This window comes from Ochotona princeps, chromosome 10 (genome assembly GCF_030435755.1).
Source record: "Ochotona princeps isolate mOchPri1 chromosome 10, mOchPri1.hap1, whole genome shotgun sequence".
Taxonomy (NCBI): Eukaryota; Metazoa; Chordata; class Mammalia; order Lagomorpha; family Ochotonidae; genus Ochotona; species Ochotona princeps.
Window position 1 is genome coordinate 6,607,281 of NC_080841.1, and position 72,089 is coordinate 6,679,369.

The window sequence follows — 72,089 nt, forward strand, 5'->3', positions numbered from 1 at the left end:
GCAGCAGGGAACAAGTCCCTGCCACCATGTGAGAGACGCAGGCTGAACTCTCGGCCACTGCTTCTGGTCCTGGACCAGTCCAGACTGTGGGCATTTGGGGAGTGAATTAGCAGATAGGAGGGTTCTATGTATGTATGTATGCATGCATCTCTCTCTCTCTCTCTCTCTCTGTCTGTCTTTTGGTGTCCCTACCTCTCAAGTCAATACATTTTCAAAATTATTTTACAAAAGAATCTTCCACAACGGCTACTGTCTGAGGGCTGACAGTGACGCTTACTGTCAAAATCGTAGGAATTCCTGTCAGGCTGAAGAAAAGGACACTGCTCTACATGATGGATACAAATGATGGTCCTGAAAACGTACAGCTTGTGTAATAATCACTACATCTTTTCCTCAATTCCGCAGAAACACAGCCAGCGAGGTACTAACGTACTCAGAGAAGAAGAGAAGCGAGACAAAGATGTCTGGGTTATGACCCCGTAACATCTGCAGAGGACCTGACATTTCAGCAGTTACATGTGTATCTTAAGGGTAATGTTTCACCAAAACAGTAATAGGGTAAAATAACACAAGTCAAAATAAAACAGTAGAAATATTGAAAGCCTTTTTTCTCATAATCATTGCAAAAAGTTTTGTCCTTATGAACATAGAGGCCAACCAGAGCATTCACTCATTTATTAATATTTTTCAAAACCTTGAAAATTCTAGGAATGATATCAAACACTGAATGTATACCAATGATTATACAAAGACTCTCCCTAGATGGAAATAACATATCGTAAATAAGTGTGTGTGTGTGTGTGTGTGTGTGTGTGAGAGAGAGAGAGAGAGAGAGAGAGAGAGAGAGAGTCAGCGTGTGTGTTTATCAAATTTACAACTCTTCGGGGTGCTCTGACAGACCTGTGTGGGAGGATATTGCATTTAAAGGGTTTAGAGAAGGAAGATATTTAGGTCTAAATGTGAAGGATGGGAAAAAATGAATCAAGCTAGTGTGGGTGGAGGTGAAACTGTGGGTGAATGTGTGAATGGGGACTTTGCATGGAGGAACATTTTGAATTTTGCCACTTAAGAAGCCATATTCAAAACAGGAGAAACCAAGAGAACCAGCAGTCATGAAAAAAGCCAAACAAACAAACAAACAAAAATAAACCACACTCTCGAGTTTTCTTTGCTCTTTACTTACTCCTTAAGCAACATGATCATTCAGCATGTGATTTCTGAACTCTGGTTACTGATTCTAGTACTTTCCAAAGTACTGCTCAAATCCCGAGACAACAGTTTTAAAATGTGACTGTTTCACAGTCAGCCATTATGGTGTCGTGGGTAATGCTGCCGCCTACAAGGCCAGCATCCCTCATGAGCACCAGGGCATACCTGGCTGCTCTGCTCTGACCCAGACCTGTGCTGATGGCTGGGAAAGCTGCCGAAAAGCACCCATTGCCGGGGCTCCTGCTACTGACCCAGAGGACTGCAAGAAGCTCCTCGATCCTGGCCTCAGCTCTAGCTGCTGTGACTGTCTGGACAAAAGTCTCTCTCTCTCTTTTCTGTAACTCCACTTTCAAATAAACAAATAAATAAATCTTTAAGAGAGAGTTCCAAGCCCAGCATGGCGGCACAGCAGCCTGTTCCTCGAGCTGGAAGCACCAGCATCCCACATGGGTAGCTGCGTGTGTCCTGGCTGCCCCACTTCTGATCCAGCTGCCTGCTTACAGCCTGGGAAAGCAGTGAAACATGGCCCAAATTCTTGGTCCTATCCACCCATGTGAGAGACCTGGAAGAATCTGCTGGTTCCTGGCTTTGGATCAGCTCAGCACTGGCTGTTGTGGTCCTTTGTGGCGTGAAGCAGTAAATGCAAGGCCTTTTCTCTATTTCCCCTTCTCTCTGTAAAATATGCCTATCAAATGAAAATAAATAAACCTTTAAAATATATATCTTAAGAAAGAATCATGGAATGAGCTCTATATCATACTTCTCGGGCAATTTTTTAAATATTTTTTATTTTTTATTATTATTATCATTTTAAGATACAGTTCCACAGACTCCTGGGATTTCCCTTGTCCCCTCCCCAACTCCCCACCACCTAGTTCCTCTATATCATTACTAAAGTATAGTTCTTCATACACAGTCATATGTCCTTCATTGCGGGCATGGACAATGGCAGAGAGTCCAGAATCCTATTGTCAAGATATAGTAAACAGTTTCATTGCAAGTCCATCTTTGTCTGGAAGTAGAGATGCATACTACATTGTACCCTCACATCTGGATATGTTAGTCTCCATTTCAGTTACTGTACATCCCCTTAAATGAAAAGTCACAATACAAAATTAACAATATGAAGAAAAATAGAAATTTACAACACCATGAAGTTAAATAACATGTTGCTAGATATGATAGTCTCCATTACACGGTTACTGTACATCCCCTTAAATGAGAAGCCACAAAACAAAATCAACAACAGGAATAAGAAAGAAATTAACAACACCATGAAGTTAAATAACATGCTACTGAATGATTAATGTGTCGCTAAAGAAATGAAAAAGAGAATTAAGAACCTTCCTGAAGAAAATGATGCTACTGCACGATCTATGACTCACTGAAGAATTTAATCAGAAGAAACTGCTTTGAAGAGCTGAAACTAACAAAAACAAACACAAAAAAACCAAAATCCATGAGATATAGCTTCCGCTGATTTTTGTTGGTGAAATGTATCTCCTGTAGCAACAAATAAATGGGTTTTGCTTTTTAATCCAGTCTACTAATCTATGAGGTTTGATTGAGCTTAAGCCATTTACACTCAGGGTTAAAATGTATGGGTGGTACAAGCCTGCAGTCCCACCAGCAGTGGAGTAGGGTTCCCTTTTTCCCACAGCCTCGCCAGCAAGTGTTGGTGGTGGTTTTTCATATGTGGGCCATACTTACTGGCGTTAGGTGGTACCTCATTGATGTCTTAATTTGGATTTCCCTTATTGCCAGGAAACTTGAGCATTTTTTCATATGTTTGTTTGCCATTTGGGTTTGTTCCTTTGTGAAATGTCTGCCCATTTCCCGTGCCAATTTCTTGAGTAGTTTGTTTGTTTTGGTGTTTTGGTTGTTCTGGAGGTCTTTGTATATTCTAGAGATTAGCCCCCTATTTTCTATGTATTGTGCAAAGATCTTCTCCCACTCTGTTAGGCTTGTACAGCCTCTATGAAAATCAATATGGAGAACACTTAAACAATTGAAAATCTGCATATCATATGATTCAGCAATAGCACTCCTAGGAATATATCCAAAACACCTGTTACATGAGAAACCAACATGCACCCCTATGTTCATAGCAGCACAATCAATAATTGCAAAAACATGGAAGCAACCAAAATGCCCATCAACTGAAGACTAGGTAAGAAAGCTATGGTTCATTTACTCCACGGAATACTACTCAGCTATTAAAAAAAAAATGCAATATTTTGTGGCCAAATGGGCCCAACTGGAAACCATCATGTTAAGGGAAATGAGCCAACCCCAAAAGGTTAAATACCACATGTTTGCCTTAATTTAAGATGAAATGATGTCAATCCGAAAAACAGTACCTGTAAACTGTAATATTATTCCAACCCAAAACAGCCTGTATCTCAGGCAGTAAGAAATTCTGATGTAACCAATGAACGTACAATCAATGTGAGTCATAAGCATATGATCTACATCAAAGAATTGTAAAGCCTAATATACTTTTAAGACCCTAAGCTACTCGGAAACAGGGGCAGGAGAGCAGAGAAATCTTCCATCTCCTTTGAAAGTGTGAGGAAGACGTGAAGTATAACCTCTCAGGAACATAACTGGTAACTCACAGACAACAGACTCGAATCAGCATTAGACAATAGTAAAACTACAAAAACATATGAGGGGAATCAGGAGCGATCCTGACAACCTCTTAACAAAAGGCCATACGCACAAAGCAGGGAGGGCGGACCCAAGAGTGGAGCAGGTGGACAGGAGGAGGCTTGTATCCCATCCCTGAAGACTCCAAGATCCTCACCAAGGACTATCAGTATGGGCACCAAGGACTGCATCCCAACTGCCAAGGAGACCATGGGGAATTGGAGTGCCTTCAGAGGCCAAGAACTCTGAGGTCACCCACCCCCATCTGGATCTCCCACAAGGGATAGAAGAAGCCCAAATCCTTCCTTGCAGGATCCAAGGTCATCGGAACAACAGCCAGGAGCCCTGAGCGGTCCGCAGAAACAGAAGAACAGTAAACTTCCTTTGGGACTAGGGAGAGGAGCTTTCTCTGGTCCTTTCTCTGGTTCCAACATTGGGTCCCCACCCTCTCTTGCAATGATCATCAGAATCGCTCCAGAACGCCCTCAAAACAAACAAACAAAAACTAGAATAGATAGACGGACAACAAGAAAAACTTAAAATCAGACAGGAAACGGTCAGCATGGATTCACATATACTTAACTAGGTAGGACACAAAAGATTAGTTACTCCTCACTAGGGTATTGAAGATTTCTCTGCACACCCCTCCTAAAACTGTTCTGCAACTCAACTGTTGACATATGCCTTGTTAGAGTTACAAGACAGTTTAGACCACCCCAAAAACTGCCAGCCTCAACAAAATTATACTTCAACACTATAAACTGCTAAATACTAAAATGAAAATAGACACGAGACAGCTGAATAGTACCCTATTGCCACTTAAAGGTGTATAGAAGCTGTTGTATATAAAGTAAAACTGAAATGTCAATGAAGTAGTCACAGGACGTGGTTAAGAACTTGCATCTTTTTAACATACTGGTTACTCAATACCATGTCAACTAATACCATAATGTTGTAAATTGTTGTTGATATTATGTTGGGACTTTTAATTGATAAGGATGATATTTTGCCAGCTCTACCTTCAGACCAGAGATGGTCTCCCCAAGAAACTGATGAATTTATCTGGACAATGAGATGCTGGACTCTATGTTTGGTATATGCTTGCAATGTAAGAGAGGCTTGACGGAATATGAACTACAATACTGCAACAAGGTGGAGGAATCCACTATGGGGGGAGGGCACGGGGAAGGGATGGGGGAAACCCAGAGCCTATGAAACTGTGTCACATAATGCAATGTAATTAATGAAAAAAATGTATGGATGGTAATTTTGACCTGTCATTCTAGGAATGGGTTGTTAATTGATTTAGTCTTCTGTTGTTATTTTGCTGGGATATTCTTCACATTTGCCTTTGGTTTTGTTGGGTTACATTCCTTTCCCCAATCAAGAAAACATCTTGAAGTATCCTTTGCAGGGCAGGTTTGGAAGAAGCACATTCTTTTAACTTTTCTTTACTGTGGAAGAATTTTATTTCATTTTCAAAGACAAAAGAAAGCTTTGCTGGCTATGCCACCCTGGCCGACAATTTTTTTCATTTAGAATCTGGAATATGTAGCTCCATTCTCTTCTTGCCTATAGAGTTTCCTGTGAGAGATCTCCTGTGAGTCTAATTGGCATTCCTTTATATGTCAGTTGATTGTTTTCACGTGCACTTTTAAGGATCTTTTCCTTATGTTCCATTGAAGAGAGCTTGATGATCATGTGTCTTGGTGAAGATCTCTTTTGGTCAAGCCTGTTGGGAGTTCTGTGCCCCTCCTGGATCTTGTTTCCCAATTCTTTCTCTAGATTAGGGAAAATTTCCTTTATTATTTCATTAAATATATTTGTAAACTCAGCTTCTCTTTCTGCACCTTCTGGGACTCCCATAACTTTTATATTTGGCCTCTTAATAGTGTCTTTCAATTCTTGAATACTTTTTGGCCTGATCCAGCTCTGCTTCCAGCTTTTTGTTTGCTTCCCCCTGGTGATAGGAAATATCTTCCAATTCTGAGATTCTTTCTTCCACTTGCTTCAATCTGTTTTGGAGACTCTCCACTGTACTTTTAATTTGTTCTACTGTGTTCTTAATTTCTGTTATATCAGCCTTGATTTGCTTTCTTGCTGCTATTTCCTGTTTAACATATTCCTTAAATTCTTTGAACTCTTGTATGTGCTTCTCATTATTGATCAGAAGCTTTATAATAGGTTTTCTGAATGCTGTGTCCCCCATTTTCTTGATGTCTTCCTCAGTTAACTCTGAAGTTGGCATAGGGTTTTGCTCCTTTACAGGGGAGTTTTCAGTAATATTCATTTTGCCTGTGTGTCTTCCTTTGCTCTTGGTCATTGTACTTCTAGTTATCAGATTCTTCTGCTTGGGGCAGGTTTCTAAGCTGTGTCACCCACAGGTCTACAGCTCGATTTTACTTATTACCATTGGTATCCAGCTCTTTGCTTGCAGCCAATTGTGCCACTCCCTCCAGCAAGTTCCAGGTCTGGGTTCTTATGTTAGATTTCTACCATGGTCTCCATAGCCCCAGCTCCTGGCTCACCAATCTCCACCCCCTGTGATATCGTGCTGAGTTTGCACTGTTGTCTCTGCAACCTTTTTCCCACTTCCAGTTAGAGCAGGTTCCAGCATGAGGGGGACACTAGGTGTCGTATATAGCTGGGTTGTTGGTGGTGATCTTGCCAGAACCTGTTGGCTGTTAAGTCTAACAGCCATATAAAACTATTTCGACCTGTAGGATGCCATAGTTGGTATTATTTTCCTGTGGGACCAGTGCAATCAACTGAACTCAAAATGGCACCTCACGTGCCACTACTAGAGTTCTTGATCTGCTAGCTGTCAAGTCTGAGGGCTACCCAGACCTGTCTTGGGTGGAACCTGTAGATAGGCACATCACTGCAGTTCACTGAGTCACAAATGAGTTCACTCCCAGCTCAGCGTATGCTCAATCCTTTCCCTTGTCTTTGCCTCCTTATGCAAAATGACACCCAATTCGGCTCTAGGGGGCTGACTGGGCTGTGAAATTCACCCTATTCTCACACAACCACACTATCTGTCTGGAATCTGCTGCTCTGTCTCTGCTCCTGGTCAAATCAGACAGACCAGCAGGACAGACAATTCTTTGTCTGGGTTCACCGCCCAAGCTCCCAGTGAAAGTCCCTTCCCACCTGGTTGCTGGTGGAGTTCTGGCTGCTGGTAGAGTTCAGACCGCTGCTAGCTGAATGCTGGAGTATCAGTCACCGCAACACCACACCATTGTTTTTGCTGCTTTCCTGTGTCTGTCAGTCTCCAGGTACCCCTCTGCTGTTGTTCTGTCCTCTCCTATTTCCTGGAATGTGTCCTCTCTGCTTCATCCTGATTAAGTTTTTCTCTATTTAAATGTGTCCTTACCCTATTCTGGCATCTTGATTCTCCTCTCAGGCAATGTGAGGGACGAAAAGGAGAGAAGTGTCTGATTATCCACTAAACTAGATATTGTCTTTTAAACAAAAGGGCACATCCATTCCCTAACTAAAAAGAACCCAAGTAACAAGGCAGACATACTTTTAACAAAATACCATGTTAGGACTAGGGCCAAAGCACATATAACTCACGCATTCAGGATGTTGGAGAGCAAGAGAAACGCCTGTGGCTTCCTTGAGCAAGCTGCCCTCTGTGGTCCACCATCATGCAGGAAGGAGATCCCTGCAGAGCCTGAGAGACTCCTCCAGGAGCATCAGTGAGCACATAGCTCAGAGACCAAGCGATGTTTCAGGGATTCTAATCTACGGGAAATATTACATGTCAGAGTCTGGCCCAGCATCTTCAACCAGAAATGCCTGAAAAAAAAAAAAAAAAAAAAAAAAAAAAAAAAAAAAACAGAAATTAAGACAACAAAGCATAAGATAGCACAAAAGGACCTTCAAAACCCTCTGAGAAAACTGATTCAAGAAGTGGTATGAGTTGCTACAAACTCAATAAAATAATTTCGCCTCTCTCTTCAGATCTTCTTGTCCCATTCCAGCCAAATGTAAATGACTCTTCACTTCTCAAATCAGAACTGCCTACCCTTCAGACAGTTCTGGCCTTGGAAAGGAAATACATTACAATCAGGACCAGAAAAGCTTTGGTTAAGGATGAAGTCACATATGTGATTAGCTGGCATTCTCCATCCTTGCTTCTCAGATTGATGCCTAAATCTAGCTACTCTGTTAAGTAGGCTTGCTGTGGTTGCCAAGCCATTCTGTTGAGTCATAATCTCCACAGCTGTATGGTACCTTCTTTGGAATTGATTTCATAGTTTTACTGGTGTTACAATACTCTTTTCTCAAACCTATGTTACTGAGCTTAATGGCAGGTTATCCCAAGGTTACACCTTCTAAGGACACTGAATACTAGCAAGAATGGATATTTACAAAAGCAGAATTTTAGCCAAAATTTTTAGAAGCTCTCCTAAGATGTGTCCCCAGTTGTTTCACCTGCTCTGACTATTCAAGCAAGCTTCTGGGTCTGTGTCATGCTGGCAACTCCCATCACTACCATCTTACGCCCAAAGAAGAGACTTGAAACTCCACTTTAAAAAAGCTTTAATAACTTATTTAGTAATCCATTGAGATAAACTGCATACAAAGTCATCAGTTTTATGATTCTACACCATTGCTTATACATTTCTGATGGCATCTCCAAGATTGCAATTCTCTCTCATATCTATTAAAGAACCAGCAAAAGGTATCGTTTCAACTTTTTTTAATTCTTAATGGAGAACTGTTTGTTCCTGCAGCTGATTCATGACAATGAGCCAGAGTCATGTTTACCAGGTTCCATGGGACTCTGTCACCCGTCAGTCGGAATGTTAGAAAATAAGGAGCACAAACTTTGTATTCAGAAACTTTTTGTTCCCTCATTCACTTCCTGTGTGCCTGCAATAAAATTTCATAAATACTTCCTGTTTTAAGATGTTCTTCTATTTAATATCATTAAGTATGCGGCAGTATTAAGTGAGAAATGATATTACAACGATTCAGTGTTAAGGACAGAAGTGCTCAAAAGGCTCAATGCTGATTAAATCAGAATGACCAAGACGCTCTGTCATGTGAGCTTTTGGTAGAATTCCTGCCCATATCAGTTTCCATTTTTATCATACATCGAAACAGCTCTCATTTCTCAAAAATTCCAGCCAGGAAACATATGGGTATTTTTTTTCTACAGTCAATCCCCTTAAAAATCTGTTAGAAACAAAATATGAACAATAAACTTTGAAATTCACATTAGAAGAGTTCTACCAACTACCAAATAAAGTACCATATTTTCTAATTCCTCCTCCTATAGCCATGCATTTAGTAATGGCAAAAGTTGTGGTTTCCCTTCACACAATCTCATTGACCTCCTGCTCTTTCTAAATATAGTTCTCTCCTCATTATTTAGAAGATGCTTTATTTTTCCTATGGGCTTAACAGTGACTACATAAGTAAGTTACAAATGGAAACACTGGAAAAGAAATTGAGAGCAAATGAAATTTCCCTAGCAAATACTATTCACATCCGTAACTTCCTGTAACATTTTTATATCCCCTGAGATTAAGCGAAATGTATACTTCTAAGGTGATTAAGATCCAAGGCGGTAACTGCACAGTTGGAACAGGATGGGCAATCAATCATGAAATCATGGCATAAAGGATTAGTTCCAAATTGCATCATTCACTTCCCTATAACCAATGTGTATGGCTTCCAGAGAAAATAGAACCTTCTAGGAACACGTATGCCCTTCCCCCTGGAGTTTTCTGCAGACTATCAAGTCTGCACATTGTACCTTTCACTGGTTACTCCCAAGGTTTTACCCTGCTCTGTGAAGAGATGGTAGGTGACAGAATTACTCACCCATTAGTGGGCACGTAATTCTTCCCTATGAATGATCAGATGGTGATCTGGTTTCTCACTTTATGCAGAAGATAAAAGCAACCAGGAGGTACTGTCTGCAGACCCACTACTGCATCTGTTCAACAGCTAGCCTTGGTAATTATATACTCTACTTTCTTTCCTGTTTGACATAGAGTCCAGGGCCATTTCCTTCCCTTCCAGGAGGACATTGTTCCGATAATTTATTCTTTCTGTGTAATTCTCCTCTTGCAATCATGGCCTTCAACATGTCAGTAGGCTATCTCCTGCTTGTTTTGAACACTTTTTCTTTAATTTAAACTTCTTGATATCATTACTTTGCCCCTTTGCTACTGCCTCATTTGGATATGTTAGTTAATATTCAAAAAGGAATACACTATGCCTACAGTCTTCAATAGTAAATAAAATAGAAGCATTCTATGCTGAATCAAGCTTTCACTTTCAGCATCCCCCAGAATCTGCTGTTTGCTATGTCAATAAGAAGTTATCTCATTAAAACCAAGATCTCTGCTCAAAGTCCCCTTACTTGTCCCTGTAAGCAGTGTCAGATCTCATCATTGCTTCCTCCTTGGATATTTCCTGATCTATGATTCCATTTTTTGTGAATTATAATAACACTAATCTTTCTGCTCCTGTTTTCCATTTTGTCCCTTATTCTTCATCTGTTGTCAATATAACAGCCACAGGGATTCTAAAGATCCTTTACTGATGTTCTGTTTTACTCAGACTCCTGTAAGGATTTCTTTGTTGTTTATTTGCTTTTAGAAAATTTATTTACTTGCGAGAGAGAGAGAGAGAGAACGACATCACATATACACATGTGTGCTTGTTCACTCTTCAAATAGCTGGGAGAGCCATGTGTGAGCCAGGCTGAGGCAGGAATCAGGAACTCTGTCCAGGTCTTTGCTATGGGCAGTAGAGGCTTGGGTCATCTGCTGCTGCCTTACCAGGTGCACTGACAATAAGCTGGAACAGAAGTAAAGCAATGAGCTCTCAAAGTGGCACTCTTATCTGAGCTTCTGGCGTTCCTGGTGTCAGCTTAACACACTGCACCACATGCCAGCCCCTCCTTAACACTGGACACACTTTGTCCTGTGATATATCTGCCTTTATCTTCCAAGTGAATTCTTCTATTCAGTGTCTTCCCTGACCTTGCCAGGTATCTCAATCCATTTTTCGTTGTTATACAGAAACTCCAAAAAGAATGGATGTTTTGATCAATTATAAATAGTTTAGATCTGAAACAAAACCTATGAAGAGATAAGAGCCACACACTTTGGGAGCCTCAATTAAAATGAAACTCAGTAAAACTAAGTCAGAACTGACCTCTCACTTCTGTCCCTCATTCTGCCCAGACTCTGCCGCTGTCACCAACAGATCTGTTTTACTCATCAAAAACCTCTTTGTGTACTTAAAGTATCTCTTTTTCTCTACATACAAAGGCACAGATGCTTCTCTACGCAAACTATTTTATATCCAAGATGGTGTACATTCACTTTTTAGAAACTAATATTTTCTCACATTTTGGTGGTATTCAGAGGATCGTTTTTTCTAAACAATTTTGTTCTTTTATTTATTTTCACTTTTTTTTGGAAACCAGAAACACAAAGGATGAAATCTTCCATCTCCTGGTTCACTACCCAGATGCCTAGGGTAGCAGGTGCAGGACCAGGCTGCAGGGACGAGGTCAGAACTCAACCTATGACTCCCATGTGGGAGGTAAGCAATCGAGTCCATAAGCCAGCACCCGTTCTCCCAGGAAGCTGAAATCAGCACGGAACCAGCACTGAAACCAGGCACTCCAATGTGCATTACAACCCGGGAATGAGGAGCCTTAAGTGGAATCTTACCCACCTTTACCAAATGCTCACCCCCAAGATCTTGATGTAGTATTTTTTAATCACAATGAAATGAAATGAGTCATGGTCTGCAATAAAATTGTATAGCATAGCATTCCATATTATATATGATTAACCATAGAGGTTCAATCTTGGATCGTAATGTCAGTATTTACTCATTGCTTCCAATGTTTATTCATTGTCTCCAATGTTTATTCATTCAAGAAGTATTTCTTTAGTACTCATCATGAACCAAGTACATACCATACAGCAGTGAATAAAAAGATAAAGATCCTGTCTTTATGAAGTTTACTGTATTTAGAGGGAAGAAATAGAGATAATACATAACATAATAAAAACATTTAATAAATAACAATGCCATAATACAAGAAAAGTGTATCAGAATAAAAATGGAGAGTTTTAATATGAATAGGTGGTTCAAAAACTCACTAAAAAGGTAACACTATGGGCCCAGCACAATGACTTCTTCAAATTCTAGGATCCCATATGGGCGCCAGTGTGTGTCCCACTTGCTCCACTTCCCATCCAGATCCCTGCTTGTGGCATGGGAAAACAGAGGAAAATGGCCCAAAGCCTTGGGACCCTGCAAATCAGATGGGAGACCCAGAAGAAGCTTCTGGCTCCTGGCTTCAGATTGGCTTAGTTCCGGTCATTGTGGATGGAAGATGTTTTTGTCTCTCCTCTTCTCTGTAGTTCTGCCTTTCCAATAAAAATAAATAAATCAAAAGACAAGACAAGACAAGGAAAGGAAAGGAAGAAATAAAAGGAAAGAAAAGAAAAGAAAAAGTAACTTTAGGGCAAGGATGTGATAAAGGAGAGAGCGTGAGTCAGATAAGTTCCCTGGGGAAGACAGTGTCAGGCAGAGGGAGACACAAAGGCAAAGACAGAGTGCGTCGAGCATGTCCGTGGGGAGGACAGAGGATGAGAGAAAACTGGACTGATCTTACAATCTGCAGACTGTAAGAAACTCAAGAACCCCAAACTTCGTCCAGGGGCCCTCTAAGCACAAGCCCTGGAGTGACCTGCACAGGCCACACAACCATCAAGTGGGTTTTGGTAGGAGACAGTACGGCAGGTAAAGGAGTGAGAAAGACTATCTCAAGAGTCTTCTGGAGTCTTATAAGAACATCAACTTTTATTCTGTACAAAGTGGGACATCCTTGCAGGGTTTTAAGCCTTTAACTTGTACGATCTGTGCTGTAACTCAAGTAGAAGCCAAAATGGAAGAAGCAGAGGAGCCAAACTAGTGCAACAGTTCCATGAGAGGTGGTAGTTTGGTCCAAAGGTAGTGTTACTGCAGGAAGTGAGAACTCCCTGATTCTGGGATTCACAGAACTGGTAACGGCTTTCATTATGAGAAAAAGGAGCTATTTCCACTGGACTGCACTTCCCAGAAATTCAGACAGGAAAGTGTAGAGGGAGGGTCGGAGCTGCTGGTGGTGTAGGCCAGAATCAACACTCCACTTCCTGGGACTGCAGTGCTGTGGTACAGCAAGTGAAGCTACTGCCTACAGTGCTCCATGCTGGTACCTCATGGCTACTGGTTCAAATCCCAGCTGCTTCACTTCAAATCCACTCCCTGTTACGCTCCTGGAAAAGCAGTATAAGATGGTCCAAGTCCTTGGTCCCCTGTACCCATCCGGGAGAACCGGATGAAGCTCCTGGCTTCACTGTGGCCCAGCTGTGGCCACTGTGTGCACTTCGGGGAACTAAACCAGCAGATGGAAGATCTATCTTTCTCTGATTCTCTGTCTTCTTTTCTCTATATGATTCTGTGTTTCAAATAAGATAAATCTTTTTTAAACAGGAGGGGGGCAGGGAGAGTTAAATTCCCACCACAGAGCAAAGCATTCCTCCCTCTCTCACACACACACACACACACGTGGAAATAGTGGTTGAGTCTCATTCAGGGAAATATCAGGCCGAAGACGGAAATTCTAAAGCTTCTAAAGCTAAAGCTCGTTACAGGTGAATAACTTCTACTGTAGTTAGTCTTCTGCATTGGGAATGCAAAGCAGCAGGCCGAGCCAAAGGCACCTGTGACTCTGCCTGTGCACAGGAAGACAGAGAAGTTATCTGCAGAGGAAAAGCACTGGCTTTGTCTGGAAGTTTGCTTGTCCTGGCTTTGTTTATTTGCTTGTTTGTTTGTTTGTTTGCTAGAATTTCTTGTGGGACAAATGGAACAGAAAGTGTCTGCTGTTACAATGGCATTGTGAATCTCTGGATACAAGCAATGCAGTGTGAGTGCCTAGATGCCAAAGGAAGGCATGAAATCAGAGAGAACTTCTTCTCTAGTTGTTCAAAACCAGATTCAAGACTGCCACACGTGGCATGAGCCCGTGCTGAGGATCCCTGCTGAAGATCACTGTCACCTTCAGGACACCATCAGCAGAGACGATGGGGAGGAAGGCAGCAAACACCAACCTGGAGCTGGTCTCAGGCAGGAGAGGGGAGGGACCAGAAGGGAGCACATATTCACAATCATTTGGGAAGGCTCCGCAGGAACGGGGACAATCGGTAATCATAGTGACAGAGGGTAGGATTACTGTCATGTAGTTTATTGATACGCATCGCCGTGCCATTTTCATCCCCAGTTTGGGAAAAGCTGCAGGTACACATAGATGACAATCATAATTAGAGACTGAGGTATTTAATGATGATTTCTTTGAAACTAATTTCCTCCAGTTTGGTACTCTGGCTGTGGCTAAGTGATGAACACTACTTCTTTCCTTTGAGCTGAGTCAGTGTGTCCACTCTCTTCCCAGTCTTCTTCCACCTCACCTTTGTCTTGCCCCGACCACAGAGACTGAGCTGAAGGGGATACCCATGGTCAGAATCCACCGGGGATGCAAATTTCCAGTTCATATTATAACAAGAATCACAGTGGAATTTAACTATGGCAACGAACTACATGCTTCATCCGTCCTCATATGCAAACAAGATGGGGAAAGCCCAGTGGTGTTAACATTTAATAACTCAGAATGGCATTAGTTATGACAACGTCTTCAATGCTTCTAACTTAAATGTAAACTAAACTTTTTCCTGAAATTTCCATCTATTTTTAGGTTTGTAGACAACCTCCATTTAAGGTTTATGAATGGACAAAAAGAGGTAAGCTGATCCTCACAGAAAATAGAAGAGGAAATAAGTTTCCTTTTCATGTCATTAAAAATACTTCTATCTCGGTTTCAGGCTGAGTACGCCATTACCACTTACTAATTCTGTAATGAAGCTCTAAAGACACGTAGGAAAAGCATTCAGTGTTCTAATCTTATAAGAACAAATATAACAAAATGCCGTTCTTTGTGGCCAAATGGGCCAAACTGGAAACCCTAATGCTAAGGGAAATGAGCCAATCCCAAAGGGTCAGATACCACATGTTTGCGTTAATTTAAGAGGATATGATATTATGTAAAACATGTTATTTTATGTATATTATGTTATATGTTGTGTATAAACTAAAACTGAATTGACAATGAGGTGATCACAGAAGATGGTTAAGAAATTGCAATTGTTTTTAACATATTGGTTACTCAATACTATAACTATTAGTTAAACAACGAAGTTAATTGTTGCAGAGGGTATGTTGGAGTCTTTAATTGATCGGGTTGATAATCTGATGGTTCTGTCAGGGCCTCCCCAGGAAGCTGAGGAACTAGACTGGACTATAACATGTTGGACTCTATGTTTAGTTTATGCTTGCAAAGAGGGAATCTCAACTGTACTTGATCAGTGGATATGCAACAAGGTGGAATATTCCACATGGGGGGAGGGCGGAGGGGTGGGGTGATTCCTAGTACCAACGAAAATGTATCACATAATACAATGTAATCAATGAATTAAAAAAAAAGAAAGAAAAAAAAAACAAAGGGCAAACAAATAACAAGAAAATGGAATAAAGGGATAGATTGCAAAAAAAAAAAAAAAAGAACAAATATACTTGAGGAACATATCCATTATACATCAGGTAATTTATACATTGAGATAATTTACATAAAATAAAATTTCTCAACATCAGGGCTGAATCTTTGTTGTTGTTGTGAGACTGTGGAAGGCACGGTAGCAAATTTGTTACCAGCTCTGGGGACTAAGTCTCCCTGCTTGAGAACCACTGACATTTAATCTACTACTTTACAACAGAATTAAACTCATGCTCATCATATATTTTGTCATTCTTTCATTAGAAGCAAAAAAAAAAAAAAAAAAGCCGACAGCTTTGCTGGAAGGACAATGAGACATCCCTGTTCTCCCAAATGATCAAGTAACACCTTCCATCCACACTGTCCTTTGATGCAGCACGCAGAACACCTTAGCAACTGCCATACTCATGACCCAGATGACACAGTTGACTAATCCACTTCCTTCTTCAGAAATTTAGCAACCTACAAACAGGCAGAGTCAGGAGATTTTAGCTCACTCTGTAGAACGTCTCACAACTGGGCAGCGGCAGGAAGACCACAGAGCCATACCCAGCATTCTTTGAGTTCCTAATCTGTTTATTGATAAAGGAAAACAGTAGAGCACAACTCTTCTACTCATATCATTTAATAACGAATATTCATGTCACATATATCAGAAATTTTAACTGCTCAGATTTCAAATTTAGAAGGGGAAAATGATGGTTAGAAACTTCTGACAGGCTATAAATAAAATCAGTCTTTTTGTTTTTCGTATTCATCCATTACACTCCTACCTCCACGTATCACTTTGAAATTAGAACACTCATGTGCAGAAGATAATAAGAATCCCCAAACCCAAACCTATTTTCAACACTAAATTTGAAAGCCTCCTATTTCAAACTATATTCAACAGCAAGAACACTGCAGAATTTGTGAGTCCTTTTATTGTGTTACAGCAAATATTGACCCTAGCCAGGCCTCAATCCTGTTTCTCTAGAGTCCTTGCACTGCACATCGAGGGATTCGGAAAGAAAAACTGGACAGACTGATTCTTGAAAATAATTCTGACACAATGCTGTGTTCAATTTCATTCAAATGGTCCTTTATGATCGAATGTTATAGAAATCGAGAGAGCAGTCCCCGCTAACAGCTGTGGCCGAGTCAGTCAGAAACCAGAACCTGAGCTCCAATTCAAGCTCCTCACCAAAGTGACAGGGCTGGGCAGCTGGAGTCAGCTGGGTGCCTGGGAGGGTGCCGTAGCAGGAAATCCCAGGCTCCAGGGAGCCCTGAACGTCCTCTGCCAATGAGACTCCTTCCTAAGTTCCTTTTAAAGGAATATGCTACACAAGCAGATCCAGGTTGTAGGACAGTACTGAAAAAAAGTGATATAAAAATGCAGGCTCATGATGCTTTAGCAAGAACCTAAAGTGCAGAGAGAAGGCATCTTCCTCTCATGCAGACACACACCGGAAGCTGGTGCTTGACTTAGCAGAAGTGCACACGAGCAAGTGTCTGTGTTCTTCAAAGCAGAATGCTGCCTCTTCAGATTTTACCAAGTTTTGCATTTTAATTATTTGGTAGAACCAAAATGGATTTTTGAGAAATGCTTTTCCCTTGAAAAAACAAGTATTCAATAACAGACATCTGAAAATTGGGAGAAAAAAAGAAAAAGAAAGAAAACAGGAAAAGCCACAAAGCCCCGCTGCACTTGGCTCCTGCTCGTTTAGTGCAGCTCGTGACGTAGGCCTGTTTGATTTTGAATTCACAGATCAGAAACGCTGAGAGAGGAAGTTGCCTTTGGCGTGATCCTCAGAAGAAAACAGCATTCACAGAACTGTTTTTGCAAAGTATACATGTACAGAGAGCTGCATTTCCAATTCTGATGAACCTCACCTTAGTGTAAGCGGGCAGTTACATTTTCTGGTGGGTAATTTCTGATTTAAAATTCTAACTAACCTGCCCAAACCATTACTGGAATCTGACAGTCAAACACCCAAACCCCAATCAGCTGAGCGCTGGGAGCTTACAGCATGCCACAGACTGCAAGGGAGGCCTCATTTCAATCTTTTTTTTAAAAAAGATTTATTTATTTTATTACAAAGTCAGATATACAGAGAGGAGGAGAGACAGAGAGAAGATCTTCCGTCCAATGATTCACTCCCCAAGTGAGCCGCAACGGCTGGTGCTTGCAGATCCGAAGCCGGGAACCAGGAACTTCTTCCGGGTCTCCCACGCAGGTGCAGGGTCCCAAAACTTTGGGCCGTCCTTGACTGCTTTCCCAGGCCACAAGCAGGGAGCTGGATGGGAAGTGGAGCTCCTGGGACTAGAACCAGCACCTATATGTGATCCAGCAGTTCAAGGCAAGGACTTTAGCCACTAGGCCATGCTGCCGGGGTGGGTGACTTTCTGGAACCCAGAGTCCTGTTACCTGTTCAGCTCAGTCAACTTCAGGGTGGGATTTTTCTCTGGAGTGCTGATGTTATGATTCAGACCTCGGAGGCCTCAGAATCCTCGCCCCTTCTGGCTTCACCAGGTTTCCCCATCACCCTGGCCTCCTCATCCCTCCTGGCTTTTCATTTCCTCCATGCTTAAGGTCCACAGGCCTCGCCCAGGACTAAGGCTATTTGGAAATTTGACTTCCCATCTCCACCTAGGATCTAACTTAGCGCAATGCAGGAAAATCCATTTGTTAAATACGCACATACTATTCCCTTACAACTTTTACATTTCGGGGATGTGATGAGTATTTCTAGCAGCTTTAATTCCATGGCATTCCACCAGTGCATGTCATATACTATTGCACTGTTCATAATATTTACACAGTTCCATGGCAACCCATAACATACCACCTGCCAAGGTCTGCATTCCTGCAGCTGTGTAGGCTGGACAGGAGGAACTCCTGAGGAGCACCAAGTTCCAGCTACTCCCTTTATGGTAGCAACTGCAAGAGCCTTGGAGCAGAATCATATCTCAGCATTTCATAATGAGAGCTAAACGCATTTTCTAGAATTGTCCACTTTTTGTTGGTAGTTTTCTCGCTTTACTTGCAAAACATCCAGAAATAGGCAGATAAACTCGGAATGTTTTATAGACTACCATTTTTCTCTCCCCAGAGTAGACAAATAAATTCCACTTTCATCACCTAAAAATGTTTTGTGTGGAAATATCATTGGAAAATACAGAAAAACAAATAACTTTGTCCTGGTTCTCTCTCCATCTTTTTAAAAAAAGATTTATTTTTATTGCAAAGTCAGATATACAGAGAGGAGAAACAGAGAGGAAGATCTTCCGTCCAATGATTCACTCCCCAAGTGAGTGCAAAGGCCAGTGCTGCGCCGATCTGAAGCCAGGAGCCAGGAACTTCTTTCAGGGTCTCCCACACGGGTGCAGGGTCCCAAGGCTTTGGGCCATCCTCGACTGCTTTCCCAGGCCACAAGCAGGGAGCTAGTTGGGAAGTGGAGCTGTCGGGATTGGAATCAGTGCCCATATGGGATCCTGGCACGTTCAAGGCGGGGACTTTGGCTGCCAGGTCATGGCGCCGGGCCCAAGGTGCTTCTTTAACTTCACGAATCACGTTTTCATTTCAGCTTTTTAACCAGATTATAAAATTTATTATACTCTCTTCACATTTTGCTTTCCCTTTGCTGCAGGGCCGGCACAGAGATCTTAAATGAACATTCCTGATCATACCCCCACTGACCGTTAGCAGTGTCTCTTCTCCCCACCTGTCATTCTCATTTTTTTCATCAGCTTCATGAGGTAAGTCACTATGTTCTATCTGCATTTCATGCAAAAAAAGTCTGCTTTTCTGCTTGCTACTCTCTTCTATATATTGCTCCTATTTATATACCAATTATCTCCTTGAACACGATGGCCACATACTCGGGTACTCTGCTTCTTCTAAACTACTTCCTGTAGCCTTTTATACAAGCCACAGTGATTTACATTGTCCCTGGTGTGAGCCTCAAGACGGCGGCCTGTGTTGTAGGCAAGGCACACAGTATCTGAGCTTCCCAGACCACAGCGTCGGCCTGGGGGCAGTAAATCACTGTCTAGCAAACAGCACAGCAGAAGCTTGACCTAGAACTCTGGGGTCTAAATCTCGGCCTCCCAAACTCAACACTGCCTTCTTAAAGGCAAACAACAATGCCAACCACACAGTTTCAGCATTCTGACAACTGTATATAAAAGCCACAAGGGCATGTTTAAAAAAAGATTTATCTATTTTTATTGGAAAGGCAGATTTATAGAGAAAGAGAGACAGAAAGATCGTCCATCTGCTAGTTCACTCCCAAAGTGACCGCATGGCTGGTGCTAAGCCAATATGAAGCCACAAACCAGGAGCCAGGAACCAGGAGCTTCTTTCAGGTCTCTGACACGGGTACAGAATTCCAAGGCTTTGGGCCATCGCCCACTGCTTTCCCAGGCCACAAACAGGGAGTGGATGGGAAGTAGAGCTGCTGGGACATGAATTGGTGTCTGTAATGGATCCTGGTGTTTGCAAGGGGAGAATTAGCCAATCGAGCCATCACACTGAGCCCTCAAAATCATGTTTCAAATCCAAAGCTCTAGTAAACAATTCAGAGTAGTAACTTCCCCGTACAGTCAATGTGTGGTCAGTCTTGGAGGCTTAGTCTACAATTCTCTCCTTCCCACTTTAGTCATTCTTTAAGCTCATAACCCCCATATCAAAGCCCTTCTTGCTTATACGATGGCATTGGCAGGTTAACATGCTACCTGTCACGCTGACATTCCATACAGCTCCTGCACCTCTGATCAATCTCCCTGTGAACAGTCTGCAAAAGCAGTAGAAAGCCTAAGTGCTTGGGGCCCTGCCAGCTGCCAACCCAAGTTCCTGGCCCCTGGATTTGGCCTGGCCCAATCCTGACCACTGTGGTCATCTGGGGAGTGACCCCGAGGCTTAGAGTCTCTCCCTCTCTCTGTAATTCAGCTTTTAGAATAAATCATCTTTTTCTCTTCATACTAAAACTCTTTTTGTTAAATACTTACAATGTTAATTTCTACTTCCATACCACATCTTGAGAGATATAATACGAAACACTCAATAAAGGAGAGGGAAGAAAAAGAAAAAAAAATGCAAGAATTCCTACCGTATCATAGACTGATCCCAAGAACTCTCCATGGAAATAAGATGGACTCCACAGGGTTTCTACACAAGCTTGGGCCCCGTTCCACAGAAAATCCATCCCATCTGAGTTGCTGTCTGGACAATTGCAGATTGTATTTATTCTAACAAAAAATTCTAACCCTGACTCCTCCAATAAATATGATTTGTTCCTCTGTCCCTTTGAGGTGTGATGTACCTCCTGCAGGCCAAGAAAGACATTCCCAAAGCTCTGGGAACCACTCCTTTGAAATGTAATCTGTGTGGTGACCAGACTTCCCACAATTTCTCACCTCCCTGATTCCACCTGACCATTCACTTGTAGAAATGCGCAGTCACATTTGTGCAAAACAAAATGGAGTTGTACTCTTAGACTCCAAGACATTCAGTCTCATTTGGCCTTTGATTAAATAGGAATATTAGGGTAGGCACTGTGGTATAGTGAGTTAAGACATTACTTGAGACACCAGCATTCTATATCAGAGTCCCCAGGATAAAGAACCACCTGAACTTCTTTAACATTTTTTTAGATTTTATTTTTATTGGAAAGTCAGATATGCAGAGAGCATAACAGAGAGAAAGATCTTCCATCCACTGATTCACTCTTCAAGTGGCAGTAACACTGGAGCTGAGCTGATCTGAAGTCAGGAGCTTGGAGTCTCTTCTGGGTCTCTCCCACGGTACAGGGTCCCAAGGCTTTGAGCCATCCTTGACTGCTTTCCCGGGCCACATGCAGGGAGCTGGATGGGAAGTGGGGCCACCAGGACATGAACCAGTGCCCACATGGGATCCCGGAGGTTGCAAGGCAAGAATTTAGTTGCTAGGCCACCATGGCAGCCCTCCCCCACACACACACCTGAACTTCAAATCTAACCTTCTGCTTGGGCTCTAGAAGGCAGCAGATGATGAACCAAGTGTTTGGGTCCCTGCCAGGCAGGTGGATGAAGATTCTGGTTCCTGGCTTTGGCCTGGCCCAACCCTTGGCTATTGTAGGCAAGTGTGGAGGGAACCATTATATGGAAGACATCTCCTCTTTCTCCATGTGTATGTGTATGTGTGTGTGTGTGTGTGTGTGTGTGTGTGTGTGTGTGTAATCACTCTTTCAAATAAAATCTTGAAAAGAAAACAGAAATTTTGTAGTAGAATGTAAGTTCTTTGAAACACAGCTTGCTGTTATCCTCATTTCACAAAATTCTAGGTTTTGCATATACAGGAAATGAGTAATTAAACACACAGAGTCCCATTCTTTGAGTTTAGTTCTGTCGAAGGAACAAAAGTGGTTAAGAGGAGTTGTGGATACTAGGTGTAACATGAATGTCTGATTTGGAAGGAAGAAATTGCTGACAAGTGTGGTTGTGGGTTAGGCTTAAAACTGAGAAATCCCCTGTTGACTAAGTGGCAGCTCAGTGTTGTCCCCGTCAGTCATCCTCTGGACATTCCCTTTGAACTTTTTTATTCAGCCAGAGGAGTTCATGCAAGGAACTGCGCCATCACATGCTGCTGGCTAAAAAAGAAAGCACCTTCACGAGCAACCTGAAAATTCCCAGTGTCAACAGCCTGATTACCATGTTCCTCATTCCCCCTAATCCTTCCCAACAAGGAACCAACAACCTGGAAAGGAGATTCCTGGCTTGGGAGGCAGAGGGTCTCATGTAATCGCTATCGCATTAACTTCCAGAAAACTCAGAACAGTAACTTCTAAAAGAAAATGATAACCAGTTCCAACCTCCAACCCCCATGGGATTAGTCCACATGTTTAAAATCTGCACCAAAGTAGATGAAGTCTTCTGGGGAGATTAGCAAATGACTACCATATCAGCAATAAAGTGATAATTATTTCAAGTAATATTGCGAAAACTAATGTTCTTCAATTCTATATTCAAAGAAGAAAGTTTGGCGGGGGGGGGGGGGTAATGTCATTTCCAACACTTTCTTGGAATTTGTGCTAAGAGATATTAAAATTTCCAATTGGGTTGTCTCTAATTTTAAGTAATACCTCACTGTAGTTTACAGTATGCATCTCTACTCCTGAATAAGGACTCCCAATGAAACTGTTCAATATGCACTAACAACATGATGCCAGATTTTCCACTATTGCCAATACCTACAATGCCATGATACACTCAAGTGGCAGAATGTTAGACTTGTGACTATTGCTGAAGGACTAGACTGTTGTAATAATACAGGGCAAATGGTTGAAGGGGAATGGGGAAGGGGAGGAGGAGAGGTTGAGGGGAAATTCCTGTACCTACAAAGCCATATCATTGAAAATAACAACAACAATAAAAACAAGTATAAAAAAGAAGACCACATTAGAAGTTTACATCAAAATCATGAGCTGAGATGGTAACCAAGACAAAAATGCAAGCATACAGTGGCTAACGGTAAACTGAGGACAGACTACCTAACAAATCGCTTAGAGTAATCGGGTTGTTGAATACATGAGGGAACTTTGAGCATCTCTCTGTAATGATTTCAATAGTTAAAGTTGGCTGCTAATTAATGTTACAGTTTCCAGGCTCCATTTAGAGAATAGCATGAAATCACGAATGACAGCAATGTTATTCCCGCAATCTCTGCACAGTTTTCCTCACAGAATTTCTAACTTTTAATGTACAGACTGGAGTTTCTTTAATACGTTTGTACATTTCCTGTTTCATGTGGTCAGTGACAGTACCACAGACCCTACAGCAGACAGAAATGTTTTGTTGAGTAGCAGAAATAATTAATTAAATATAAACTTGCTTAGTTTATGACTGTTGAGTTTCACTGTAAATAATGAATGAATGAATGAATACATGTTATTTAAACAAAAAAGAAAACATTTTTATAATAATATTCAGGCAACTTTCTCAATATTCTTTGATAGGAGTGCTCATCTTCTGTTTCCCAGACAGGCTTCACATGAAAGCCTACTTTTCAATTCCAACATTTCCCCATCATCCCACCAATGTAGGTTTTCACAGCCCTCTCTAGGTGACATATATGGACAAGAGCACAACACACAGAGGGTTAATGCAGGAAGACACCAGCTGGGAAAAAAGCTTCCAATATTTCTCTTTTCACTCTCAAAGCAGCAGCAGAGTTTAACTTTCTCTGGCTGGGTTACATCTCTTTACTTCTAAAAACAGACAGGAAAAATACAATTTGAGTTGGCATCCATAATTTCTAAGAAATAACCATGTGATACAATTGCCTGGGAAAAAGCGGTGTTTGGGTCCCTGCTATCCATGTGGGAGACCCAGATTGTGGTGCTGACTCCTGGCTTCAGCCTGCCCAGTTCAGGTGTTATGGCCACTGGGTAGCACACCAGTGAGTGCAAGACCACCCCCATCCCGGCCCTCGTGTCTGCCTGTGTTTATAACTCTCAAATAAATAAATCTTTAAGAAAAGAATCTTGTGTTTAAATTAAACTCTATTCATTGTCATGTGAATCACTTATTATTAGATAAGATTATAGCAAAAGCTAGAGATATAAATTGAAGCTTCTTCAAATCCATTTTTATTTTTAAATTTATTTGAAAGGTAGCTACGTAGATGGCTTGATAGATAATTGAAAAGGAAGGAAGGAAAGAAGGTGGAGAGGGAGGGAGGGAGGAAGGAAGGAAAGAAAGAAAATCAACTTCCTTGCACTGATTGCTCCCCAAATATCCATGAGCTGGGGGTGAAGCCAAGCAAACTGAATTCAATCTGGGTCTCGCACATCCTTGGTAGGGACCCAGCCCACTGACTCCTCACCTAATGTTCCTACTAGAGGAAACTGGAATCGGGAATGGAGCTGGGACTCCAACCCAGACACACGGGATATGAGTGTCCCAAACGGCATCTCAACTGACGCGCCCAACGCCAACCTTCTTCACTTCATGGTAATGCAACACGTGATGTGTTTTACTTTAAAAACTGAAAAATCTAGAATATATTCTTAGCCCTAAAATATGCTTAAACATAAGCATAAAGTATAAGCCACAATTATCTTCAGCAAGCAAGTAATACATATCAGGGGAAAAGTTAGATAATTAATACTGGCATTAAAATCACAAAAATAAACAAAAGTGGGAAAACCAAATCCTAACTGTATTTACTTATTAGAATATTTTTATCTTTTCAGTAAATATTCAAATATTTCAATCACAGAAAATGAGCTATAACACTCATATTTTTACCAGCAAATCTAATAAATGTTAAACCTCTAATAGCTGCATAGTGAGTTAAGTTGCTGCCAACACCAGCATCCCATATGAGACCCAATTCAACATCTAGCTCCTCTGCTTCTCATTCAGCTCCCTGATAATGTGCCTGGAAAAGCAGCAGCAGAGGGCCCGAGTGCTTATACTCTTGCCACTCTCAGGGGAGACTTGTATGGAATCCAAAATTCCTAGCTCCCGACGGTCCAACCCCACTGGGTTGACCATGTGAGGTGCTAACCAGTTGATAGAATCTCTCCTTCTCTCCATCTCTCTCTGAAACTTTGCCTCTCAAATAAAAAAATAAATATTCCCAAAAAGTATCATTATTGTTTTTATTTCCATGGATATGATGGAAAGCTAGGGGTCTATTTATCTATCAGGGCTTCTGTGGGCAGCTCTGCAGATCTCAGCAGAAGTCATTCACACAGGCGAGAAATAAGTGGAAAACAACCAATAGATCTGGATTAATTTGGGGACTTTAGGCTCTATGCCTTGGGTATCTTCTTGGGACAAGAAGGCAGCTCAAACCTGCTTTTCCCCTAACACTGTGGAAGTAAAGAAATCCAAGATGAAAAACAAAAAAAGCTCACAACTGATACAAAATCACTTTTACCCTACATTTTGACCAAGGCAGGTGACTTGGCCAAATGCAAAGTCAGAAGGTGCAAAAGTGTAGCTCACGTGCAAAGAGTACATGATGAGTCACAAACCAGTGTGAGGTAGTAGAAATTGGTAACAAAATACAATTGACCTCAACTACTATACAAGTTTTGTATTTTATCTCTATGTCTATATCCACAATCATTGCTCAAGCATTTTTAATTTTAAAATTTAACATTCAAAAGATACATTTCATGTTTGTCCAAGTTTCCCTTTTGAATCACTTTGCTTGCAATGAATTAATTAGGTTGGTCTTTATATGTAGGTGATTTTTACTCTTGAATTGTTTCCATTATATAAATGTAATAGTTTATCCATAGGTTTCCCTATCGACATATATGGCAGCTATTTGAACCTTTTAATTACAGAAATGAACAAATGAAAGTCTTGCATTTGTCCCCTCTGGTAAAAATGCAAAAAAAAATTCTGTAGGTTGAACTAAAACAAAATCTTAGGGTAAATGCTTCTTTTACATTCCAGGACAGTACTGTCTAATAGAAACACAGTATTATCCTCAAATGTAACTTCAACTTTTCTAGTTACTATGGTTAAAAAATTAAAACTGAACAAATTAAAATTTATTACATATTCTATATAGCATAATATATCGACATTTATAATTTCAAAATGTAACTAAAATAAAAATCATCATGTAATATATATTTTGTTTATACTAATTCTTTGAAAATACATGTGTATATTGTAACTCAACTCTGTTTACATTTCAAGTGTTCAACAGCCACTTGTGGCTATTTGCTGCCTGACTAAATTATTTGCCTAAGTGTTGGTAACAATACATGAAACTTCTGATAGTTGCATATCATTGTCAACAGTTGAGATGTTAAGGGCCAGTGTCATGGCACAGGAGACTGAGTTGTCACCTATGATGATGCCAACATCCCATAACCAAGGACAGCTTCAAGTCCCAGCTAAGCTGCTTCTGGCCCAGTCACTTGCTAATATGCATGGGAAAGCAGCAGATGGCACATTCTTGGGATCCGGACAGCCCCCAAGTGACCTGAGTAAATTCCTGCCCTCTGGCTTTGGTCTGGCTCAGTTCTGGCCTTTGCCCCACTTGAGGCATTAACCAAATGGAAAGAAATTTTCTCTTTCTTTCCCTCCCCTCACCCTGCGTGTGTGTGTGTGTCTGTGTCTGTATTAATCTGCTTTTCAAATAAATAAAATAAATCCTTTAAAAAAATCTGGGGTGTTCGGGTGGAGGAGCAGTGCTGCAGATCAGTGGGTTAAATTGCAGCCTATAATGTCGGCATCCCATAGGAGCAACACCCAGGGGCTCCACTTCTGACCCGGCTCACTGCTAACGGATCTGGGAAAGCAACACAAGATGGTCCTAATGCTTAGGCTCTGCAAGCCATGTGAGACCCAGATGGAGTTCCAAGCTCTTGGCTTCAACCCGGCTCAGTCCATTTGGGGAATGAGTCAGTGGATGGAAGACCATCCTCTCCCACCTCCTATAATTCTGCTTTTTAATAAAGTAATAGGTATTTTCAAAACACACAAAAAGGACAGATTGTGATACTAAGTACTTCTTTTTGTCAATATGAAGTTAAAGCAAAAAAAGCACAGGAATGGAAAAACTGAGGCAGCCTGACTAACGTCTGTGGTTTAGTTTATACCATAATACAATGTTAATCTCCTAGCTCTCCTAGCTTTGTTAAATATAAATACAGCTATATAAGATATTGAAATTAAAGGAGGCTAGTGAAAATACATAAAGTCTCTATTAGCAGGCCTAAAGTTGTGTCAAAACATTTTTTAAAAATAACTCCTAACTGAACTTCAATTTTATTTTGTCCCATTTGCCAGATGTATCATTTAATCAACCCTATCAAAGCACCAGTTTTGTACACCACTGAAAGCATTTTTATTGCACAACAAAAGTAAATGAAAGAATGCAGGAATTTCACTTTAAATTCAAGTGCTTTAGGTAGGCACTGGCAACAAGGCAAGTCCTGTAACTTATCTTGCTACCTCCACTGTGAGGTCTTCAGTGCCTCTTCAATGGCCTTGACCATGTTCTGCCAGGCATCCGATAGAGCTGTGCAATTAGTGTTTTATCTTCTGGGAAAATAAATTATTTGCAATAATATGCCTTAATTACAACCAAATATCTTGAATTGCATAGATGATGACACAACAGAGCAACTTTCATGAGTTTACTAGAGAAATCTAATCGCACACACTTTTGGGCTGGTGATGTGGTGAGCCGCCACCTGCAATGCCAGCATCACAGGTGGACACTAGTTGAAGCAATGCTTACTCCATTTCTGTTCAAGCTCCCTGGCAACATGCCTGGGGAAAGGAGCAGGTGATATATGTCTTTGGGTCCCTGCACTCATGTGGGAGACCTAAATGAACTCGGGCTTCTGTTTCAATCTGGGCCAGCACTGCCCATTTTGACCATTTGGGGAATGAACCAAGGGATGAAAGATATCTCTTTCTCTTCCCCTTTCTATGCAACTCTACTTTTCAAACAAACCTTTTAAAAAAACCACACATTTTTATTTTTGCTTGAACTTATCTTTTACCATAAACTTTTATCTTCTCCCCACATTATTCCTCAGAAGCCTTCAGAATTGCTTCTTAGTAACTAACACTTAACTAAAAGGAAAAAAAAAATAAGCAAACCTCAAACCTCCAACCTTCTCCTGCTGCTGGTCTGCTACAAGGTAATCAGGAGGTGCAGCCAGCAGCAGGGCCGGGGGGCGGGGCGTGGTGGAGGGGGTGTGGTAGTCCCTTCACATCTTGCCATGGATCCCCACATCTGTGCTGGTTTCAGACCCAAGAGCCACCCACACATGTCTGAAACACTGTACTTACCCCTCATTATTCAGCCTTCTGCTGGTCAAGCTTCAAGCAGTACCTAGCATAATACATGTAATAGTTCCCAAAGACTCTATTTGGACTGACTTTGATAATAAATAGCCAAGTAAATATACTTCTAAACCGGGGTATATTTGCAGATTAAGCATTAGAAGTGGACAACAGCCTTGTGTCACAGTATGACAGCTCAGTAGCTGAATTCTTACCATGCAAACACTGGGATCCCATTTGTGCACTGGTTCTAGTCCCAGCTGCTCACTTCCCATCCAGCTCTTTCCTGAGGCTTCAGAAAGCAGTCAAGGACGGCCCAATGCCTTGGGACCCTGCACCCGCGTGGGAGACCTGGAAGAAGCTCCTGGCATTGGATTGGCCGTCATGGTCACTTGGGGAATGAACCAGTGCATAGAAAAACTTTCTCTACTTCTCCCTGTAAAAATATGCCTTTCCGGCCCAGCGGCGTGGTCTAGCGGCTAAAGTCCTCGCCTTGAAAGCCCCGGGATCCCATATGGGCGCCGGTTCTAATCCCGGCAGCTCCACTTCCCATCCGGCTCCCTGCTTGTGGCCTGGGAAAGCAGGAGAGGATGGCCCAAAGCTTTGGGACCCTGCACCCGCGTGGGAGACCTGGAAGAGGTTCCTGGTTCCTGGCATCGGTTTGGCGCGTACCGGCCCGTTGCAGCTCACTTGGGGAGTGAAACATCGGATGGAAGATCTTCCTCTCTGTCTCTCTTCCTGTCTGTATATCCGGCTTTTCAGTAATAATAAAATCTTTAAAAAAAAAAATATGCCTTTCCAATAAAAACCTTTAAAAAACAAAAAAGCAGCAGCAGCCGAGTTATGTCTCTTGAGGGTTACCACCTGAGCCTTCAGCAAGGGTTCCCACTCTGGAGACTTAACAATGGCTTATAAACCGCTCAGAGGAAGATAAAGGGATAGGGGAATACCCAGGTCATCAGCACGCCCACCAGCGCTTTCCAGCTTTCAGAGCCATTTATTCAGTCACAGATGTAAGTGCTACCATCCTGACCGAGAATCTGAGAAACCGTCAGCCCAACCACTTCCCTCACATTAGCTGTCACCACAGGAGTTCAAGAGTGAGGCTAAGAAAGAGAATGGATCTCTGAGGACAGCGCAGTGGCTTCCTCAGGAGCATGTGCTCCCAGCAGCAGGTGTCAAGCAGGGAAGTGTGGCTTGAGATTTCATGGGCTGGCCTTTCACAACACCCGCCAACTACTTCTCCACCAGGCTTTCCCAGCTGACTCAGAGTTAAGGCTCTACCAAGCATGGCAAGTACATGTTTTAAGTAGTAAAGGGAAAAGTCCCATAGAGGCTTTGGCTTAACTGTGCTTTAACAGGAACAGTGGCAACTGCTTACTCCTGAGGGCACACTCTTCACTGAGAAAAGGCCAGTCCACAGAATTGTAGCTACTAAATGTGCCTTTTCTAGTAAGAATAAAAAAAAAATGTTACAAAGAATAATCTCAGTTGGACTGATAACTCTAGTAATCAATATGCAAAAAGCTTTACAGTAACTAAGCTTACCCATTGGGGAAAAAATCTCCAGTGGATGCGTGCACCTTTGCCAGCGAAGGGAAGGCACTGGTTTGGTCTTTGTTCTGACAGAGTCAGTGCGCCATGAAAAGCGAGCAGGGTGAGCCTGACAGCAACTAGCATCAAACCAAACACTAAGGGCTAGTCATCTAGCCTGAAAATTAGCATTTGCTACTTATGCAAACCTGGAGAAATTATTTAGACTCCCAAACCTGAATTTGCTTCATTAATCAAACAGGGGTTGTTTTCACGCAAGAAGTATACTGAGAAACATCCTCTATCTCACAGTGTTGTACTGAAGATGAACTGAGACAAGTGAGAAAACATCAGTGCTCTAAGAGTTTTTGATACACGTTTTATGTATGTGCATTTTACACATGCCTTCTGAAGACGTATAATGAACTGAATTACTTTAAGTGATTTAGAATCCTGAAAAGAAACAAGAAATAGGCACATGGCATTCAGATGCACGTGTTTACATTCCAGCACTAATGACGAATGCAAGCACATAAGATTCTACCTATAAATATGCTTCAGAATTTTATTAAATATCCTCCTAGGGCCCAACAGCATGGCCTAATGGCTAAAGTCCTCACCTTCAACAAACCAGGATCCCAAATGGGCACCGGTTCTAATCCCAGCAGCTCTGTTTCCCATCCAGCTCCCTGCTTGTGGCCTTGAAAGCAGTTGAGGACGGCCCAAAGCCTTGGGACCCTACACCCGTGTGGGAGACTCAGAAGAGCTCCTGGCTCCTGGCTTCGGATCAGCGCACCACCAGCCATTGTGGTCACTTCGGGAGTGAATCATAGGACAGAAGGACAGAAGATATTTCTGTCTCTCCTCTCTAATATATATATATATATATATAACTTTTCATTAAAAATAAATAAATCTTATAAAAATAAATGAATGAATAAATAAGTATCCTATTTCTGTGTTTTAAAGATATAACCTAAAAACATTTACATATTACCTAAAATGGCATGTGATAGGGTAGGCAGCTAGTTCAGGGTCATGAGCTTGGAAGGCTCTCCGCCACCACCTAGGTGTTCCCTCCCGCCCACCTCTGATGCTCACCTATCATCACCTGGAACCTGAGAGGGGACAGTATTGTACTGTGTAACCACTCCCCTCGCAAGCCCCCGTGCAGGCCCACGATGGGAAGAGGCTCGCTCTCTTGGTTGTGTGCTTCTGTCACTCTGGCACTCCGACTCTTGCCCACAGCAGCCTCTGAGGACAGGTATTCCCTGAGCATGGCCCCTGTATGTCTGTACTGCTCACCTTCTGTTCACAGCTTGGGCGGGACAGTGAAGACAGCAATGCTGAGATGCTTTGTATTCCTAATGTACATACTTTTGAGAGTTCCAAGAGAGGTGAGGTCTAGCAGTGATGGGATGTGGGCAGAGAAGCCAGGGAAAGGTGAATGTCCGCAGCTTTGTGTGTCCAGGTTATTCATTGCATGTCTCTTAGGATAACTTATATTGTTGGGGAAAGCTGGGACATAGGTCTTCAGCTTAACAGGTGGACTTCAGGGTAATGACCATTTGTTCCTCTTGGGGTTTCAATTGACTGGATTGCCATATGGACTTGTGATTTGCTATTTCTAGTGGGCCCTGTTATCGCCAAGCTTGGTTAATAAAAACTCCGGAATAAACCTTAGACTTCTCTGGTGTGAACTCGCTCTCACCCCACAACACTGGTATGATTTGACATACAGGGTGTCCTGAGGAGCCATTTTGTATATCTTACTGATATTTTTTAAAATAACTATTTCCTGTGCTGCAAAGAATCTGACACAGGATGCTCACGAAACAGGATCTAATTTTTCAGTCTACATATGTTACAGCTGAACGTGAAAAAGTCCCTAAACTTCACAGAACTAACTTCTAGTGTTTTTCTAATGGAAAGTCCCCTGGTGTGTGGGATTCTCAAAAACTGCCTTGGATTAATAAGGTTGGTCTCTTGCTTCTCTTCCACCTTACTCTTCAGTGCTGTCGTGTTTCATTTTGACACTAAACGTTGCCCTAGGACCTGATCCCGAAAACCTTAACTTTAAAATACACCAAAAAAAAAAAAAAAGAATCCCCTTACACTAATATTTACAAGATGCACTTAATATAATTATGTGTTACTTCAAAACCCAAAATATACCATAATTTTACATCAGGAATGTCTAGTAAGGTGTGCTGCTCACAAGTCAGCTCCTAAAACATTCTTACTGGATGATAAATTGTCATTCTAGTTCTGAAGTGGAAGAACCAAAACTTCTGAGTCATACTTGAAAATCAGGTAGTGGTCTTGATAAATTAAAAGCTACAGGTTTGGAACTGGCATGGTAGCCTACTGGCTAAAGTCCTCGCCTTGTTCATGTCAAGATTCCATATGGGTGCCGGTTCTATTCCCAGCAGCTCCACTTCCCATCCAGCTCCCTGCTTGTGGCCTTGAAAGCAGTCAAGGATGGGCCATAGCCTTGGGACCCTGAACCTGTGTGGGAGACCCAGAAGTTGTTCCTGGCTCCTGGCTTCGGATCGGCGCACCACCAGCCATTGTAGTCACTTTGGGAGTGAATCAGCAGATGGAAGATCTTCTGCTCTGTTACTGTCTTTGTATATCTGACTTTCCAATAAAAATAAATAAATCTTTTTTAAAAAATAGCTACAGCTTTGATACACTGATAAAATTTCTGTAAGGATGATCTAGGAGGGAAAGCGATTGAATAAAGTGATGGGTGGGAGAGGATGTTAGGGCTATAGAAATTTATAGCACTAAAAAATAATGTGCCAAGAAAGAATTTTGCTTGTGAGATGGTATGCTTTACACTGGTGAAGAAATTCCATGGTGAAGTAGGTAAATTCCCTGCCAGCAATTCCAGCATCCCCTTTGGTCACAGGTTCATGTCCCCACTGCTTTGCCTCCAACACAACTCCCTGTTAACAGCATGGGAAAAGCAACAGAAGATGACCTGAGTATTTAGGCTCATGGCAACCATGGGGAAGACCTGGAAGAAGCTCCTGGCTTTGGCCCTGGCCCAGCCCTGACCCAGCCCTAGCCATTGCAGCCATTTGGAGAGTGAGTCAGCAGACAGAAGATCTCTCTCTCTCTCCCTCTCTCTTCTCTTTTTCTCTCTCTGCCTCTCCCTTGCTCATCCTCAAACTCCTTGAAATCAGCAAATATTTTTTATTTTTTTAAAGTTCCACATTAGTTTTCAATTGAAGAGAGACAGAGGTACAAACAAGAAGCTGCAAGAGAGGACTTGAGGACTAGCCACCTGGAGAAACTTGATCTCCATAAGGAAGCCTGCTCAGCCTGAGAAATCCCCAAGGAGCACTGTGCTCAATGCATTGAGAGGAAAGTTCATTGCAAAGCAGTGCCAGCTCACATCCTACAAACCCGGCACTGTGGGGAGCAGCTTAGAACCATGCAACAAGCATGAATTTTGAAGCTCAATTTCATTTCTTCTCCAAGTTTTGACTTCCTGAGTCAGAAAAGGCAATCTTTGACACTTAGCTGTCAAATGTGCTAAAAGGCATTTTGAAAGGATTATAGTAAGGATTAGATTAGGTGATGCAAAATTCCTAACTGGTTTGATATCAATGATTTCAGCATTTTATTACAAACTGCCATTGTTTACTTATTAGTGAGGTAAAATTACTTCAATATGAAGTCTGAAGGGTAAAGTAGCCAAAAATATTTCCTAGATTTTTTTCTTTTATTCTGTGTATTTACTGGACAGAGAAGGGAGCGGAGAGGAGCGAGTGGGAGGGAACAGGACAGAATAAGGGAGCCATGCTACCCATTGGCCATCCACCAAATGCCTGCCCTAGCTCACAGCCCTGGCTCACAGCCCTGGCTGAGATGGGAGTCAGGAACTGAGCTCTTCAGCACCTGGCATGAGAATCTTCCACTCCTGAGCAGGAAGCCAGAAGCTGGAGCTGAGGCAGGTATTGAAGCCAGGTACTCTGATGTCCGATGTGGGCACCTAAACCTGTGCTTACCCGCCAGCTCAAATACCTTCCCTAGATTTCTTTTTAATCACTGTCAGATATAACAAATGAAAGATTGACACAGATAATGGTGCTGTATGAGCATAATCAGAAGCCTTGGGGGAAGAACAAACAATAGTATATAAAATACCAAACATAAAGTTTTGCTCTTGGGAGAAATATTCAGGTTACAACTACTAAACTGGATTATAAATTTGTATTTGCTTTTCAAAATTCACAGTGAAAACAGTTGTTTTATTGTGATCTGCTCCAGGTATTGAAAATGTTCAAAGATTTAAGATATTCTTAAGCAATCAACTCAAATCACATTGAAAAAAAAAAAGAGTTCACTCTCTGAAATCAGTCTTTTGAAGGTGATTTTCATTTCCGGTCATCTGTGCTATAGTAAAGTTTCTTTCATTGATAAATTCACTGCAAAAGTAATGTTTGATTTCCAGTGATGGAAAGGAGAAATTAAAGTGTGTTAATTGCACTGATAAATTTCTATTTCTTCTTGTGACACATCAACACTTGGCAGTCTACATTTGGCACAAATATTGCTACAAAGAACACAGCACTTCTTTAATCGTTGAATGGTCTGCAGGTTGCCTTATAAGAGCTGTCTCTGGCTCTGATGGTGACACATCTTTTGACCAGCCAAAAGCTAATCTGGTTCACTGTGTTACTTCTTTAGAACTTCAACTGCCATCACTTTAAAGATAAAATCTAATACTGTAGCAAATAGGTCATTCGATACTCTGTAAAACTTTCCATTAGCCATCCATAAATGCAACAAGACCAACAAAGCAGTGCTCTGAAACTCAGAACACTAGTCACATGAACTGATAAAGAAAAATTTCATATAAATTGGCTGTTCTCATCACAAAGCAACAAGTTAGGACTAAGAAATAATTATGCCAATGTAAAAAGTACATGAAAAATTGTACCTGAACTTCAGGCTGTCATCAAACTGGGTGTTTCTATTAAGGAGCAGAGCTCTTAAGACACTATAAAACAGAAAACCATGACATCTGAGAGAAAGGAAATAACTTCAGGGAGAAAGCACCCATACCATGGTTCAGGGCAGAACCCTGCAGTCTCCCCGAGGTCAGGAAGCAGAACTGAGCAGTCAAAAGATCACAGAAACATAACGAGATATAAAAGAAAAAAACACGTCAAGAAGCATCTCTAGACTTATCGCAGGATTCCACTTATTTGTCCTGCCAGATGCTGAACTAGCTGTGAAGAAACTGCCAGGAACCAAGAATGACTTAAAAAGATCAGAGGAAACAATGCTCACACATCATATAGGAACAGGATCAATCTCGAAGGTTACAGAGGAAACAATACTCACACATCATACAGGAACAGGATCAATCTCGAAGGTTACAGAGGAAACAATGCTCACACATCGTATAGGAATCCAAAAGGCTACAGTACTAAGTACTAAAAGTACTAAGTGACTTTATTTAGTAATAGAAAAAGTAACCTTTGGTGAATATTGCTTTGATCTAACAAACATTTAATCAAAAACATCAAATGGTTTTCAAGGAACTTAATCATGTCCTAGAACAAAACATAAAACTATTAATAAAGATGTAAAAATACCTAGTGTGAAAGAGATAAGTACACAATTTCTGACACCTAATCAAAAATAACTAGGCAGTCAAAGAACCCCGACTCTTACAATTTTTAATGAAAAGTAAATCCAGTCACCTGAAACATCCCTTAAATTATGATAGTAATGCAAGTACAGGGCAGGGTTAAAGTAATAGAATATATTACAAAGCACAAATGAAACTTCCGTATGTGGTAACTACAATGAAGAATGCACTAGATGACATAAATGCCACACTGGACTGCTGTAGAAGAAAATGCTGGAAAACATGAAGATATAATAATGCATGCTGTTCAAGTAGATCAAGGGATAAAAAGTTAAAAGAAAAGGGGAGATGCAGATTGAAAAGAGGAAAGAAAGAAAACAGTGGTGAATTATAAAATAATTTGATATGAAGAGTCTTCAACAGGTTCATGGAAAATGTATATTCTGCAAAAACCTACACGTAGATATAAAGACTTTTTGTAGCAAAACGAACTTTTTTTTTTTTAAAGATTTATTCATTTTATTACAGCCAGATATACACAGAGGAGGAGAGACAGAGAGGAAGATCTTCCATCCGATGTTTCACTCCCCAAGTGAGCTGCAACGGCCGGTATGTGCCGATCCGAAGCCAGGAACCTGGAACCTCTTCCGGGTCTCCCACGCAGGTGCAAGGTCCCAAGGCTTTGGGCCGTCCTCAACTGCTTTCCCAGGCCACAAGCAGGAGCTGGGTGGGAAGTGGAGCTGCTGGGACCAGAACCGGCGCCCATATGGGATCCCAGGGCTCTCAAGGCGAGGACTTTCGCCGCCAGGCCACGACGCCGGGCCCAAAATGAACTTCTTTTAATGCTATTTTCCCACAAACATTGTAAATACTATCATATGTAACTGAAGTCACAAAAAGAGAAAAGTGAAAGCTTTATAAATTTGATTAAAGCCATGCATATCTAAAGCAAAATAACATCACTGAATAGCAATCACTACGTATTAAACATGCTTACTACAAACCCAGAGTCAATACTAAAAAAAAAAAAAAAAAAAAAAAAAAAACGTGATTAGACAACATAACGAGTAATGTAGAATCATGGAACTGAATTAATTCAAAGTATGACAGAAAAAGAAGAAAAGGTAAGAAAGAATAAATGACACAGATAGAAAAAAATGGCAAAACGGCAGATTTAACTCCAACCATTTCAATAGTCATGTTGAGTGCAAATGGGCTAAACACTCACAAGAAAAAGCAGAGCTTGCCAGTTTAGACAAAAACATAAAGCCAGAATATCTGCTGCTTTTAAGACGCACTTTATAAAGATACAGAATTTATTCTTAAAAGAAATAAATAGCATGCTAAGACAAACCTACAGGAAACTGTTACTAGTCACTACATTAATGTCAGACAAAGTACATCTCCGATTAGAGAATACCACAGGAATGGATAAAAATAAATTCATAATGAAAAATTGATCACTTCATCCACAGGACTTATGATGACAAATGTTTTTGCAATTAATGAAACAGCCTAAGAATGCATGTAGCAAAAACTGATGATTATAAAAAATAGACAAATCCACAAATATACTTGGAAGTTTAGGATCTTCCCTAAATAACTGAACAATTAGATTACCAGCTAGTAAAGATACAAGAGATCTGAACAATATCATCAATCAACTTAACTCACTCACAGAACACTCCACCCAACAACAGCCAATGGTGCACTTCCTTCAAATACAGATCATTTACCAAACAGAACACATTTGGGGGCATAAACGGGCTTAACAAGTTTTAAAAGGTTTAAGACATACAGAAGTATGTGCTCCAATCATAATGATATGAAAAACTATTAGAAAACATATATTTCAAAAAATATTTCCAAGTATTTAGAAACTAAAAAGCACACTGCTAAATAACCTATGCATTAAAGAAGAAAATCATAAAGAAATTTTAAAATATTTTCAACTGATGAAAAATGGTGAAATGCTGTTAAAGTAGTATTCTGAGCAAATTTATAGCACTAAATACCTGTAGTAGAAAACAAGAAAGATAAATTATATCAACTTTTGCCTAAGAAAATATAAAAAGGAAATCAAATAAACCTCGGGCCCACATTGGGACATGGGAGGTAAAGGCAGCCTGCAACGCCTGCTCCCAGGTCATTCTATTTCCCATGTGAATAATTCTGGAAATGAAAATCTGTGAAACACACACACACACAATGTTTAGCAAATTTCTAGCATCCTACAAGACTAGCCTCCAAATGTGTTCCTTCTCTAAGTTCTACAGACACATTCTTCTAAAATTTTATTGTTTTTAATTTTGGATGATGTTCACATAGCTGACAAAGATGAGACGATTGTTTCCAAGTCTTTCCCGTTTCCTCCTGTATGTGGGAAGAGAGGGGAAATTAGGGGAGAAGCCGCACCCAGTCTCTCAGTCACTTCATCACCCAGGGATGGGGAAAGGCCACCCAATGCCATCCCCAGTACCCAATGTGGGTACTGCTCAAGTGATTGATAGTTCTGAAATGCTGTTGATCTCACTGGTTCAAGGATGAGGAAATCCCTCCAAGGTCCATCTGCTGACACAGTCCATCCCTGACTCTCCATTCACCCAGATACACTGCTTCCTGTACCATGGTACCAGATGTCCTCTGCTGGCCCCAATGGTCTGCCATAGCCTCCATGTGCACTTCAGCATGCCGTCCACTGCTCTTAGCCACTGAGGAGGCCCAGTTCTGACACATGCATTCCACAGTACAGACACAACTCCACATGGTTGTCTTTGCTCCTAATTTTATCCCTGACAAAGGGAGGTAAGAAAACCCCTTCACTGAAGAGGATTTCAGTAGTTCGGGACAGTGGAAACTCCTCCAGGAATATGAGCCAAAGATCCTTGCCTCACAATTCTCCATCCGAGATGGGAGAAAGAAATTAAACACCAGATTAAGTAGTATATGAGAAGTTTTTAAGCGGCACAAAAGTAAAAGCAGGTAAGAGAGCCAACATGGGGAGGGGTGGCCAATTCTAATTTTACTTATTTATTATCAATTGATTGATCAATTGATTGATTCCAAACTTTCTACTTCTTCTTCCCATTTCTGCAGGGAGATAAGGGGATAGGCCATACCCAGCCTCCCAACCATCCCTGTATCCGAGGATGGGGAAAGGCTACCCAATATCAACCCAGGGTCACAACGTGGTGCATTCTTCAAGGGTTCTGTCCAGGTGGGTGCGATAGTTTCGAAATGTTATCAGTCTTGCCAATCTAAGGATGAGGAATCTCTTCCAACGTTTATTGGTCACACAGACATTTGTTGTCATTGTTTGGCTTGGGTCCATATGTTCTGTTTTTCATTCGCTGTTGTGGTACCAGATTCTTCTGCAAGACCCAATGGGCTACCACATCCACTATGTGTATCATGATGTGCCATTCAGCAGTCCATCCTTTGCAATGAGGAGGATCAGTTCTCATAGCTGGGTTCATGGACCTGGGTTAGGTGACCCAGGCCCCACAGGAAGCCCCCACACCCTGGGCTCATGAACCCAGCACCCACCATGCAGGTAGGCCCAGTAACGTGGGCCAGGAGACCCAGGCCCTCCAGACCCCCGCCCCTGGGGCTCATGAATCTGGCACCCACTGCACAGGCAGACCCAAGGCCCTGGGCCATGCGACCCAGAACTCGCCTGCTCATCCCCACCTCTGCCATCCCCCAGATTCCCTGTAACCCCACACCCCACATCCCCAGAATGTGCCACTGGGTCGCCTGAGAGCTTCACCTGCCCCCATTGGCTCCTTGCCACCCGAGTTCCCCCAGCCGCAGCCACACAGCTGGGAGAGTAAGCACCCGCACCTCTAGACCAGACTTACTTGTGATCTGCCCATAGCATGACAATTCTAATTTTAAAGACCACAGTTACGGCAGGCCAGTTTAGAATGACATCTGATCAACAAGCTGAAGGATATGAAGGAGCTAAACAAGTTGATAACTGGGTATACTCCAGGTAAAGGAGCAGCCAGTATACCAACCTTACAAAAACAATGATTTTGATGGGGTAAGAAACAGTTGGAACAACTGGAGTTAAGTTATGCTTATGAGTTCAGTGAGACAGGAATGGGTAGAGAATGCTGAGGCCAAGAAGTCATAATGGAATCAAAGAAATTCAGGCCCCAAAAGGGTATGTAATTTTATATATATATATATACTTTCAATTTTTTTTCTTTGGGTTACATCAGAAAGTTATCCAAAAACAAGTATTTAAAAATAAATATTTTTATGGCCTAGTAGCTCCATAAAGAGACAATGACATTAGTACTAGAACTAGTTTGGAGAGTTTCTGTTTGGAATGATGAATTTATATTCATATATATTCACTGCTTAAGATAAACACTTGTCCTAATTTTGGAAAATAAAGTTTGTTTTCTTATTAAACTATTCCCTATTATACAGAAATTAATTTCAGTTTCAGTTTCCTTTAACTATGTCTCAACCAAAGTCATGCCTCTTCTTATCTGTTAAAATCACATACAAAGCTTACTTCAAAGAGATGTGCCTTGTTTGTGGAGTTTCACTGAGGGGAGATGGAGCTCTCAGATGTCGTACGGCTTCAGCCATCTACTTTTTCCTCCTAACTTCACAAAGGCAGACTATACATGAAGGCAAAGGTTTCACAGTGAAATCAGGTACTTATCATCCAGCCACATGCTCAGAAGCCAAAACGGAGTCCATGGAAGGAAGGAAGAAGGAAAGACATCAGAAATGAAGGAAGGAAGCTAAGAAAGGAGAAAAGAAACAGAGGAGGAGGAAGGGGGCTGTGAATGGGGGAGGAAGAATGAGGGAGAATAGTTCATGTACAAAAACACAAGAATTTCAGTAGAAAAGACAAACAGAACAGGTAGGAACAGAAAAACATTTCTTGGAGACAAAAACTAAATCCAGATAATAATCTCCTTCCTCCATAACACAGAATACAATTTTAATCATTAATATCATTTATTGCCCCTGAGTCAGACCTAGATAACACACTCCTGGACTTTATATAATTCTGCAGTTTTTCAATTTTCTATGCATCATAAGCACCTGTCAGTATGATAGGTGTTTGATTTCAAATTTAGGTATGCTTTCTACCAGAGAAATATACTTCATGGTTCATTCTGAAGTGATACGTTGTGTAAAATCACTTTTCATCATAAAAGAGAAGTGAAATGGTGACATTCTGGCTGGTATTACTATATTTTCATTGAAATTTCTGGATAGTCAGAGGGGAATTCTGCCTAAAAGGGCAAAATCCTAATGTGCTGATCATTTTAGGCCTTCTCAGCATCCTACCACTTTCCATTTACAGCGATATTGATTCAGCTAAAGATACATAAAACACGCTTTGCAAGGCAATAAAAGGTAATAATCTACCAAATATGTAAGTTGAAGGATGTGATTTCCAGGAGTGAACATGACCACATGATAACAAAAGCTCCCTGCACTGGCGTCTGTGGTCACTGACTGCAGACTCCCACCAGTAAAGTCAGGAGAGAAATGGGTCCCTTGAGGAGGCCATCACAGCCAGTGTCCCTGTGACATTCAGTCTTATTCCCGTTCCTTCCTGAATTCCTTTTCTTGCATATACTCCAGCTCTTGCTGCAATTTGGGGCAAGCATCTCTTATCACATCCCCTTGTCTCCAGATTTGCATAGACAAACATGCCTCAGCCCTGTGTAAACAAAATAGGAAAAATGAAACCCCAGTTCCCAATTTTTTGATTCTGTAACTCAAACTAGACAAACCCTTGGGAAACTAAAGCAAAGGCAGGAGGCAGTTTCCTTTTGGAAATGAAGTCTCACCAACTGCGGACAGCCATGTGTCCCCAATGGAAGGTAGCCCTGCTTACTAACTAATAACTTACAAAGACTGTGAAGCCTCCCTGGTTTAGACTTACTTTACCTCTGAAGTCTTAATATGTTTTTTATTACTTCCTTTTACTAATGAGCACCCCAAGATACATCCAGTCATCTTCAAGTTTCCATAAGCAATTTAATAGTCAAAATGGGATGTCTGACACTTGTGTCCACAAAAGGCCTATATAAAATCACAGAAAGCTATTCTTCAATAATACTTTTCTAATACCCATACTTCAAATTGAGATAATTCAATTCTTTTGGCTTTTTATCATTTTTATGACTCCTAACCTAGAGCTGGATAAGTTATACATTAGGGAGTAATCAATGCAGGAAAATTCTATTGGGTTGGAAGGAAGGACCTTACTATTTTCATTCCTGTTTAACATATTTACAAAAACACAACCAGCTAGGATAAAAGAAATTCATGACACGAAAATATTTAATAAAGAAAAGAAAAACTTGGAAGACTGACCCAGTAAATTTCCGACCACTGTATTAGGAGGGACCTTGCAGTGGAAGCAACTGGGTTCCCAAATTCGCTAGATTTTAGAAAGGAGAAGTCTAGACAAACAACTCCAACATACAAAAAATTATAAAGACTATATTTGTGACAAATTCTAACTACTAAATTGTCTGAGAAATATCAGAATCTTAAAAGAATCAAAAATTATCCGTCTTCATTATCACAGCTGCAAGCTGTTCACCTTTGACTTCAACACAGAGGAAAATGAAGATATTAGCTATTTTGATCAAGTTCACATTACAGGCAAAGGTATAGCTTGGTATTAAAGTCACATGATTGTGAAATGCAGAAAATTGAGCATTCCACTAAAATTCAGTAGGCTAGCAGTCCTTTTTTTAACTTAAAAAACAAGAAAGGCAATAAACCAATCTTAATGGAAAAGATAGAGCAGGCACAGGAAACAACAGACCACGTGTGCCCATAATAAAGCAAAAAAACATGCTAAGGTGGCCATTAGCTGACCAACGTTCACTGGGTTTGACACTCACACTCAGGGAGATTAATACATAAATAGATACAAAGGCACGATACTGGAAAGGTCATTAAGGAAAGACCATTAATGTGTCCATGATCAACAAGTACCCTACCTTATGGAACAACAGCATGTAAGAAAATCTTGCTAGATTTTTCTAAGAAAAATTGCATAATTAATATGGAAAAAATAAGGCAAATAAATCACTGTTGTAATCAAGTGAGTATAAGAAAATGTGTATCACTGAAATAATGTTATCAGAAACTTAAAATAGTAACTTGGTCAATTGTTGAGATCAGCCCCTGAAACGTAAAATTTACTTATGTGTACAAATTATCTCTGTATATTAACCTTTTAAGAGTTAGGTACTGAATATTAGAATCCAACCCCAAGCAATTTTGTACTTTTCTTGTAGCCTACTTGGACTTGGGAATAAGGCACTTCACTACTTACTGGATGCTAAAAAGAGTAAGACATGATTTCTCCCCCTTCTTCAATGGATTATGAGACGGTAATAAGAAGAATTGAGCATGACATAACTACAGCAAGAGACAATACTCCTCAAGGCCTCCTTCAGTATATTCAAGATCACTTAGAGTAGGCCTGATAGAATTATCTCACGAGCCCAGTTCACTAATGGACCTAAGTTCAATTTTCTTATAACATCTCCAATTACAGAAAGGAGGTAGTCAGTGTTGACTTCAAGCAGGGCTAGAAAAAGAAACTAGATGTTTATCTTGCTCAGTGGTGTTTGCTGAGATCACAAATTAGGAGCGCAGATATCTGCTCTAGAAAACAAAATCATAAGCAACTTTAAAACATTTAATATTTTTTTCATAAAAGAAAAAAAACACATCAGTGTCTGTCAACACTCCAAAGATCCTTTCACACTCATCTTCACTGAAGCTTTCTCACAGAAATTCTGTGAAATTCAGCTAAAACATCTTTGTAGAGCTACTGGAAAGTCTTAAAGACTCCAGCAGCCACAGGGACAAAAGATGATGCAGCTCAAGCCAAGCCAACAAGGAGTCATGGGCAATCCAGGCAGCCTCCCTCGCCTGACAACAGAAGGTCAGGCTCCCTGAACAGCTCTACGCTCACATACAGGATCTGTTCTTCCAACGTTAGACACAACGAGGTATTACTTGCTGAGAGCTGTCTCTCTCTCCTTTGTGGCTTGCATACTTTCCACAGGGTACTCAATGCAAATGCAGGACAATTCCGTAACAATCCCGTAACAATGACGCAGAGCTTGACTTCATTGTGTTTGCAGTAAATCGCTTCTCTGCGTTCTTCCTTCAGTACATGCTCCGACAGCATTTTTCACTGATTACCTGCTCAAACATCACCTGGTGAACGACACGATGAACCCCTAAGCATACAGATTCATTCATCTTTGTGTTTGCCATAACCTCTCTCACATTACAGAAACGCAATGAAAGTTTGTTGACTCAAGATATTCAGCTGCAGAGGATCAAAATCTCTGTTCATGTCACCGATGCTATCATACATTTTGAGTTTTCTTTTTATTTGAAAGGCAGAGTGACAGGGAGAAGGAGAGACAAAAAGTGAGAATTTCCATCTACTGTTCACTCCCCACATGGCCACAATGGCCAGAATTGGCTCTGAAGCCCGAAGCCAGGAGCTTGGAGCATCCTCCAGGTCTCCCACATGGATACAGCGGTCCATGGATCTGAGCCATCCTCCACTGCCTTCCTTGGGCACAAACAGGGAGCATCAGAAGTGGAGCAGCTGGGACTAAAAGCAGCATTGATATGGATGCCTACACTGAAGGTGGAGATTCATCCCATCACACCCAAGTACCAGCCCCACCATCAAAATTAACAGCCATAATCCTGAATGTTTTACTGAACCAATACCCTTAGTATTTTAAAACATAACACTGGAGTGTTTTCTTCCAGAAGAGAAATTATTCTGTATGCCACTGTAATAGTAACTACACACAACGCACAGCACTGACTGAATCTAATAAGCCACAGGCTTGCATAATAATGATGTACCATGCTCAAGTTCAATGCATATACAGCACTGATGAGAGGTAATGACAGTGAGTGATGGAGGTTCGAGTGGGACAGAGTAGGGAGTAAGTTGGAGTTCTGTCTTTTCAATTTTTCTGTAAACCGAAAACTGCTTTAAAAATAAAGTACATTAATTGAAGAAAAAAAAACACAAAAATTACATGAAATATTCCTTTTCTTAGGCCTCTTAGTGACATGAGCACAGTTTCAGGAATACAAAATCACAGCGAGATTGTAAGAGTCACTGTTTCTTCTGCTAACATTAAAAATTTTTTATTCATTTGAAAGGCATAGAAAGCACAGAGAGATACAGATAGACACATCTTCCAGTCCCTTAAGCACAGAACCAAGAAACTTGATCTTCCCACATGGATGGCAGAGAGCCAGCTGTTTGAGTCGGCTTTACTGGTCCAGGTTGCACGTTAGCAAGAAGCTAGACTGGGAGTGGAGCCCTGACACTCTGCCAGGGTGTGCAGCTGTAACTAAGTGGCTTAGTAACCCCATGTTCTATGGCAGCAATCAGACTGCCACTACGGGAGCCTGTTAGGAAGCTTCCAGTCCTGCCACTGGACACATCAGTCCTCACTGATACAACCTGATCACAACTTGCTTCCTGCGGCACGAACAGGCCGTGCACAGCCAGCATGGTTGTGGCGGCACCAACAGGCTTCAGAAGCCAGTGGAATGTAAAAAGAGGCTCAAGCATCAGATTCTTTTTGAGTCCGAAAGCATGCAATTGCAGCTACTTGCAAGTACTTGGACAGTCAATATCAGAATAACAAATTTTGGCAGGTTTAAAGCAATTACTAAGCACATATGAGGTAAGTATTTACTTAGATCACATATCAAATTTACCCAATTGTGTTAAAAGGGCATTATTTCTAAAAACTATTTTTCCTATCTAAAGAAGGTTCAGTTCTTTAAAAACAAAGCAAACACACACTAGCAATCCAACACCTCCCAAGCCTTTCCGGCCTCTCAAGCCCTCCGACTCCTGTTCTCTGACCTCAGGAACACCCACAGGCACTCTGAGGGCAGAGTGACAGATTCTGGAACCTGTCCATACATGCAGATAATAACATTGGTCCATTAAAGATGACCTTCACATAATTTTCCTTTAACATAACTTACCAACAATTATCTAAATAATTAAAAGGTTAATATACTGACAGTGTGAGTAATGATGAAGATTTTAACAGGAAAATGAGTATGGACTGAACCACAGGAAATATACAAGCAAGTACCTCTATGTCATCAGCCCTGGAGTGCTGTTGGTTTTGTCTGGGTGACTTCCAACGAGGCTAGCTTATCTCACTCACTAATGTTCTTCCTAAATGAATCATGTTCTTTTTCATATCAAATGATGTCTGTTACATACAATGTAAAACGTGTTAGGAGTATGTGTAAGTGAGTTTTGGGTGACACATATGTTTCCTTCAGATACTGTTCTTTAGAAAGATTTATTCATTTATTTGAAAGTCAGCATTACAGAGAGGGGCAGATAGACTAAGAATACCTTCCACCTGCTAGTTCAGTCTCCAGTCAGTCATAACAGTCAGGGCTGAGTCAGGCTGAAGCCAAGGGCCAGGAGCTTCATCCAGATCTCTCACATGAGTTACAGGGGCCCAAACACGTTAGCCATATTTCAGTGCTTTTTTTTCAGGCACCTAGAAGGGAGCTCAATTAGAAATGAAGCAGCTGGGACACAAACCAGTACCTGTAAGGGGTGACAGCATCACAGATAGCGGCTGTACCCACTAGACCATAATGCTCCCCTGCAAAATATGCTTTATCTTGACAATACAAAGACAAGACAAAAAATACTCTCCACTCTTTTATGAGCTTTTAACTAATACTGTTAGAATACTCTAAGTAAAAGGCGTTGTCCCTCTGTGACAATCCAAAGGGAGTGTAAATCAAGATGACCACGCTTTGAAAAAGCCACAACTCCACATCAGCTCTGTAAGAGCATGTATCTCAGGGATGAGTGTTGAGCAGGGAAAAGTCAAGACAACATTTCCGTGCATTCTCTCCTAATGGATACGGAAAAAAAATCATTAACAATGCTTCCTACCAAATATATATATATATATAAAGACAATCTTTTCAAAAACATTGTGATCAATAAAGTTCTATAATGAAGAACTAGAACCAAAGGCCAGTCTGGTGGTGCAGCACAGCACGTTAAGCCACAATCTGTGTAGAGAGCAACCCATGTGGGCACCACTGTGGTCCTGGCTACTCCACTTCCTACCTAGCTCCCTGCTAATGTGCCTGGGGAAGCAGAACACGACCCAAGTGCTCAGGTACCTGCAACCCGAGTGTGAGACCAAGATACAGTTCTGAGTTCGGCCTGGACTCGTCCCAGCCATGTGGATGGAAGATCTTTGTGTCTATGTCTGTCACTACGCCTTTCAAATATATAAAATAAGTATTTTTTAAAAAAAAGAAAAACGAATTATCCAAAACACGGTGGGGGAGGAGTAAGAACACTGATGTCGAGTCTCTGTGTGATACAGTAAGCAAAAAGAAAAAAAATGAGAAAGAGAGAGAGAGACTGTATTGGAATATGCATTCTGAAGAAGAACCCAGCACCTCCTAGCAGCACGCGGGTTTTCCAATGCATTCAATGCATGCCATAAGTGAGTGTGCTTCCACATGCTTAATACTTTTTTTTCTTTCTTTCTAATCAAGTGACCTGCTCTCATTTGGTTAAGTTTCAACCACAAGACATCACTGTATGCTTTTTTTCTTCAAGACACACGTCACAAGAAACCAAGAAAGGAGGAACTTGCAGTGTCTGTGGTAACGTCACTTGATAAACAGACTGCTCTGAAGAACAGGCACTGCCTGCCTTCCCTATATAAAGCAGCAGGCACGTTAACCAACAGACATTCGCCGGGAGGACCATACAGGCGGCAGTCATCCCCACGCTACGGCTTGACAGGATGCCTGGAATGTTCTTGTCTGCTCACCCAAAAGAATTGAAAGAAACTGGTCACTCACTTCTACACGACAGAACACAGAAAAGGAGGCCCAAGACTTTGTAAGTGCATTCCGTGTCTCACTGTGGTTGCCCTCCGTGACAGCGAGCTAGAGGGTGAACAAGGGGGAATCTGGGCTCGCAGGTTAGCCGAATGAGAGCAAGTATACATTGCACATCATTAGATTCCACTGGATTCAAATTAAATCATGCTGTGACATTAAATTAGGTGGGAACTTTTCCAGGCATAAACTCATGAAAGTAGACTCTATCTTAGAATGTCAACTCTTTTTTATTATTGTCTTATTCCTTAGAGAAGTTAATTGCCTGCTCTTTTAATGTTACAAATAAAATTATTACTACTGAAGAAATATAAACATTGATTTTTTTTGTCTTTTGTAGTGGAATGGACATGAAAGCATACCTGAGATCTATGATCCCACCTCTGGAATCTGGAATAAAATCGTCCAAGGCCAAGGATATGTGCGTACTCTGATACCCTAAACTTCACCCACATTCGCAGCTTCCATGTCGCATCTGTGACCTAGTGAGAGATGAATGCTGCACATAGTGGAATTGGTTTCTTTCAAGCAATGCAGTAAATAAGCTCAGACTACAGGAGCATCCCACTAAACGAAATACAAACATGAGTGCACGTATGATCGCTACTTATTGCTGCACTGTCAAGCTTTACACATTCGGATTTCTTTCAAACTGTAATGGCAGATAGATTTTTCATACCTGTGACAATGTTAAGAAAGATTTTGTTTTCCTGGAAAATTTTTAGTAAATTTCATCATAACCAGAGTCTTAGTTTGTAGAGTTATTAAAATGCAACAGCCATTTTTACTTTCTTTGTACTTACACAAAAACCATCTATTAATTTGTGCATATTTTGTCTCCCTGTAGACTCTCTGCTGATGAAGTAATGCAATGGTCTCAATCTCTGGAAAGACTTCTTGCCACCCAAAGTAGGTACAGATGAACCACCGAATTTTCTAGATTTAGCTCAATATGCTAACAGAGCTGTATGGCTTCAACCTAAATACAGTGTGTTCTGGGTAATACAGCATCACAGCACTGTGTTTTGGTTTTTTGTATTTGCTGATAAATTTAGTATGGATAACTCTAATTTAATGTTAACTAGCACTAAATTATCCCATCATTTTTTAGATAAATTTTCCAAGGCAGCTGGTGGTTCCCATCATAAACACAGGAACAAAATTTAAAATTGTGCTAGGGCTCTGTAATTGAAAGTTGTAATAAGTAAGCCAAATATCTAAACATGCATATTGATATTTTTAAAATCACCTAGAGAATTGATTTTATACAGCTGGGTGAAAGTTCATGGGGCATTCATTCAATCACATATTTTGTCCATCCGAAATCATTAACTCACTCATTCATTCCACCTTTATCTGTCAGGCACTAAAAATTCAGCAAAGATTCAAAAATAAAGACAAAGTCTTTACAGAACAGATGGTGTTCAACAAACACAAATTAAATAACTGAATTATAAACATGATACATGCAATAACACAGACGTACTAGCAGGCTATTAAGCAGTGCTTGTCGGAATTTTCTGATGAGAGAGAGTGCAGGATGAAAGCAGCTGGCCTCCTCCTTGCAAAGGCAGCCAGGGCCTTATCCAGAGGCTTAGTTCAGCCTCTTCCCCCAGAATCATCCCAAGCAGTCATGCATGGGAATTAAGCAGTTCGACCTAGCTCACCCATCTTATTATCTCACTTACTTTAAAATTCAACCAACAAATAAACAGCATGGAAACAGCCCACACAAAAGTCTTAGTAACATTAGCAAATAAATTTCAGAACATTAGGCACACACATAATATACTGGCCTTATACCTTCTAATTGTTACAAATTATATTCAAAAATGTTTGTTAATTCTTAACAAAGTATGAATGCCTTTTACCAATGTCTGCTTCCCTAAACTATCCTAAAATACTTTACACTCTAGTACTTGGTCCAATTTTTTTTTTTTTTTTTTTTTTTGCCATTTTTAGCAGTAATGAAACATCACTAACCGCCTTTTTTTTGTTTGTTTGTTTGTTTTTTAATTATTTATTATTTAACTTCAGTAATTACATTGTATTATGTGACACAGTTACATAGATACTTGGGTTCTCCCCACCCCTCCCCAAACCCTCCCACCATGGTGGATTCCTCCACCTTGCTGCATAACCACAGCTCAAGTTCAGTTGAGATTTCCCCATTGCAAGTGTATACCAAACATAGAGTCCAGCATCTTAAAAGTCTGTTTTGTAATCAACAGAGCACAATTTTAAAGAGCCAGTGGAAGCAGAGCGCATCTCTGCAGCCCCAGGGAGCAGCTCTGGCTATGCATAAGTCTGGCCTCAGTGGCCTTGGGCATGAATGGAGAAGTCACCAGGACCTCCCCTCTCAACATGGCAACTGCACCCATCTCCCACCTGTGTACTCAGAGATTGGAACAGTATTTACCTACAAATCTCTTCATCCATGAGTTCAATTAATTTAATTATCTCAATTCTTCCCTTTCCTTTTAGCTGGTCAAGATGTTTTTGGAAATTTCCTAAAATCTGAGTTCAGTGAGGAAAACATTGAGTTTTGGCTGGCTTGCGAAGACTATAAAAAAACAGAATCTGATCATTTGCACTGCAAAGCAGAGAAAATCTATAAGGCCTTTGTGCATTCAGATGCTGCTAAGCAAGTGAGTACTAAGTTCATGAAAATCTCTCTCTCGGTGTGTGTGTGTGTGTGTGTGTGTGTGTGTGTGTGTGTGTGTGTGTTTAGGGATAGAGAAAAAAACCATTAACATGCACTGCACAATCACATTCTAGTTGAGTATCATTTTATCTCTAAGTTTAAGTAGAGTCACATAATTCAGTGTACTTGTGACCATGTCCATATACAGATTGATTTTGTAAAACTACCTACTATGAGTGGAGTATGGAGAAAGGGTATTATAGCCACATATGTATTTCGGGGAAACAATCTATCCCTTCTTGGATAAGGGCAAAATGTAGATTGCGAATATATAAAATTACAGCAGCAAACACACTGTATTTAGTTAGGAGTTAGGAGCAGTGCCCATTACCCATTAAACACCAACACACAGAGCCCTGTAGTTTTACTAATGCTAGGAGTCCACATTAGTCTTTCCTGACCCCTACCTCCTTCCATGGGCATGTAACTGTTAGGTGTCCGCTTCTTTACCATGTACCAACTACAGTGAGGGCAAACACGGAGCATGAGAAAAGGCGGTACAGAGAAATCTGATTTAAATGAGAATGTAAACAAAGCCACTTTCTCGAAGTGTTTCAGAAAACACAAACAAAAATGTCAACAAATGAAAACCGCATCCTAATTGTTTACAATTCTTTTAGATCAATATTGACTTCCGCACTCGGGAATCTACAGCCAAGAGGATTAAAGCGCCAACTCTCACATGTTTTGATGAAGCCCAAAAAGTCATATTTACTCTCATGGAAAAGGACTCATACCCCAGGTTCCTGAAATCAGATATTTACTTAAATTTGCTCAATGACCTTCAAGCTAACAGCCTGAAGTGACTGGCTGTCGGTTAAAGGCATGAGAAGACAGCATCAGTACAGACAAAACACACCAGTGAGGCTCCCTGGCTGAACAACTTTCCATTTTCAGGCAACTCAGCAAGCCCAGCGGAAGAAGAAATGACTCCGGACAAATGCATGTGGTGGCTGTCCAAATGTGAGGCTGGAGTATAAGCTAAGTTGAAACTGAGGGACTGCAGGAGAAAGGAGACAATGCGGCACTGTCACCGAACAGGAGTGGACCTCTGCATCTAAAAAGACAAACTTTCTACACTGAGAATCCTGCTAACTCTAGTTGCACAGAAACTGTGAATAAAGACTAAAAACTGTTTACAATGTGCTATAAGCTTCAAGGTCAACTGACATTTATGCTATGTATTGTTATATAGAGATTGTAATGAGCTGCTGAAAACTTGGTCTCTTTGATGACCATTTGAAGAGGATGTGTTTCAAAATCTGTTCTGATTCACACAGAGGTTCTTGGTATTGCCTTTTGATGGTTTTTACCTGGGAAAAATGACAAGCATATTTAACGAAAGCTATTGCTTTTAGAACAAGAAATTCAGAATACATTTGTAAATTAAATTATGATGGTATCAATAATAAATGTGAGTTTTGTATTAAAAATATACAGAGACAAGTTTTCTTAATGTCTCCTTGTAGTTTTAAAGACTGGTATTTATTCCTCAGATTTAAAGAGAAAGTAAGACAAACACCTTCTTTCTATCATATATTCAAGATATACAACTTTTGCATAATTAACATATTTTATGTATTCAACTATACAAAACACATCAGTTTTTGCACTTCTGGCACAAGGCATGCAAATCAAACACACAATACGATATCGTATAGTTAATGTTAAAATCAATGATACAGTTATTAAGTCTTTAAAAAGGAATGGAGAACCTAGCTCAACAAACACTACGATTAACAACGGACATTTTATTTGGATTCGAGAAGTATAAAACTCAGATATATTTTCCCATGTAGCATTCTCAGCAGTCATTATACAGCTGTGAAACAGAAAGATGTAGTCTCCACTTCTCAAATTTAGTTAAATATTAGAATGCTGAAACGTACAAACGTAGACACACGCACATATAGCACACAGCCTTATGCAGAGGCCCCATTCCAGACTAACTGCATCAGAACAGCAAAGGACAGAAGGATCAATATTTACAAAGAAACCCAGGTGTCTATGAAGATCATCTGAAAATACAGAGACCAAAAGTCACACTGTCACGTTCTCCTACAGAATCTGTGCTTTCCACTATCTAACACTGCCACCCACTGATCAGAGAGTTCCTCCACCCCTGAGGTGCAACCTAGCTCAGAAGGGGAGGAGATCTCTTTTGATGGGATCTCCCACTAGGTGCAGAACAATAAGTAAACTGTTGCATTTTCTCAGAAAGCCTGTAAAACTAAGTCCACATTACTGGAGCTCCATATACCAGAGATCATCCTGAAGCATGACAGATTGTTTCCATAATGTGGCTTAGTCACAGGCAAATAGTGATAGCAAAGGGCAATACACAGGCCAGGTTTAAAAACATTCTGCATTTCTATGCGACAGAATCCTCCTTGGCTCTATATTTTATTCTGTCCTTGCACTGTTTCCTAAGAGGGACTTTGGAAGAGAGTCCAGTATCACCACCATCCTCAGCACCTTCAGGCATCTTTCTCTCCTGCCTCCTTCCATCATCAATACTGTCAGTCTTCATACAACCAATGTCTGACACACATGCTCTTTTCTCGGCTCTATGACCCCCACCCTAGTACAGGTGCCCATTGTTGGTCATTCTGCGTGACTTTATCTTCCTCTTTCCAGTCTCTTCTATTTACTCTTTGTTCTGTATGACCAAAAATATCATATGCTCAAATACTTGCACAAACTTGGTATGTCATTTCCCATGGCTCATAAAATGAAGTTCAAATGTCTCCTTCTAGACCTCAAAACCTTCCCCTGGGTATATGCTAGATTAGTTTTGTTTTGCTTTAAGAAAAGAGAAACAAACTCTGGTCTTCATTGTCTCCAACCTTCAGTTAACTGCCATCCTACTGAAATGCCTTCTACTATCCCCTCTCAAAATCCAACCAATTCTTCAAGATCTGGGTAGAACAACTTTTCCTAATGCCTTCCTGGTGGCTTACACCATTATGTGGTTACTTCAATAACTAGTGCAGGCGACCAGCATCCCATACAAACACAGAACATTCTGCTCCTATTTTAAGTACTCCTGCTGCCATGGTAGATGGAATCCAGGACCTTGAGACGGTGAGGCATGAGCACTGCAACTGTCCAACACACTTACTGGCCATAAAACAGAGGTGCTGGCGTTTGTCTTCATAAAATGCCATTTTAAGGAGCAGCTTAACTTTGCATAGATGGTCAAAAGCAAGCTCTCAAACCCTCCTCAGCTGGTGAAGAAAATGGGGGAGGGGTCATCCTGAACGCATGGACTCAGAAAAAAGAAAATCCTCAAAAGGCTTTTTTCTTGTACTTCTCACTGACTGTTACAAGATGGCTGTTTCCTGAGACCCTACATAGAAACATAATGAATACTAGTGTCATCTGAAGCCAGGCTCTGATCCGGCTGCTCAATCAGAGACGCTCCATGCACAGCCTACCATCCACTGGGACCAGAGGGCAGCAGCAAGGAATGGGGCGTGAGATTCGAACTCACTGACAATAAACTCTTGGAAGTTGGTCTCATCAGAGCAGAGAGCAGTAAAAGGGGTCACTACAAGTAGGAGTGATGCTACAAAGGGCAGAACAAGCGCTCACATACAGTGACCCTGGAAGACTGTTAGTGGCCCACAGACAGTGGGCAACCACAGGCCACAGCAACGCACTCAGGATCAAGAAGCAGAAGAGACAGGTAGTGATAAAAGTTCACAGACATACAAATCGAATCACTCTGACTTGTTCATTATATACTCTACAACATGTTATCAAATTACTACATGGTATAACAAAGCACACATAACTACTAGGCTGATTTACAACAAGCTTAGTTAGACCTTCTGACACTTCTATTGCCTCCAATATGCCTATCCCATGTTCATACAACTGGTCATCTGTAAAAATAAAAATAAAGGTAACGACATACTCCATGATGTCTAACCAAAAAATATATATATAGCCCACAAAAAAATGAAAGTTCATGTTTCACTTTCTATATGCAAACAGACTACATTAAAAACTATAAATCTTTTAACATTTATTGTGAAATGATAAATTCCAAAATCTGTGAAAAATAATAAAGTAAAAGGTGATTTCAAAATGCCTAGATAAAAATCATTAGTTGAGTGATTTTTGTCAAGATCAACAGGAAACCATATCTAGAGAATAAAAATCACTTATCACCTGCAAATTAATCCCACCATTTATGCTGAAATTCTTAAAAGCCAAAAACATAAAATTCTAATGAAAAAAAAAAAGCTGCATCACACTTAGGTCTAGCCGAAGTGAACTCTTCCCGGGGCCAGTGCTATGGAAGGCCAGCTGAAACAACCACCTGCAGTGCTAACATCCCACTAGTGCATGGCCCACTAGTGCACGGCTTCTCTTCCCAACTGCTCCACCTTCAGTCCAGCTCCCTGCTAATGCACCTGGGAAAACAGTGAGCGACGGCCCCTTAGAGCTTAGGCCCTTGATATCCGCACGGCTGACCTGGCTCTGGCCACTGCAAACATTTGGGGTATAAACCAATGTTTGGAAAATTGATTTCTCTCTCACTCTTCTTTTTCTTCTCCCTCTCTAACTCTGTCTTTCAAAAAATTGTCTTAAAGAATCTTTTAAGCGAAATTATTCCATGAAATAAGTACCAAAATACAGACAGCTTTCCATAGATATTTCTATACAGTAAATATCTGGTTGTTTGTTTATCAGTGACTCCATTACAAGACAAAAACAGTGAAACGCAAAGGAGATGGAAAGGATAGAAGAAAAAAAGGAGAAATTTCAGAAGGAAGAGAGAAAAATCAGTTGACTGAGATCTTGAATGTCTATAAAAAGGTTTCAAAAAGTTCATGGAAAGCATCTACTATGAAGAAATAAGTATAAATTTAAAAATTCTTTTTCACCAAAATAAATTCACACTAGCTTATTATAACAGGTCCGGATAAGATCTAACTTGAGGTGCTAAAAAGGATGTCCGTTCAAAAATAGCTCCTTTCAGAGTAAGAAGAATTATTCTAAAACTGGGGCCAAAAAATATCTTTTTTGGTGAAGTTTGGTGGCAGGATGGGGAAATCACTGATGCTTTAGGGAAAGTTGATGAGAACTGAAGCAAGAAGGGAACAATAAGAAAAAGGAAAATTCACAAAATTATAATACTAAGCTTTTGTTCTGCATTTTTAAAAATGCCAATTTGAAAAACAGCTGGCTTAAAGATTTCCCACCCACTGTGCTTGCTGCAGCAGCAAATACATTGAAGATTTCAGACATAAGAAAATGGTTATCCAGACCAGCAGCACCTCTCTACCCAGGCCCCCGGCTGCAATCCCCAGCAATCTCTTCCTAAGACATGTACTAACCTCCACCCAGGGTAGATGGCCAAACTCTCCCTGCCGATAACTTCCTCTCACTTTTAAAATATATGGCTGTACATTACCAGTCCAAATCAAACATGTGATCCTGGACTTTTTCTAGAGCCCCAATTCCATGGTCCTATTAGTGTACTTCTTTGGTCCTATTAGTGTACTTCTGGGACGAGATCTGGACTGAGTCGTTCTTAGACCCTATGATGGGCCCTTCCGGGACGGCCACTCTTACTCTGTGTACTTAGCTTGTTGCTTACACCTGCTGTCTTTGGGAGCCTCTTTGAACTTGCTCAGAGAACCTACCCTCCATAACCACAACAGGAACAATGTCTCAAAGAAACCAACATTTACAAAAGGACAGTATTTTCACCAGTACACATTGCACACATGTACTGAAATGTCACAAGTAATTCCATGGATATTTACAATTATAACTAATTTTACAATATTTTTAAAAAGGGACAGAAAAACTTGCTGCAGATAAGCCTACAGAGGCGGGCCACCCACATGACTTTACGAGGAATAAAGCAATTTTGTTTGTCCTAATTGAAAAGCACCAGTGAGTAACAGCATGAACAAACAAATGCCTTAGATATCTTGCAAAAGTCAAATTTGCACACTTCTGATGCAAAGTTGATTTTCTGCTTTTCAGACAAACTGGAACAAAATTTTAGATTTAATGAGTGCCAAAATATTGTAGCCAGATGAGCTGCAGAAATAGAAGAGCTTTCAGGGGATTTTTTAACAGTTACAGTATCTACGCCGGCAGGCATGTGCTATATACACGTACTACCTGTTTAGTCCACACTAAAACACTGAGGGAAGCATTCTGAGTGCCATTTTACTCAACAAATGTAAGCAAAGTGGTGAGAAACACTGTAACACCCAACTACTGAATGTCAGACCCAATATACACTTTCAGTCTCTCCGCTTCCCTATGTTTTCTCCTGGAAAGAACCTGATTCCTCTGATTTTTCAAAAATTAACTTAGAGTAGCAGGGAAGACACTTTGGAAAGAAAACATAACTGAGGGAGCAGAGTCAAAGCAGAGGCTCCTTTTGTAGACCAGCTGAGAATCAGGGTGAGAACTTGAGAAATCCGCAAGGCAACACCGCACAGGCAACCTGCCGCGAGGAGTGAGTGGGAGGAACATGGGAAATGTCTAGGGCTTTACCTGAACTTAGAGCAAAATCCTTGGCTATAACCCACCGTCTTTAAGGCAGAAATGTTCATGAGACAACTCGGAGTAGAAGGTGGGAAAACTGGGGGAGGATTAAGAAATAACGCTTTCAAGAGAGTCCGTGTACAAAATAAATTATCCAGGACTTTCAACAGGTAATTGTTTATTCTCAGTTACCTGGAACACTAAATATTCCACGTGTTTTTCTATTCAGTACTACTTTAATCTTGGACCACAGCAGACGCCAGCCATCAATCAGGTGAAGGAAAAAAGCCAAGGATCAAGAGATCCTGAAAACTTATAGGAAGCAATTCATCTAAGGCCAAAGGCACCTTTCAAAGACAGGAAACAAAGCTGCAGTGTAGAATTCAGGCAAAATCCAGGCAAAGCATTTGTCAAAGACAAAAACGACACCAAACAGATCAAGCCCATTAGACAATACTGAGGATTACGATGAAATAAACAGAAAATGTCCTCCTTCTCTGGAGGTAGGAGCCATCAACTGGGCAGTAAGTTGATGCATGGTCTATGCGATATTCCTGAGTTCAACACTTGTCATCAGAGAGAAAACCAGGACCAGCTGGCCAGTCACTCACTCCTCCGTGACTAGCACTCTATCTTGTGCTACTCCAGTCAATCCCAAAAAGTGAAAAATTCAATGAATTTGGTTTAAATTAGTATTATGAAAACACCCTGCACTTTCTTCATCTCTTACATTCAACTTTGAAATGCTCAATTTGAACTGGCCATTAAAACAGACTGCATTCCTAGTCCAATGCATTTAACAAAAAAAAAAAAAAATCTGCCAATGAATTCAGGATTTACAGATGACCCACTGTTAACAAGTACTTGGAAGAATATATTTTGAATGTTATATGTTGTGTATAAACTAAAATTGAAGTATAGGTGAGGTGGTCACAGAAGGTGGCTGGGAACTCGCATTTACTTTTAACATATTGGTTACTCATTACTATGTCAATTAATTCCATAATGATGTAAATTTTTGCTGATGGTATGTTGGAGCTTTCAATTGACTGGGATGATACTCTGCTGGCTCTGTCTTCAGACCAGAGAGGGTATACCTAAGAAGCCGTTGAACTTGACTGGACAATAAGATGCTGGACTCTATGTTTGGTATATGCTTGCAATGGGGGAATCTCAACTGAACTAGAGCTGTGGTTATGCAACAAGGTGGAGGAATCCACCATGGTGGGAGGGTTTGGGGAGGGGTGGGGAGAACCCAAGTACCTATGTAACTGTGTCACATAATACAATGTAATTAATGAAGTTAAATAATAAATAATTTAAAAAAAAAGAATATATTCCCTTATTAAGAACCAAATAAAATACTTTCTAGAATGTTTATTGACCCAATTTTGATAAAAACGATTATAATTCTTACCAAGCAGGAGGCCAGAAAGAAGTACCAAAATTATGAAACGGAAGCACAAAATATTCCTTGCTCAGAGGTTTTTCTTTTTTATAACTTAATTTATGTAAGTTGAACGTACTTCAAGTATTTCACCCACCACATTTAGGAGCACTGTGATATTCCCGCTCTCCGCCCTCCTGCCTGCATTCCACAGCACTCCCTCTGTGCCTTTCTTCCTTCCCTTTCTAATTATTACAATGGCATACTTCCATTTTACTTGGCAATCAACCTTAAAATTCTATTAAAGAAAGATACCCACACACAGCAGTAAAAAGGAAAAGCCTACTCTTCATCAAGAGTACAACAAAGGCTGCAAACCATGATCAAATCTCAAAATGCCAGCCTTACTCAGATCCATTACATTTTTGCCCTCCATTGCTCCACATCAGGGAAGGCGTGATCTTTGTCTTTTGGGGACTGGCTTATTGAATGAAGCACAATGGTTTCTACTTGCATTCATTTTGCTGCAAAAGGTAAGATTTCATTCTCTATATGTGACTAATACTCCACAGTGCACATATACCACATTTTCTTTCTCAAGTCTTCTGTTGATGGGTATCTAGGCAGATTTTATCCCAATAAAAATATTAACAGCATAATTCTCCAATCTAGAAAAAAACCCAATGATAAAATTCACATGAAAACACAAGAGAACCTGAATAAAAAATACAATCTTATACAACAAAAACAAGGCTAGAGGGATCACAATAGTAGACTTCAAGACGTACTATAGAGCAGTTGCTATCAAAACAACTGGGTACTGTTACAAAAACAGATACGCAGATTAATATAATGGAACAGACATCCTCAGATATCTTAAAATAGATCTACCATATGACTCAACCATTACACTCCTTGGAATCTACCCAAAGATAATGAAATCAGAATACAAGACAATTATTTATACATACATGTTCCTTGAAGCTCAAGTTACAACAGCTAAGATATGAATTTTTTTGTGATGTACGCTTCTAGTAAACAGTAAATAAATGGGTATTTTTCTTTTTTTTTAAAGATTTATTTATTATTATTAGAAAGCCGGACATACAGAGAGGAGGAGAGACAGGAAGATCCTCCATCCGATGATTCACTCCCCAAGTGAGCCACAACGGACCGGTACTATGCCGATCCAAAGCCGGGAACCAGGAACCTCTTCCAGGTCTCCCACGCGGGTGCAGGGTCCCAATGCATTGGGCCGTCCTCTACTGCTTTCCCAGGCCACAAGCAGGGAGCTGGATGGGAAGTGGAGCTGCTGGGATTAGAACCGGCGTCCATATGGGATCCCGGGGCGTTCAAGGCGAGGACTTTAGCCGCTAGGCCAAGCTGCCGGGCCCATAAATGGGTCTTTTTCAATGCATTCTGCCAGTTGGTATCTTCTGGTTGGAAAGTTTAGACTATGGGCATTCAGGATTATTACTGAAAGGTTAACAACTTGCTCCTACCATGTCCCCATAAATATTCCCATCATTTGCTTTAAATTTTCCTTGTGCTTTTACTAGGATTTTCTACATTCAAAGTCTTTAAGCTGATTATGATTTTCTATTTCTGTATGTAGCATTCCTTAGGCATCAGCTCTAGGTCAAGACCGGTGGTGGCAAATTCTTTCCATTTCTCTTTGTTATAGTTTTTATTTCACCTTAATTTATAAATAAGAGCTTTGCTAAGTACAGTATTCTAGGTTGGCTGTTTCTTTTAGGACCTAGGCTATTTCTTTCTATTCTCTTCTAGTCCATATGGTTTGTGACAAGAAATCAGCTATACGCCTGACTGGATGGAGATCATCTAAAGTTGACCTGGTGTTTCGCTTATGCACAATTTAGAATTTTTTGTGCAGGTTGCACTGCTGAAAGTTGACTGTACCGTGTCTTGGTGAAGGTCATTCCTGCTCATTCCTATGACTTCTGTACACTTCATGTACTTGGATGTCTCTGTTTCTCCACATCAGGGAAGTGTGGTGCTATTATTTCTATTATAGATATAATAGATCTATTTATATCAATCTTCTAATCTATAATCTCTATCTTCAGGAACTCCTCAAATACAAATATTTTGTCACTTGACAGTGTCCAAATACTTGAACACTTATCAGTTTTTCTAATTTTCTTGCATCATGTTTTTGTCACACTGTCACATTTCCAAACATTCATTTTCTATCTCAGACATTCTTTCTTCAGCATCCCTAAGCCTGTTGCTGAGGCTTCCCACTGCATCTTATATTTGGCATACTGACTTTTTCACTTGTAAAACTTCAGTTTTATCTCTCCTTGAAGTCTCAGTCTCTCTAAAATTTTTCATCTATACCATGCCTTTGTGCATTTAAGTAATGCTGTGATCATTTTTTCCCTCTCATTGACAGGCATTTAATCAATACTTTCATGTTCACATTCTAATATTAAAGAACTTTTGAGTTTGGGGGGAGTCCAACTGTCTTCCTAGTTTTTATTTCTTGTATTTCTATGTTTATTTCTAGGCACTTCTCAAAGCACTCGAAGGTTTTTTTCCTCTGATGGTTTTTAATCTTTGAACAATGCCTCAATGGTTTGATGGAGCAGGTGTTCCTCCAGTGGCTGTCTCAAGGTGTGTTAGGTGTGACCATCATAATTAGGGTTAGTGCTCATGTGTGGAGTCCAGGGTGACACCTGAATTGGATGGGCTGGATCCGCTAGATCGGGAGTTAGATAATGATTAGTGTAACCACAGCCTCACCTCCTCTCTTACAAGATGATCAACACCCAGAGTTAACTCACAGTGGCTACAACCCCAACCTCACCAGCATATGTATCACACAGATTTACACAGATCTCTGTGTGCCCAGAGATCCAACTGCATTCCTTACACTATGATGTAGTTGCAGAATTATCAATCTTTGTGTGAAAGACTCCCCCAATGAGAGGATTCTGAGGATCTCCTCCACCTTACCAGTCTGCCCTGACTGCAGAGAGAGCAAAGGCATATCCAGCACCAACTACCTATCAGTGCTCTACCCTGGAGACGTGCACCACACCTGCCCTCCAAGGAAAGGCCGTGTGCACACCTCATGTCCCAGATACACTCCCTGGCCCTATGACAGGCCACCAGCCCAGACTCAAAGTCAGAGGGGAACCCAGATTTATTCTTTTGAAAGAATCAACTAATTGCATGTGCCCACACAGTTAAGCATGGACTACAGCTCACAAAAACCCAGCAGAACTGCAACTTTCCCTGATCTTACTTTGGTGGCTATTGCCAGCTGGTCAGTGCCACCTTCAAAGGGTGCCTTCTCCCAATGGGTGTGGGTATGCCATTGGAGAACTGGAGAAAGAAGTGGACTCCTCCCATTGACAGCCACCAGCATCCTTCTCTCTCCTCTGGCTGCTGTCAGAGCGCGGAGTCAGTGTAGTCTGTGGAATTCTATGGCAGGCCTTGTCGCCAGTGACTCTGGCTGCCATGGTCTGCTCTTACCTCCCTCTCCAGATCTGCCACCTCCCCAGTTCCCAGCATGGTGGCTCTACTGCCTCCTGTGTGATCTCACTGCCCTACACTGTGTCTCTACCCTCTGCAGAATTTCCCATCAAACACCTCTCTGCAATTCTCCCCTGGGAATGCACCTCGTCCATCTGTCTTTCTCCAGCCCTCCCTTCTGCCCTATTGAGACTTCTTAGGAACTCCCCAGCGATTTCTTAATTCATTTTTTCAGAATAGTTGGCTCAACTATGTATTCCTAGAAAACAGACTAAATCACTTTTAAGGCTATTCAAGAAAAAAAATCTAAGCATTAATTGGTAAATAGTATATTCACCAATAATGACATGTGGCATGTACGACAAGCCACGCTAGGTGCTGGAGCCAGCAGGATGAATAAAGTACAAACAGCAATGTTTAAGAAATTCACTGGGCTCTTTTATAAAAAGAGAGAGAGAGAGAAGTAAATTAACTGCAATAAAATAAACATTGTGCGAGAGCAGGAAAGGCCAATGAAGCTGTCTAACATGGTCTGATCTGCCTCGTGGCCCTCTCCAGGTCCCTTGCAAAACTGTAAATGGTGTAGGCAACACTTCCAATACCCAGCAGAAGAGACTGTGCATTCCAACCTCACATCACACCATACACAGCCTCCCTGGGCCACAAATCACACCAAATCTCTCCCCTTCTAATGCCTCTTTCTAAAATGTCACAAAATCAGTGGGAACCTGTGAGCTGCCTTCAGGAAATCCTATGAAAGGGCTAGGTGAGGGACACTTCCAGAGACATGCTGCAGGAACAAGGGACCACTTTAGATAAAATGCCCCCCACTCTTGCTCATGCTACTGAGTTAGCACAGGAGGTGGAAGGTAAGTGAGGGCCTTTTAGTGTCCATTTGACAGATAGGATTAATGAAGCTCCAAAGAAAAAAGCAGGCTTTCTGTGCTGTGTGAAGGATACAGCTCTAGAGAGATAAGAATCGCATAACCAAGTACACAGATTGAACACAAAGTAACCCACATTACTGTCTGGACTGCTCTGTCATTGGATAAAATGGAAGTTCAGTAATTCAGAAGTGTAAATACAGGTCCTGCTAGATTCAAAGGAGTAGAGTCAGTCTATCCTAGTGGTTACTCATTTTACTTTGTTAACCTCAGTATCTTTTTATTTCATCTATTGTTGCTGTATAAAGATTACTTTTGCTTTCTATTTTGGTTTTCATTTTGGTTTAGACACTGTGCAAGTGCTGGTCACCCCAGTGCTGTCCCAGAAAGTCCACATTTCCCGATTTCTCTCTAAACAAACGGCAAAACAGGGCCTCCAACAGCCGTTCCTATAAACACCTGACTAGATATTTATTGCCCAGTAGCTTTACTGCCTGGAACTTGCTACTCTGAGTTGCGATTTTATATTTCATTTTGAATTATTACAGCTATAAATATTTGGTAAAGGAACAGGCAAAGCCACTAGTTCCAAGCCTAGCAAAAAGATACCCCCTCTTCTGTTAAAATTTCTGTTGCTGGATCATTAATTAAGGAAGAGAGGTTTGTTTAGCTGAAAGATCTGCAGTCTGGGAAATCCAAGATGAGCCAACTGCATCTGGTGATGGCCTCACGCTCTGCCACAAAATGGCAGAAAAAAGGGAGAAAATGGAAAAGCAATGTATGCAGAAATGACATATGGATGTGAAGGAGTGAGGGGAGATGCCAGGCTCCGTTTACAGCACACTCCTGCCACAATGAACCTACTGCCATAGAAACAGCATTAACATCTGCCCCAGGGTGAGTCTCCATGGCGTAATTACTTCTTAATGGTCCCGCCACCTGTTAATACCAAGGGATTAAGTCTCAGCATGAGTGCTCGTGGGGATGAACCATGTGCAAAAATGATTTCTCTCTCCTCTTTCTCTGATTCCTAATGGTTTCCTATGGAAACAAACAAACATGGACAGGTGTGGTGCAGTGAGTGAGTAACTCATCACTTGGGATGCCTGAATCCCATGTCTGAATACCTGATTTGAGTTCAGGCTGCTCTATTGTAAGCCAGATCCCTGAAGATGCACATGTTGGGAGATATTGGGAAATTCTTTAGGTACTTGGATCCTGTCTCGACACCAGCTAGGAAACCAGCACTGAGCACAGTTTTATCCTTAGGAATACAAATACATTGATAAAATTTTATTTTCTTTCAAAAAGAAACAATTCAAGAAACATCTCAGAAAATGTGCATGGAGTCATTCTCCCAAAACCAGCAATGTCTCCGTCACAGCAGTTCTGCTCAGTTCCCACATTAAATGGAGGTTCTCTCTTAACCCTGTGATGTTCTGTGAGATAAGGCGCATGGAAAAGAGGATTCAAGTTATGGATGAGAACAATATGTGAAAAGCTTATCTCACATGCAATTTCAGACAGAAAATGCCAAGAACAACATGAAAAAGGGAGGTGAAAGTTAACAAGGAGGAAAAGAGTAAGTGATGGAAAATTTTACAACTGATAAGAAACTAAGTGAAACCATATTTGTCATACCACCTGCATTTTCCACTTATTTTGACCCAATTTCGGGCTACAGCTCGCAGTAATATAAACATTTTCAGGTTAAAATTGGTCGACCACCACACATGTCAAATTTTGAAAGTCAGTGTGGCAAGTGGTTCTCAAGCCTCAATGATTAACCTGAGGTTCAGGTAGGACGTGCGAATCCAGGGCACATTAAAACACTAAAGATGTGAGTTCATCAAGACCAACTGCCCATAGAGACCAAGAAACTCTATCTTATGATAATAGAGACTTGTGGTAGAGAAATTTGGCCTAAAAACAGACTAAACTCCAGGAAACAATCTCTCTGAGCAAGTGCCTGACAACATATTTTCCTTTGATTCAGTCCAGAATCTGAGGGAGAGAAGTAATAAAGTGTGATGAACACTCAAAGGACAAGTTCCATGAATGTTCTGTGACGTTTTGAGAACACACAGTATGAGAACAATGCATTGCTCAAGTGATGATGCAACCCTCTGCCTACACAGAGCAGGGGCAAACGTGCTGACGAAGCCTCTAAACTGAAGACAGTATCACTGCACATCTTGCGAGAACTAGAAGGGGTGCCTTGTAACAGCAGATACCATCAACACCACCAGCGAATGTGCAGAGCAGCCTACTTCCTTAGGAAGGTGTGACTGTCTGCAGGGGCTCTCCCAGAATGATGCCCTTCTCCCATCCAGGTTCTGCTTATTTGAGAAACAAAAAATTAAGGTGGAAACCAAATGATTACTAATACAAGCGGGGCAGAGGACACAATAGTAGGAGTCTGTTGATTCAGCACGGAATTAGATCAACTTGCTATCCAGTTGAAGGTAACGTGAAACTAGGAGGTGTTCCCTATCTGAGGGACATGCCAGCTATGAAGGAAGCCACTGGAAATGACACTGAGTGGTATGCTTCCCAAGAGAAGTTAAGGTACAGGGACAACTGGCTGACCATGAGGACGCTTTAGCGTGCATAACAGAAGACCAAACATGTACAAACTGTGGCCTCAGAAGGACGTGCAGTCAGTGGTGACTCTCCTTGAGTGCTTCACACTATCATACTACTTCTGTTAACATTTTCCCTTTCTGAGTCCCCATGTTTACAAAACCTTACCATGGGAAACAACTTAAAAAGAAAAAAAGGTCTCCCCCTTTCTTCCAGTAGCTTGGGAGTGCGCACTACTCAGGCAACATTCTCAGGATGCTTCAGGTGGTGAGCAGCGCTGATCACAGCGGTGCCCAAGGTGCCCAGTGCCCCTCAGAACCCAGGTGCTCCCCCTACTGCAGCCAGGAACTCTGGTGGCTGAGGTGCCCTCACGAGCTACACTTTAGGAATTGCCAGGCTAACATTCCCTCTTTAGGAATTGCATGAGACTGAATTCAGCACATTGCGTAACAAAGTAAGACAAAACGAGTTAAAGGAAACTTTTGCTCGTTATTTAGAATAAAAATTTGTGAAGCTATTCTGGAAATAGTCTGTGACCGGCAGGCACATGCTTTGCCATCAGTGCACCATTCAGTCTGAAACATGACAAGCACAGACTTGAGCGCAGACAGGAACACGCAATGCCTGGATGGCGCTCAATTCTAACACACACGGGTTCTTACAAAAGTTCATGGAAAGTGAAATTAAGAGATAAGCTTATTTTGGCACAAAAATCACTAAAATCCATGTGTAATTTCTTGTAGTATGCTGTCCATGGATAATCTGAAAAACCTCTGTTTTGTCTTTAAACTTTTCTGCCTCTTTAATTCCATTTTCCATGAATCTTTAGAGGTATGCTATTTCATCAATTCCGGAAGAGCAACATGACATAGAATACAGTTGCTATTTGTATTTTACAGATTGTTAGTAATCAAGGTTAAGCAAAATTACTCACCTTGTCGTGAAAAATGAACTTTTTAAAAAATTACCTTCTTGTAAGTCTTTATACTATTTTCCATATGCACTCTTTTAGTCAATTAGCTGCAGGGACTTTTTGCTTCCCTCTCTTACCAGCTTAAGTTAGTTTTTACTTTTATTGTTTTCTGAGTTTCTATTTCCACGGAAGTTATTCAAGGAAAGGGAAAGACCTAGGTTCTACTTTGTTTATGAATCCCCTGAATAGATAGAATGAAATTTTAATAATGATTACTCAGAGACACAATGTACCCTGCAAATATATGTGAGAAAATCCAGTTGCCTAATACATTGAATCTTTCTGGGTGAAAATAATGAAACATACATGAAACTGTTTTCTTAAACACTAAACTTGCTTATTTGGAAAAAAATGGAAAATGTTACACTCTGTTGGAGAACATTGGACATCCAGAAAAATTTGTTCTCTCCTTGGCCTAGCAGTCAGGTGCCACCAGGCTTACTTGCTCACATCTCAGAAGAAGCCTGTAGGGCTAAGACACCGGTTAGGACACCCGAATGCCACATTGGCGCGTCTTGGTTCTTGCTCTGGCTCTCACTCCAGCCCTTCCTTCCAACTGCCTGCTAACGCAGACTCCGGGAGACACTGGTGATGGCTCAAGTAACTTAGTTTCCTGAAAGCTGCCTGGGAGACCTGGATTGAGTTAACAATTTATGGTTTCAGCTCCCAGTCCACTGTTGGCATTTGGAGAGTGAATCGGCAAATGGGAGAGTGATTTACCACTTCTGATCCAGCTGCCTACGTTTATTCTGAGACAGAGGGATGAAACCTCAAGAACTCTGGTTCCTGACACGGATGTGAGAGACCAGCTTCCTGGCTTTGAGCTGGATGAGCACTCACTTGTAGGGGTACTGGAGGAGTGACCTGGCACCTGCTCTCTTCCCCCTCACCCTCACCCACCAACCTCACTCACTCTCTGTCTTAAATAAAAGTAATACATCCTGAAAAAGCTGCTCTGCCTCCTTGAGCCTCTCTTGCCCTTTTGTGTCCACCTTGTGATGACACAGTATGGCCCTTGCCAGATGGCAGCTCCTCAATCCTGGATTTCTGAGCCTGCAGAACTCTGAGAAATGGGTCTAGGCTCAGTATAAACTATACAGTCTTGGGTATGCTGTCAACACCAGCAAAAACAGACTAAAATACTAAGGAAAGGCAAGAGAGAGAGATAATAAAACCATATTGAAATTTATGCTGTAGAAAATGCATTAGTACTCTGGAAAAAGCAACTCCCCAAAAAGCATCAGTAGAAGTGTTTGATTTGCACTAAATAATTAGCCTAGTGCACATGGTAACCCTGATCATAGGCTAAGCAACTCAGAAAGCTGGCAATGACTTGACTGCCCTAACGTTGAAACTCCATCTCGTAACTGCTCACTGTGGTTTTACTTTAACAACATATGTGTTTAATCAGACAAACTAAAATGACTGGGCATATATAAAGTCATACATACATACATATAGTTGTTATTAAAGTTAGAATGTTATAAACAACACAAGGGTTTCTATATAGTCTCAAATCAGTCTAGATAGCCTACAATGAACAGAATAGATAGGGAATGCTTGGAATTTCAGATCATCTTCAGCAAAGTCGAGTCAGAATCGAAATTGGAATAGCAGATAATATGCATCAATAGCACGGCAGTCATTATACCATTAAGTATGTCTCATGCACACTTAAAATCTTTCAGTAACTTGCCTAAGGCACATTGTCACCAACTAACCTAATTAAAGACACCACAGTCTCTGCTATAGCATAAAGAACTCACTCCATTGTCCCATTATTTCAACACACGAAACTGTAAGCTTTATTATGCTCTGGACATTTTTGACAGTATAGTGAGGTCTAATGCATGAAATAAAAGAAACAGAATCACAAAGTAAATAAATTATCTTTAAATCCAGCTAATAAAATCCTTTTTTTAAAAAAGCCAGCTTTCAGACTAGCATTATACTTTCAAAATAAAATAGATTATACGAGATATTTTATGAGAGATTTTTCTTTTATTGGAAAGTCAGATATATACAAAGAGGACAGACAGACAGAAAGATCTCCCATCTACTGATTGACTCCCCAAGTGGCCACAACAGGCAGACTTGAGCTGATCCGAAGCCAGGAGCCAGGAGCTTCTTCCAGGTCTCCCATACTGATGCAGGGCCGCAAGAAATTGGGCCGTCCTTGACTGCGCTCCCAGGCCACAAGCAGGGAACTGGATGGGAAGTGGGGCAGCCAGGATACGAACCAATGCCCATATGGGATCCCGGGGGTGCCTGCAAAGCGAGGACTTACGTCACTAGGCTACCAGTTAGGCCCTTGTATCCCTTTTATATTTCTTTTTCTTGCTAATATGTCTGGAAAACTTTCAGAACTATCTTGAACAATAATAATTGTGAGAGTGGGCATTTTCATCTGTCTCTAAATCTTGATGGAAATGCTTCCAGGTTTGCCCAATCAATCTGATGCTGGCCTTAAGTTTGTCACATATTGCCTTGATTGTGTTGAAGTAAGTTCCTTTTATGCACAATTTTTTAATTATCAGGAAAGAATATTTTATTATTTTCTCTGCATCTATTGAAATAATCATGTAGTATTCAGCCTTCATTTTGTTAATGTGATATATTTTATTACTAACATTTATTAATTTGTTGAATGCATGTATTGAATACCCATTTAGTCTGGGTGGATGATCTTAGTTGTGCTGTTGCATTTAACTTAGCAGTATTTTGTTTAGGATGTTTGATGATCTGTGTTCATCGGCACATGTCTTTAGTTCTATTTTTGCATGGTATCCTTTTCTGGTATTAGAATTAAGGTAATACTGGCCTCAAAGAATAAGTTCCGAATGTTCTCATCTTTTCAGTTGTTTTGAGTAGTTTAAGAAAATTGATGTTTTTTAAAAGTTTGGAATACATCAGTGAAACCATCTAGTGCTGGACTGTTTTGGGGGGAAGCTGTTTGCTACTGATTAAATCTCAACCTTGGTTATTGGTCTATTCATATTTTCTGTGTTTTTGCTCCTCAAGTATAGCAAACTATGTATCCAGAAATCTATGTATTTCTTTTGATTTTACAATTTGTTGGCACACATAGCTTTTGTGAAATTCCTAATGACTGTATATTTTCCTGTGTATCAGCTGTACCATCTTCAAGTCTACTTTTCCTTGTTTTGGGTTTTCCATCTACATGAAGATCTTCATCCGCCCATTCACTTCCAGTCTGCAGGTGTCTTTATTAGTGAAGTCTGCTTCTTGTATACAGTATCTAAATGAGTTTCTGTCTTTTTATCTATTCAGTTAGTCTGTATCTTTTAATTGGAGGATTCAGTCCATCTATACTCACGTTAATATTGCTAAGTAATGACTTGATGATGTCATTTGTCCAAACTCCCTACTGTCTGAATATCCTTCATTTGTTACTAGTAGGTTTTCTGTATTCACATTCTTTCATGACACCAAATGTTTCTGAGTGCAGTACATCCTTAAATATGATTTGTAATGCTGACCAGGTGGTGACAAATTCTTTACACTTTGCTTGTCCTGGAAGAGATTTATTTATGAGAGATTTACCGAGTAAAGTGCTCGGGTTTAGCAGGATTTTTTTTTCTTTTAGGACTTGTACTATATCTCTCCATTCTCTCCTGGTGCTTCCCACTTAGACGTCAGCCATGAATACGCAAGAATCAGCGCTAGCACGTGCGTCTGTCATTTCTCTCACTGCTCCACAGAAGTCTATAACGTATTCTACCTGGATCCCACTGAAAAGTTCCCCGTCGGTCAGTCTCCGGGGTTCTCCCTTTGTTTCTCTCGTATCTTTCTTTGGCCATGGTCAGTGCAATCCCTCCTAATTCAGCATCCTGGGTCTCTTCACATAAGAAATGAATTTAAAAAAAACTTTGTTTGAAAGTTAAAGAGAGAGCAAGAGAAACAGATAATCTTTCATCACCTGGTTAATTTCCCAAATGCTCACAACAGCCAGGACTGTCCTAGACTAAAGACAGAGGTCGCTCACGTGAGTGGCGGAAGCTCAGCTGCCTGAGCCACAGCAGCCTTCGGTGTCATTAGCACGACTCAGGAACAGAGCTGGGACTCAAAGCTCAGCACTCCAATTTGGAGGCCTTAACCAGTGTGCCAAATGCCCATCTCCAGTATCATATTTAAAGCATGAAAGGTTAACAAACTAGCCTGCTAATTAAAGCTTGGAGGCTGCAGGTATAAGTCCTCTGGCAATATCTGTATTCCATAATGGATTGCTGGTTCTAGCCTTGCGTATTCTGTGTATAAATATTCACTATGCGGAAGAGCGGATGCAGCTCAGAAGTGCGATCTCTCCAGCGTGGTGGCTGGGATAACATTTGGAAACAGGATACCGGAAGCAGTAAAATTGAGATCCAAGGTTGACTTAGTTCCGAAATAAATGAGAAAAATAATAAGAGGTAAAGTAAACAATAATTGTAGTAGACTGACAAAAACGTTAGATATTTTGTGACCTAGAAGGAACAAGATTAAGATTCTGTTGATGAAGGATAATTTTTTAACTTGTGTTTTGTGTTTTTTTATATTTTCTTCATAAATAGTTGAAAGAAATAAAAACATGTGGCCCCAAAGAGAATGAAATTAATTTCCTGGCTGATCTTTTCTTCACAGACAAGCCACTACAACAAAAACTAAATCACAAAGGAAACAATTGCAACACGTGTGTGTGCACACACATACACAATGCCACCAGATGTGTCTCGCATGGATAAGTTTTAAAATCATAACAAGTCAGTACGTTTAGAGAAATATTTAGTGACACTTTGCAGTGACATGGGTTATACAATGGAGAATAACATACTACCCAGGGTCGGGATCCCTTCCCCAGCTTGCACTGCTAGGGGACATTGGACTCACAAGTGTTCCAGATATAAATTGCTGGGGAAGCAAGACGCTCAGCCCTACACCCCTCAAGTCTCCCGGGGACGGCCTATCACCCTCCGCAGGATTTACCAAAAGCACATGGATAAATCTTACTCTTCTGCATGAAGTGTATATGAAGAAGATAGGAGAAAATATTAACTTAGGACTTTCTAAGCATGTTCCACAAATTTACAGCCTTCCGCTTTAGTGACAATTTCCGTTTCTATACTTCATATCCTTGCCTCCACCCCCCAGCCTGACACGGAGGCAGCTTCATGTGTGTGGAGTTTAAAACACACACAAACAGCAGCTGCGAGTTACTTCCCCCTCACTGGGCTTCCTCCCTCTTCTTCTGACTGACTTTCTTTGCTGGCAGGGTCACAGGCAGCAGGAAAAAGATCTTCCCGTTTTGACTAAATATAGAAACTAGAAGCTTCCCCCTCCATCTCCTTTTCAGACAGTCTCTATGGAAACCACCCAGAGAAGAGAGGTTTCAGTGACTCCTCCTGTGGTCAGAACTCAGCCCTCGCCTCTGAGAGTCATCCTTAGTCCCTTTCCGTCGCCTGTGGTTTCTGCTTCTCTCTGGGACGCAGCTCCAGAGGCAGGACAGTGTTGAGTTCTCCTCAGTTCTGTCTGAGGTGATTTCTCCTCCATCTGAATCATTTTACTTTTCCATTTATTAAAAATGAATCCATGTCCCAATCTCTAGATCACAACTGTCACAGAAGAAGAATGCTAATAACAGCAGTTAAAATTATTCCAGGAAAAATGTCACTTGCATAACCCAAAGTGTAATGCGTGTTTTCACTTGTATCAAAAAAGGAAAATTATTGATAATAAAGAGCATCCTATTGTAATGTCCTGGAGTCTAATTCTAAATAATATTTGAAAATGTCTGAGGGCCCCTAACCATATGAAAGAATACTGCTTAGTCATCAGGGATCTAAATGAAACCCACTCCAATTTAGTTTGGAAAGAAATCATACGAGATGGGATAGCAATGTAAATGAGCTTTCTGCTTCAAGAAATGTAACAAGTCTCATCCACTCTATGGGAGTGAGAAACAAAGGCCATTGCACTCCACTGTTTGGAATCACTGTCTGACACACAGCAGACAATAGGTTGTCTAACCGATTATTTCGATGTGAAGATTATAAAGCCCCAATGAAAAGAGATTAACTGCTTTATCCAAGGAGACCCACGTAATAAAGTCACAAAAACTCTTCATTAGTTCCAACACACCAAGCAGCCTCAG

General features: G+C 41.0%; 1 protein-coding gene across 1 annotated transcript; it reads left to right on the plus strand.

Annotated features, from left to right (window-relative positions):
* The first annotated feature begins 47,180 nt into the window (after positions 1–47,180).
* Positions 47,181–51,134, plus strand: RGS1 (regulator of G protein signaling 1). The gene is made up of 5 exons (XM_004578809.4): positions 47,181–47,391; positions 47,731–47,811; positions 48,238–48,299; positions 49,875–50,038; positions 50,715–51,134. The coding sequence occupies exons 1-5, from the start codon at positions 47,294–47,296 to the stop codon at positions 50,898–50,900; spliced, it is 591 nt and encodes a 196-aa protein (XP_004578866.2). The 5' UTR covers positions 47,181–47,293; the 3' UTR covers positions 50,901–51,134.
* The last annotated feature ends 20,955 nt before the right edge of the window (positions 51,135–72,089 follow it).

What these genes read in the sequence shown, in the direction of transcription:
- RGS1 (XM_004578809.4), top strand. Translation starts at nt 47,294, where the DNA reads ATGCCTGGAATGTTCTTGTCTGCTCACCCAAAAGAATTGAAAGAAACT. An exon ending in TCGTCCAAGGCCAAGGATAT is followed by an intron (nt 47,812 to 48,237) that starts GTGCGTACTCTG and finishes GTCTCCCTGTAG; the next exon opens with ACTCTCTGCTGATGAAGTAA. An exon ending in AAGACTTCTTGCCACCCAAA is followed by an intron (nt 48,300 to 49,874) that starts GTAGGTACAGAT and finishes CTTTCCTTTTAG; the next exon opens with CTGGTCAAGATGTTTTTGGA.